Here is a 72,089-nt window from a genome sequence, read left to right as displayed (position 1 = left end):
TTGTGAATTCAGTAACTATTCTACAAAAATTATCTTCCTGAATTGATATATGATTTTCAGGGTAATCTCCGGTGGACTAAACATTAAAATTTAATGGAAAAAAAGATATCTTTGGAACATGCATGTCTTGAAATTATCCCCCCTTTGTACTCAATACGCATTATTAATTCTAAGTGCGTCAATTTTGCGTTTAAAGATACCCTTGGTTTAACCCTTAACAGGCGGGGGGGGGGGGGGCGTTGAACGCCCCCCCATCCGTTTTTTTCTATCTCATTTTCTGTGTGTGAAAGATAAAGAGCCCAAACTGCTTGACTTTTTAAGTATGGGTATGACACATAACTGAGAGTTGGAATTTTTTGAATATCTCCATCCTGGCGGGCACAGGATGCCAGCAAACCTGGCAGGGTCATCCAGGTAAAGAGCAAAAATATTTTTTTGACTAAAACAAAGCATTTTATCATACCAAAATACTAAAAAATCCTTTAGTAGTACATCCTTATATTAAATACAGGTGTTCAAGTCACTTTCAGGTTCCAGGTATGATCCTGCAGGTCCTGATCCTCCAGGTCTCCAGAAATCTTTAAAAGGCTCCTGTGGCCGCAATTTTTGACTTAGAGACTTCAAATTTTAAACTTTTCTTACATGTCTACATAACGTATTAAAATTTCATGAAGATTCACCGCCGTTTTCCCGCCGACCGCTGTAATTTTTTTTATTTTTGAAGGTAGAAGAACAATTTTTTTGCAGAAAATGTTTATCTTTGTGTAAATTTTATATTAGAAATATCAAATTATAAATTTCAGTTGCTGCAGCTGTACTTGGCAGCTGCCAGATGCCGCAGTTGGCGGTCGGCAAGAAAACAGCGGCGGATTTTTATGAAATTTAAATACATTATGTAGACATGTAATTAAAGTATTAAATTTGAAGTCTCTAAGTCAAAACTTGTGGCCACAGGAGCCTTTTAAAAGATTTCTGGAGACCTAGAGAATCAGGACCTGCAGGATCATACCTGGAAACTTAAATTGACTTGAACACCTGTATTTCATTTGAGGATGTACTACTAGAGGATATTTTAGTATTTTGGTAAGTTAAAATGCTTTGTTTAAGTCAAAAATATATTTTTGCACTTTACCTGGTTGACCCTGCCAGGTTTGCTGGCATCCTGAACCTGCCAGGATGGAGATATTAAAAAAATTCCAACTCTCAGTTATGTGTCATACCCATACTTAAAAAGTCATGCAGTTTGAGCTCTTTATCTTTTACACCTAGAAAATGATATAGAAAAAACAGAGGGGGGGCATTAAACGGTTAAGGGTTAAATGGCCATAAAATCAAAATAATAGATTTAAATATATTTAACACTTTTTATATCAACTACATATCTGTTTCCCTTGACTCTAGATTATTTTGAGAAACAGTGTATGCAGATTTTTAGGCATTGGCAGTGGCAAACAGCTGTTTTTTAATATTTCAAGTTTTTTTTAAAAACTTTGATAATTGGTAAATGTTATTAAGTATTTTGAAGTGTGCAACTTGTATTGTGTCCCCGCCCCTGTCTGCCCCTGGAATAATAATATCAAATTTGATAGAGTTAAAGATTAACTAAATTTACCTCCAAGAATGTCAAATATTGTTTTCTTTAGGAATCTCTGCAATCTATAATTGAATGCAAAAATAAACTGTTTTTCTCGTATTCATTCAAACCCGGTGGATAGGAACCGGTTCTCATCCATACAAAAAAACTATGTCTAGCATTTTATGATATCCAGCTTTCTATGAATATAAAAATGTACAATCATAAGATTAAAACCAGTTTTTTTAGCCTGTGCCTTCAGCACCTCAGGGCTAAAAAACTGGTTTTAATCTTATAATTGTACATTCTATATCCGTCGAAAGCTGTTTATAATACGATGAAAGAAATAATATCATATCACTTCAATTAATAATTTTAGTAGATCAAATACATACAAACCTTTTCCAATTTAATCTTTCAAAATTTTTGGCAATCTTTGATTCTAAGACAAATTATTCTTATAAATATAGGAACATGTCTATTATTATATTTCATTTGATACAAACCTTCTGTAGTTTCTTCAACTTCCAAATTTGAATAAATTGTGTTTGGCCTAAATACAAAGTCAACCCAGCTTGTTGAGAACTTCAGATATTGTATAAATTCCACCGAAGAAAAGGCCAAACAACAACCAATTATCACCACACAATCTTTAGTAGCTTCACAATCATTATTGATCTGTTATGACAGTCCCACCTTAAGTAAAAATAAATAATACTACAAATTTACCTTAGTAGTAAGTTTAATAATTATGATTGTAAACACATAAAAAGTATAAAGTTATTACCATAAATCTTGTTGAGGAAAAGGCAATAGTTCTTGCTGTAAAACATATTGAAAAAACAAAACCAATCCGATTAGGACCATGGCTTTAAGTTTGTTAATTATTCTTAATCTTCTAATTTCCTTAAATTGCTCAGTATCCATGATTATTTTAGCTTGAGGCAACTGAACAGGAATGAAAATAACAGATCTGTCAGGAAGAAAAGTTTGACTATTTGAAAATTTGGAATAAACAATTTTTAGAAAAGGAATGGCAATTACTAAGTTGCACATGCAAGAACTAGAGATGAGTACACCATATTTCCACCCAAGACTAAAAAGTATAACAGTCATCAGTGTGGCCAATCTAAATAAAAATTAAGCAAGGATTTAAATAATTTTTGTGTTATAAATTAGTTTTTTTATATTATCAGGAATGAAGATAATATGATATATTATTAAAGATTATTTATTATGAGGTACAATTTATTTATTTGACTTCTATGTATATTATGTTTTAAAATGAATTAGGAAGAATATATTTTATATGGTCCTTTTCCAAAATAAAAAAATTAGCAAAACCCCACTAACCTTGCAATAATGTCAACAGAACTTCGAACCATCAACACTAATTTATCAAAAAACTTAGGTTCTTTCTGAGAAACATTTATTTTGTAGCTGCTCAGTCCCCACAAAATAGAAATGAGGGATGTAGTAATGCTGATAATTTCAATTGTATAATCCTTATTTGCCATAAAGTCAAGTGACATTGGTTCACTGCTAAATAGTTGAAACAATAGAACTCCAGCCTGAAGAATTAATTGCATGGTTGATTCAATGCATATTTCATATACCTGCAATATTAGGATAATAATTATAATAAAATTATGACAGTTGACATAATTTGCTTGATTTATCAGTAAAAGTATTATTTGAAATTTAAATGTTGAGTAGAAATAAAAATAATTTTTATAGCTACTTTTCAATTAAATGGCCTAATTTGATAAGGTGTGAATAATATCTAGGGACATTAAGTGAAATATTCTATTTTATATTTGACAATAGTCTTGATTGGAAGTAATGATGTTTAATAGTAATTATTTAATGATTTAAACAAACTTACAAAAAATAAAAAAAATGTTATTAACATTACAACCTGTGAATCATAGGAACATGGTTGTATATATTTTAATTTAAAAAAATTCATTCTTTAGTTCTTTTATTTAAGATTCTAGCTCTAAAGGTTATTTGTGTACATTGCTTTAGTAGATTATGCCAAGAGTTTAAATGAAGACAGGAGAATAAAAGTTTCATTAAAAGATCTTATCTTTAAATTTAAATATATACTTTATTGAAATATTTTTAATACTTTTTGTGTCTGATAATGTCTTCTTTGTCCAAGATCATCTGGATTAATAAAACACATGAAACCCTAAAAAATCATTATCATAATTGCATATTAGAAAGATATAACATTCAGATATGATTTTAAAATTCTGATTGTAAAATTGCATATATTATGAATGATTAAACTTTAGCCCTATTCTGTGGAGGGGTGGAGACAATCAAATTGTGTGAAAAGTACACTAATAAAATTTTCTGAGCTTTCATTTGCACAATTGTACAATTTTTGAAATACATTTATTTAGCTCTCTAGCTTGACTATAAATTGCTCAATTAGGGATGAGGAAAGGTGGGCATTTCCTTCCAAACCCTTACACATAGGGAGATGCACTGAGTTTCTGATTTTTAATAATAAACTATTTTGATTTAAATTTTGTCTTGATAGCTCTTAAAGTTTTCAAGATAGAACAATGAATAAAGGCAATTTAGGTAATGATGTTACTAGATAAACTTTAACCTTTAACAACATTGCAGGCTGATAAGCAAATGCAATTATTAGATCCATTAGGCATGTTTTTCCTTCCATAACAAGATCAAGAATGAGAGACAAACTTGGCAACACCAATATGATAACTGTAAAAATGAAATATTAATTTTGCAAACATGTTAACAATAGGTTCTGTCCTTTCTGCTGGTGTCCTTTTCCATGGAGAATAATGCTATTTTTAAAAAATCCTACTTCCTTTTTATGTCTAATTACTACATTTAAAAGAAAACTGTTAAGGTTTAATTTATACATAAAAACCTGAAGCAATAAATCCCACAGAATACATCTGTTCTTTTTCAAACTTTATATATCTGTTTGTTATATCGAATAAATCCTCTTCATCTTTACAATAACAATACCTTAATTTTACTTAAATATTTATTTAGAAACTAAATATGAAAAGCCTCTAATTTTGTTGTGGTAAACTGGAATACATTTTATTGTACAGGAATACAAGAAATATTTCTTATTAGACATGCAAATTTTGAGGTCATATTATAATTAGAATTCAATAGATAATGATTAGAAAATTATTTAAAAAGGTATTGGGGTTTTTCCTTTTGTTTCCACATGAATATTCTAAAAAAATATAAGAAATAATCAGAGATTGTACTGTTTGTTTATTGTACTGGCTTGAATAGCTAAATTTAAAAAATTCAGTTCATTACAGACTTTTTATAAAGAAATAACATTTTTTAGTATATGTAAATAGAAAAATCTTTACCCAAGAGAAATTTGAGTTAGGCCAATAAACAAATGTAATAACTTTCATATCACTGATAAAATCCCAGGCAGGCAAACAAACATCAAGAAAGAAGAACAAGATGTTAGCAACAGTTAACAATTGACTAAGTTTAGACTTCCTAAAAAATACCAATATATATGAAATTGTAAGAATATAAAATACAATTTAATATTAAATACAAATTAACAATTAATAAAATTCAAAAAGTATTTGAAAAATAAATATCAATATTTACCAGAAACAAGAAGATGCTTTGTGATCCTAAAAATATAATTGTTTTAAAATTTTTTAGAAGAAACTAATTTCCTTATAAAACAATAAAAATTTTACTTTCACCTGATCTATGACATCAATAAACAATCTATTTTCACTATCATTTTCTTGAGGTGGTTTTGATTTCAAAGAAGGTTTTTCTACAAATATCTCTGAAAACTTAATATTTGAATCATCTTCTTGAGTTTTATCTCTAGCATTTAATACACACTGCTGATGTAAAACCTAAATAAGGGTTAGAATTAATTAAAAAGTTACAATTTGGATAATAACTTTTTGCAAAATGTAGCTTATTAAAGTTTATGCCTATTAGTTTTAAATTTATTATTTTGAGTAATTGAGCATTCATCAACTAAACTCATAGAAAACAAATTAACTTTGGGGTAACAAGAGGTTTTAGATAAGAAAAAAACGCTGCAAAATGTTTTATATTAGCTAAAACACTTTTATATTAATCACCCAAAAAAGTATATTAACCTTACTTGCCTGCTCTACTGCTGAATCAGTAACGTCATTCACAAGGATGTTTATAACTTCAAAGGCAGATTCCCCATGGGTAAAATTATTAACAACAATGTCCTAAATATTCATAGAAGATAGAAGACTTTTGACATTCACATTATTAAGGAGCTTAATTAACTATAAAACATTCATAGCAGTCAGACTGGTTTTAAGCAGATTTTTAGCCCTTTTTATTTTTAACAACAAATTTTTCTCTGCTCCTTTAAAAAGTTAAACGGCTGAAACTTCTTGTCAACATTCTCATCAATGTGGAGAATATTTAAAGGATGCCTGCAAGAAATAACACGCTTTAACTACTGAAAGACTGCCACAAGAAGACCCTAAACCCCAAATTTAATGCCTTCAGCTTCAATAACAAAAAAGTTCTAGGCATTTTAAAATAGCATTTTATGTACAATGGAATTTTTGAAAGATTTCCAATGCTCATAAAAGAAAAAATAATATTAAATTACGTCGCCTAGACACAAAATTATAACCTTATCTTTGTCAGAAACTTAGATTGCCTGTAACTGATTACATTTTTACAATAAAAACACCACATTTCATAGTCCAAATCTATGAAAAAAATTCGATTTAAATTGCATTTTTAAACGAAAATCATAGCGGAAACAAAGGGGTAAACTAATACAAGCTTAGCTGTGATTGGTTGTTAAGCTGATTAGGCCTTCTGATTGGATACAGTACATTCGGTACAACGCAAGTAAAACTTAATTTTTTTAATGATTTTGACTATAAAAATGGGTTTTTTTATTGTAAAAATATAATTAGTTACTGGAAACCTAAATTTATGACAAAAATAAGCTTATAATTTTGTTTCTAGGCCACGTAGTTTAATTTCAAAGTTTTAACATGAGCATTGCAATTCTTTCAAAATTTTCATTGTACATAAAATGTCATTTTAAAATGCCTAGAACTTTTTTGTTATAGAAGCTGAAGGCTTCAAATTTGGGGTATTGGGTCTACTTGTGGCAGTCTTTCAGCAGTTAAAGGGTGGTATTTCTTGCAGGCTTCCTTTAAGTATAAAACATCTTCAGTGGTCGAACTACTTTTAAGCAGCATTTTCTTAGCTCTTACAAAAGATAAATAGCTTAAACTTCTTGCCAATATTCCCTTCATTATGCAATATAATTAGGTATAAAAATCTTACTGCTTTTAAGCAACTTTTTAGCAGCTTTTCTTTTTACAACTTTCAAAGACATAACCTTTTTTTAGCTTTTGTGATTTTAAGTTTTATTTTCCCTCTGTCTGATAACAGATAATCTATTTTTTCATTTTAATATCCATGGAAAGCTGATTATAATATGTTGAGATAAATAACGGATACTTTATTGTAAACAGATGAATAAACTGATTATTTTACAATCATGTTTTTGAAACAAGGATTATCCAACATATACCATAGTCTTAAAACTATGAAATATAAGGAGCAATGCAATCAGTATTCAAAAAACTCCATAAAACAAAACAATTTTTTCATTTGAATCTGTCATAAAAATACAGGATGCTGAATACATACATATTTATATTTTGAGACTTGATTGTAGAGACAAAAAACCATTGTGTAATTGTAAAATTGTACTTTTCTCTTACAGGACTCATCATTCAAGTTTAAAAGGCAATTTTCACAGACTTAAATTAACAAAGATCCATTACTTAAGTTTAAACACACGGACAAGATAGTTTTGCAATAATGCCTGCAGCTTTCTGATTATATTGAATTATTGATGGAAGCTTTGCATTAAAAATATATTTCAAAAACTAACTCAAATGTCGTCTTATGTGAAAGAATAATCAGAGAGAATGCAAAAATTTTGTGATTTTTGCAATATCTTCAATTTTTATTTTTATATTCACATTTTATTATTTGTTGGCTTAACAACTTATTAAATTTGATTCATCAAGTTAAGTGTCCAAATGTTTCAACCACTAATAGTAATCTAAAAAAAGTCGTGATTTTGTGTATCATCATTGGTAATGTACATCAATTTATTAACCATTGTCATATCCCTTAAGATCCCTGTTTAGTATTAAATATTTTAATCACTAAACCTTTCTAAAATGTTAAATTGAATTAAATGTATAAAGCAAGTATATTATTGAAAACAAGATGAAATCAGACTTTGGGTACTTTTATTTGATTTGTACGTACAAACTAACAGTGTTTATCTAAGCTTTGCCCTAATTATTCTTCTAAATGGGTAATTTTGTTAATGATAATTGGAAGACTTAACATCAATCTATCATCCATTGTCATATCTGTGAACTTTTATATTTTCATTTTGTAAATTCAGTTATGACAATCTATAAGAATTAATGTTCGTCTTCATTCCGTTTCAGAGCTTTGCTTTTATGGATGCTGTCATCCTTGTTTTCTAATAATATCAGCCGACATGATTTTTGTTATTCCCAATTTAAATTTCAGCTTTAAAAAGAAAAAGTAGATCGAGAAGCTATGTTGTAGAGGAGAACATGTCAGTTCAGTGGTTACTTTTTTATGAGGATATGAATTTTTATTTGATTAATCAAGTCCTATATTCCTGGATATATTGTTAACTTCTAATCACTGGCGTTCTCAGGTTTTTGTCAGGGGGTGGGGGCGTTCATATTGAGAGTTCCTTTGAACAAAAATCGAGGAGGGAGTAACAAAGACATTTAATGGGATGTAAAAAAAACAAATGGAAATTTTCATGAAAATGAAAGATTCTTACGACTCATTTTTTTCTTGTTGTGACAACCTCCTTAATTTTACGGCAGGTTGGAAGGGACAAAAAAGGGTAAGACAATAAACAATAAATAAATAACAATGGCAGATAAATTAAGTAACATTCCCAACTATGGTACACAAAATTACCCCTTCTAAGAGTGGTTGAAACGTTTGGACACTCAACTAATTTAACCAACCAATTAGAATTCAATAAAAGTCCCAAAACTGTTAAGCCATCTAATAAGAAAATGTTATTATAAAACGTTGGGGACTAGTGTAATAAACAACCTAATGTCCTCTCCCCTCCCTGGGATGTTTAAATGTTTGTAACCTAACCCCCTAGAATTGCTAGGAGGGTGGATATGTCATCTGACTACTCGCCTCTTCTGCAAGTCACTGCTTCTAATGTTTGCTTTAAAGATAAAACAAAAATTTTAACACGAAGAACTCAAATTATAATTATAAGCAAAAATAAAAAATGCACGTTTTATTTAATAAGGACAATTATGTCCATACTTAGCTATGAATTAATTTCCGCTGGATTAGAAGTGGTTCTGATCCATACTAAAAAACATGTATCATATCGTATTACAGACATATTTCTTGAAGATTTTGGGCTATAGATAGACATCCTCTTTCTTTTCAAAAGCAAACCTTTCCTACAAGTAGGGTCCATTTGTTACATGCGCACAGTCAGCTCTTTTTGTCAATAAAAACAGGTTAGCATTGTACAATCAATTTTAAACTTTGCATAAAGATTCCTATAACAATTATGTACAATTTAGGAAGCGTAGCAACTCCAAGTCAATTCTATTGAAAAAAGGAGTTACAAAGGTAGTCTAGTCTAGTCCTCCACCAAATAAGGATTTCAACATCCATAAGTAGCGAAGCATAGAAATAATCATGGATAGGAATACGGCTAAGGAGATTTAAAGAGCAAGAATATTTATATAAATGGGGGAAATTAATTAGTAGCTTCGCTGATGGACTGACGGACGGACAGACAGAGTGATGTATAGATGCTTCACTACTAAAAGAAGCCAATATACAAGTATATCAGCGAGATTATTTTTTTCATAAGCTGTTAAACAATGAAATAATATTTCATTTTTAAAAAAACAGCTTCGCCCCTAGAGGCAGTATAGATAATGCGGTTGTCAAACCTGTAATTTTGATATTTACCTTCAGCAAAAGTTTTGATTTTGGATGGGGGGAAGGGCCTATTTTTTGTTTGGGACGTTTCTCTTTGGAGGGTTGTGTTAAAACCTGCTAATAGATATAACATTTTTTCTTCTTCTTAGCTATTAAATAAAACAAGGATGACAATATCCATAAAAGCAAAGGTCTAAAATGGTAGGACAAACGAACACTAACTCATGTAGAGAGCTGAATGATCAGAATATAAATGTATGAATCAGTATCTCAAAAATCAGATTAATCAGATAAATAAATCACAGAAAAATTTGTTGTTAAAAAACTTTGAAAATCAACATGTTTAAAATGGACATTCTTGTAATGATTATAGAGTTACGCTTTCTAAATCGTACCTAACTGCTACAGGAATCACAATGCAAAGGGATATATATGAAATTGATAGGACAATTCTAACATGCCTAAATTAACAAAAGAAAAGATATCCGTTCTGGACAGACGGACCGACCCTAATTATAGAAAAGCTTCGCTTATAAAACTATAAATGGCAAATATGGAATTGACAAATCTTCTTTGTAACTCACTTAGTTTGTAGGTTTGTGTGTGAGTGTGTGTGTGTGTGTGTGTGAGTGTGAGTGTCTGTGTGAGTGTGTGTATGTGTGTGTGTAGGTTTGACTGTATAATGCTGTAAAGCTTGTCAAATTCGGTTTACATGATGATTATATTTTTTAATTTAGTGCTTTTTGCTTGAAAATAAAACAAGGATGACAACATCCAAAAAACAATCTTTTTAAATTCTAAATATTCGAAATGGTTCATGGACATTTGGACTTTTACGTGAAGATTATGAAATTGGAAAAAATTGTCGTCAATTTACTATTTCAATTACTAATATGGATTTAGTTTATTGGTCCCTTCGTTCATTTAGTAGCAGGGAAACTGATGGGTTTAAGGGGGTTGATTGGGGTTATCATTGTTTTAACCAACTGCGAGTATAACTTTATTAGAGTACATGAAAATCTGTGGTGCAACATCCAAGTAATAGTATATCGATTATCAAAGTTCAAATAACTGTAATATTGTTTACTTTTAGTATTGAAACTATTCTATTCATTTACCAAGCTGCTATTAAAAATAGACGGCTTAATTTTGTTATAGATTATAAAAATAAAGTATCTTCTATAGAAATAACTTGGTATGTCAGTCTTTTATGTCTTTTAAACATAAAACATCCATAAAATGAAGAATTTTATCAGCATTTATTACGGATAGACTTTCCAGTATGGCTTCAAAACCAACTCACATCCGCAGGAATAGAACAGGTTCTCTGTAATGAAAAATCATATTAAATTATATACAATTTTCCATGAATATTAAGATAAAAGTCATAATAATGAAATCGGTCTTATTAGGCCATGCCTTTGGCCTCTGGGTGGGGGGGTTTAACAAAACTGGTTTTAATTTTAAATTTTACTTGTATAATCCTTGGAAAGTTGTCTATAATACAATGCGATAAATAACTATTCCAGTATGGCATCAAACCTAAATTATATAATTATGTATTGTATTATATTATACAAATAATTGTTTCAGATTAACAAAATAAAAAAAAATAATGTCAGTTTTGTTGGCCACAAGTGGCCCATATAATATATTGTTTTTATTTGTATGTTTCGCAACTTAAAAGTAATTGATGATACCATTCTTGTTACAATATAATCTCACAAGGAGGGACTAGGGAATGTGATTCAGACAAACAATTCTAAGTCAAAATTTCCCCACAACCCTCTTCCCTCATTTCTTCCTTTCTTACCCACTTCCCTTCTGCTACATCAAGAAACAAATTTTACGACATCTCTACGTCAACAAAATATTTAATTTTGTGAATTTCAAATGGAATTGATTATATAATAAAATATAATTTCCGCATACCTGGTACCTGGGTTGGAGCAGGGCTAACTACCCAGTTCTTTAAAAAGCCACCAGTTACTGAAACAGACACAAACGAACCAACAACAATAAACCAACGGGATCCACGTGAAAGAGCTCCCTCTACTGAGGGAAATATGATGGCTGACTGGCAAACTCCTAGGGGACCAGGCAGGCGGATGATCTTGAACACCAGATCCCACACCTTACTAGGAACCTGGAATGTTAGAACAATGTTCCAGACGGGGAAACCTGAAACTATAGCAGGGGAAATGATAAGATATAATATACAAATCCTTGGACTTTGCGAAACAAGATGGCTAAATTTTGGAGAGGAAAAATACAGAATATCAAGCTAATTTATTCAGGACACACACAAAATGATGCTAGTCATACATATGGAGTAGGCTTAATGATGTCAGAACAAGCACAAAAATCACTGATATCATGGGAACCACATGGCCCCAGACTTCTTGAAGCCTCCTTCAAAACATCAGAAAAAGATATCAAATTAAGTATAATAGTTTGCTATGCTCCTACTGACGCTGCGGAAGATGAGATTAAAGATGAGTTCTATGAAAAACTAGATAGCATCACCAGAAGATCAAACTCCAATAAAGATCTCCTTATTGTGCTTGGAGATCTAAATGCAAAAGTAGGTAGTGATAATACCGGCTATGAAAGAATAATGGGTAAAAATGGCGTTGGAGATAGAAGTGACAATGGTGAAAGATTCCTACAGTATTGTCAAGTTAATAATCTAGTCATAGGGGGCACAATTTTTCCCCACAAAACTTCTCATAAAGTAACCTGGGAATCTCCAGGGAACAGAGTACAAAATCAAATTGACCATATAACTATATCGAGAAGATTTAGAAGATCTCTGCACGATGTAAGAGGAGTTGACTGTTACTCTGATCATCATCTAGTCATTGCAAAGATCAAACTAAAACTTAAAAAAATGCCAAGTGAAAATACATACAGAAAGAAATTTAATGTGAAGCGCCTTAAAGATGCAAATACCAAAGAAACTTTTGAACTTGAAATACAAAACAGATTTGCTATATTAGAAAATGAAGTAAATGTAGACCAAGATGTAAATATGCTCTGGAATGATACCAAGAAAATTTACGAGGAAACTTGTGAGTCAATTCTTGGAACAAACAGAAGACAAGAAGATGCTTGGATATCAGAGCACAGTTTACAAAAAATCAATGAAAGAAGAGCAGCAAAAGAATTACTTTGCAATGATCCTGAAAACCCAGAGCTTAAAAATAGATACAAAATTCTTAATAAACATGTAAAAAAGAGTGTCAAAAAAGATAAGAGAGATGAAATTGAATCCTTAGCAAAACAAGCAGAAGATGCCGCAGCTAGGTTTGATACAAAAGAAGTTTACAATATTACCAAAAAACTTGCTAATAAAAAAGCTTCCTCAGTTGTGCATATAAGGGATTCTCAAGGAAACCTGATAACGTCTAGTGATGAGCAGCAAAAAGGTTGGGAACATTTTCCCAAGTTTTGAATAGACCCAGGCCTCCAGAAACACTCAATATCAATCCTACACCATTCAACTTAGAAATAAATACAGATCCTCCTAGTGTGTCAGAAATTAAAGAACACGTAGCTACACTTAAAAATGGAAAAGCTGCAGGACCTGACAACATACCTCCAGAAGCAATTAAGTCAACAGTAGAAAGTTCAGCAAATGTTCTCCATAAAATCTTAGGTAAAATTTGGGAAACAAATGAAGTACCAAAGGACTGGAAAGATGGACATCTAACTGTCCTCCCTAAGAAAGGAGATCTTACTAAATGTGACAACCACAGAGGAATAATGCTCCTATCTGCCCCAGGCAAAGTTTTGAGCAAAATCTTGCTCAAAAGAATGATGCTATTGACTGCAATCTACGGAAAAACCAGGCTGGTTTCAGATCTGGAAGATCCTGCTCTGATCAGATAGTCACATTAAGAATCATTATTGGACAGTGCCTTGAAATGAAAGTTCCGTGCTATCTAAATTTTATTGACTACCAAAAAGCCTTTGACAGCATTGACAGAACAACTCTTTGGAAAATCTTAGCTTACTATGGAGTACCAGAAAAATTCATAGAAATTATAAAAAGTTTGTATTCTGAACAAGAAGTCAAGATATTATTTAAAGGTAAACTTTCAGAAGCCTTTAAAGTTTTAACTGGAGTGAGACAGGGCTGTATACTCTCTCCATTCTTGTTCCTTCTAGCAATTGACTACATTAAGAGACATTGCAGTAATGGAAACGGATTTACCTGGGGTGATGAAGAACTAGATGACCTAGACTTTGAAGATGACATTGTTCTCATTGCCAACACACCTCAGCAACTTCAGAACAAAACTGATGAAATCCAAGACAAATCGGCAAAAATTGGTCTTTTTATTAATGTTCAGAAGACTAAAACTATGTCCATATATAGCGACCAAAATGCTAATATTAATGTGAGAGGAGAAGATCTAGAAGAGGTAAATAGTTTTACATATCTTGGCAGCAATATGACCAAACAAGGTGGAACTGACTAGGATATAGATGACAGAATAAGGAAAGCCGCAGCCACCTATGGTATCCTTTGGAAAACTAGCAATATTGGCTTAAAAACAAAAATGCAAATTTTTAATTCAAATGTGAAATCTGTGCTTCTCTATGGCTCAGAAAGCTGGAGCTTGACCAAAAAACGGGAGCAAAAAATTCAAGTTTTTGTCAACAAATGTCTGAGGAAAATTCTCAAGATATATTGGCCCCAGAGAATAAGTAATGTGGACCTTTGGACAAGAACTAAACAAAAACAAATAAATATACAAATTAAACAGAGAAGATTCAAATGGATTGGGCACACTTTAAGAAAGCAGAATTTAGAAATACCTAAACAAGCACTTGATTGGGTTTTGGTTGGCACCAGAGGGCGTGGTAGACCAAAACTTACATGGCAGAGACAGTTGGTGGCGGACCTAATAAACATGGATAAGACCTGGGACGAGATCAAAATGTTGGCCCAGAATAGAGTTGGTTGGAGACAGTTTGTGGCTGGCCTGAGTCCCCCGGATGGATGAGAAGGCTGTAAGTAAGTAAGTAATTTCCGCATATTATGCACATAAACATGAAGCACATAAACCTTTATGTAAAAGTAACAGGATGCCTCTGTGTGTGTGTGTATGTTTGTGTGTGTGTGTATGTTTGGGTGTGTGTGTTTGTGTCTGTTTGTGTGAGTGTGTATGTATGTTTGTGTGTGTATGAGTGTCTGTTTGTATGTGTGTGTGTGTGTACGTATGTGTGTGCAGTGTTTGTATTTATATGTGTGTGTGTGTCGGTTTGACTAAAACAGAAATATAATAAGGGGGGAGGGCAACTTTTTTCTCCCCACTATCAGTGCCCCTAGAGGCCTCTAGAGGGCATAGGCGCTAGTCCTTATATAAAGTAAAATTTCAGGGGTTTTATTCTTTTTTAGTGTTTATTTTTTCTTCGAAGGGTAAATCTACCCTCTACCAAAATAGTTATCAATCTTTACAGGATCTACATATGTAAAGAAGAACCATTTCGGTCCAGGTGGTTAGCGAGATCCATTAGTATACAAGACTGTTGCTTTTATATAAGGATTATCCTGTTCTATTGACTTCATAATGTGATACTTGTGTGGTATTGAAGACTCACTACATAAACTATTCAGAGATCATAAGGGATAAGACAATGGCCGAAAAGATGATCTATATCCCCAATGATGATACACTAAATTACCCCTTCTACATAGTATAAATAATTGATGAACCAACCAATCAAAAACCAATAAAACAATCTCCAAAAATGTTGAGCCAACAAATAGGAAAGCATAATTATAGAACTTTGGGGACAAGTGTAATAATTATCCCAATGTCCCCTCCCACCCTGCTATAAACTGTTCAGGGATTAATGAATGGCCAATGAAAGATACTTTTATCTCCATTCCAAAAAGTTAGAGCTATAATTATAACATCTGTATTACTAGCGACTTTGTACCTGGAGGCCACTAGGGGCACTAGGGGATTCTATGTTACATTACAAGCTGACATGCAATTCTCGTGGAAGCTACTCAATCATCCAAGTGCAATATCTATGAGGAGACTTGAACTCTGAATTTACCAACCACAGCGTAGTGCGCTAACCACTACTCTATAGGACACCCTTGTATTTATCATGCCTAATAAAAAAATTTACGTCATATGTACAATACAAATGGCCAATATTCAGCCAGTATAACTATACATTTTACCAGTGGTCAATTATAATGTATACTGGCCTATCAATGGTCATTTGTATTGCATGACGTCGTGTTTTAATTAGGCACTATAAGCTGCTTTTTTATTGAAGCACTAGGAGTTTTTCAGTCAATGGATACTTTAATATAAAATTTAGTATTCATTGTTTACTAAAAATAGTTTATTAATAATTTTTTTAATGCACTGTAATTATCATTTATAAATGTTGATATTAAATGTATATGTTGTTTTGTCCCAAAATATTTTAATTGTTTATTTTTTAACTTTTAATTTCCCTCTCTGTATATCCCTGAAGTTGTAATGTTTACCAGGGAGGGAGGGGAAATTGGGCTCTTCAATATACTGGTCCCCAAAATTTCACAATAACGTTTTTTTGTTCATTGGATAAGGAACTTTGGTGACTTTTATTAAATCTTAATTTGTTAGTTGATTAAGTTGAGTGTTAAAACGTTTCAACCGCTAATATTTATCAACATAAGGGGTAATTTTTATTTAATTTATCCTTTTAGATCCCCAAATGTTTATCTTTAGAGATAAGCTGAAAAATTTAACACAAAAACTTAAATTTTAAGGCAAAATTAAAAAGCAAGAGAGCATAAAAAATATCAGACAATAATATGAAGTAATTAATCAAACAGATTTCAATGATTATAATGAACGTACAATCTTTCTGTATAGGATTATAAAGTTGCTTTGCTTTCTTTTTCAGAAACAAAAGATATTATTACAGTATGCCTCCGAAATCGATTAATATCTGCTAGATTAGAACCGTTTGTAAGCCATGCTGAAAATTCTTGTATTGAATTGTATTACATCCAGTTTTCTACGATTATAAAAATTTACAATCATTATATTAAAACCAGTTTTGTTAGCCCATGACTTCCATCAAAGTTAATCAAAGTAGGACACTTGCTGAACGTCAGAACTTAAATATCAGAAATTAAATGTATACGCCAAAATTAGTTAAATTTGTTGCAAAAACTTCATGAATACATAAGGATACTGTTAAAGGACTTTTAAAAGGGCGAAGCTGCTAGTACATATATAAAATATTAAATGGTGCTAAAAAAACAATCCATCTTTTCGAATATTTGGTTTTAAATTTGAGGCTTGTGCAATGCTGCCAAGCCTTGTATCATATAGTTGCCATCCTGTTTAAATCGTACCTAATTCTTACTGGAATTGTCATGCTTAAGTTTATAATCAATAGGACAATTCTTGCATGACTAACTTAACATAAGATCTATAATATATTATATACACACCTTTCCTTATGTTGATCCTTATATAAAAGTAACAGGATGTCTATGTATATGTGTGTCGTCTGTCTGTCTGTAATGAAAGGTATTGCTGAAACTATATCTTTCTACTTTGAAATGTAGCTTCTAAGGTTACATTTCCAATCCTTTCCTACTTGATAAAAGTACTAACCAATAAATGAGTTTCATATTAGCAAGCAAAATAGTAAATAGATAGCAAATTTTTCTCTGTCAATATATCCATTTATATCTTATGTCCATTGCTACAGGTTCTACAAAACTGCTTAGGTAGGTTGGGGCTTTGACTTGAAGCTATTGCTAGAAAAAAGTAATGCTGATTTTTTAGGCCTCTGTTAGTTTTGCGGCTGAGGGTGGCTTCCAAGTACCCAAAGTTTTTAAGCCAACAAATAGGATAACGTAATTATACAAACCCCACCCGAAGGCTTGTTAGGTTAGAAATAAAAACCTTGAAACGGTTTACACAGGATGTACTGGGACCCTATGGTGAGTTCAGAACATGCTTTCCTTAAATTGAATTAGTACCTTCTCATAGTAGAAAATTTTAAAATTACTTTTGTTGATCAAATTTTACTTTTATTTTTAGACTACCTTCACCTAACCTCCTTTATTGTCCTATTTTTATTTTTTTTATTTTTAATCATGCAAATTTGTTCACATTACAGTTGAATGGTCAGATATTGGAGCTTTCTAAAAATGTCTCTAACATTTTTTTAGCTCTTATACTTTTTGAGCTATCTTATTTCAAATCATCTTTTACACAGCAAAAAGGTGAAACATAAAATTAGATATTTTAGAGAAAATTACAAATATCTTCATATACATCTATCTAATATTGCTACAAATTGTCCAAATTGGACAGTTAAGGTGCCTAAAACTATCTACATGCAATGGACAATCTAAATGCATACTTTTAAAAATTATATAAGCAAATAGGAGCATTCTGAAGTGATTTTTGAAAGCTATAGAAAAAAATAATTCCTGGTTTTTTTAAAATAAATTGAATTGACTTAAGCAAGGATTTTAAGGTAAGTTATAATATATAAAGTTGTCACTTTGTAATGAGAAAGCCTATAAAACACAATTATCTGATATTTTGAACAAATAGAAGCATATCTTAAGAAATATAGACATTGTAAATAACTCAAAAATTGGTTAGAATTTTAAGCATTTCAAGCAGTTTAAAAATGTAATCTACATATTCTAGTAATTTTTTCCAAGAATAGTTGATTGGCCTTTTAAATTTTTTACAAAATTAGTTTTTGCCACCTTAACCCTTAACGGTCGGGGGGGGGGCGTTGAACGCCCCCCCATCCGGTTTTTTCTATCTCATTTTCTGTGTGTGAAAGATAAAGAGCCCAAACTGCTTGACTTTTTAAGTATGGGTATGACACATAACTGAGAGTTGAAATTTTTTGAATTTCTCCATCCTGGCGGGCACAGGATGCCAGCAAACCTGGCAGGGTCATCCAGGTAAAGAGCAAAAATATTTTTTTGACTAAAACAAAGCATTTTATCATACCAAAATACTAAAAAATCCTCTAGTAGTACATCCTTAAATGAAATACAGGTGTTCAAGTCACTTTCAGGTTCCAGGTATGATCCTGCAGGTCCTGATCCTCCAGGTCTCCAGAAATCTTTAAAAGGCTCCTGTGGCCGCAATTTTTGACTTAGAGACTTCAAATTTTAAACTTAAGCTTTTCTTACATGTCTACATAACGTATTAAAATTTCATGAAGATCCGCTGCCGTTTTCCCGCCGACCGCCGACTGCGGCGGCTGGCAGCTGCCAAGTACAACTGCGGCCGCTGAAATTTATATTTTGATATTTCTAATGTAAAATTTACATAAAAATAAACATTTTCTGGAAAAAAAATTTTCTTCTAGCTTCAAAAATAAGAAAATTACAGCCGTTTGAAATTTTTAAGTAAAAAAAGACCTGAAAACAAAGGTTGTTAAATAAAAAGGTGAGGGAAGCGAAAATTTACTTAGACTTATAAAAGGTCGGAAATTCATTATCAAACAGGGGACTTGCACAAAAAAATTTAGCCCTCTAGCTCTAATAGGAACTGAGATAATAGGGGGGGGCGTTGAACGCCCCCCCCCCCCGACTGATTAAGGTGCGGCAAGGGGCCTGACTGTAAAGGGTTAACTAAGAAAACTAATTAAAACACTATCATGGATGATCTCACATATAATAAAAGAAATAATTTATTCTTAGGCAACAATGTTTTTGTTAAAGGGAGTGTGAACGTAAATATTTCTAATCTGATTATCAAATCTTAACATTTTCTAAGCACATTTCACTACACTGATCAACCAAAAACGTCCTATTAGCAAAAATATCCAGGAATAATGCCTTGATTTTGTAGTGTTTTGGGAGGGAAAAAGGAAAAAACAAGGAAAATCTGAATGTTTTTGTTTCTTATAATGTTTGTAGGGATATTTAACTTGTCATAAATAGTTGAAACAATTTACTTACTGGTAAGGATTTATTTTATGATATAAAATTGCCAATTAGTTTTTTTTATAACGTAGTAATTAGGTAATAAAGATCTATTTTAAATTCGTATTATTGACAAAAAAATACCTTACTGTCTACAAAGGGTTGGATCTTAAAGGTTATTTCAAATAATAGTATCCTATTTTATTGTGTTGGACAACAAATAACCCACTTTGGTGAATTAGTTAACACTTTTATCAGACTGTCTATAAAGAAATATTGCACCTTTATTATTTACAAATTTGTTATTAAAGGTGGGCGAGAGATGGGCCATCTGAAGTTACTCAGATACTAATAAAAAACCTGTTTCTAGCTTTGTTATTGTATTTGGTTTTCAATAAAAAATATTGCCTATTATATCAATTTTTAAGTAACTATACATTGGTTTAAAGCAACGATTATTTTAAAAGTCAGCTTAACCGTTAGGAAAAATAGAGAACTATGTCAAAAAGTTTAGTTTTAGCTATAGAAGGGAAAAAAGACAATTAACTGCACATTTATATAGTCCGGAAATTTTTTCCCCAATCTTGGACATAGTAAAAATCGGCTGAAAAATCCGTTTTTTTTTTATAGAAACGAGAGACAGTTTTGCCCTATATGTGAGATTATATGAATGAGATGATGTTAAGGTTTGATGATCTGATAAGAAATTTTCTCGTTCACATTCCCTTTAATATACACCATTAGGTACTCTAAACTAGTACTGAGATTTTAAAAAATATTAAATTATTATCAAATATGAGTTTCTTGTACCTTAAAAACCTTTTACATTTTAAAAATGCCTTAATAGAAGTTTTTAATTAAAATTAAATTACATTTGTTTCTTTGATATTACATTTTAGCATCCTCCTGTTGACTCTCATATTTTTCAAAAGTATGTATTTGGATTGTACATTGAATATAGATAGTTTTAGGCACCTTACATGTCAATTTTGGTCAATTTAGAGCAAAATTAGAGAGATTTTTATGAAGATACTTGTAATTTTCTCAAAAATATCTCTATGTTTCACCTTTTGGCTGTGTAAAAGATGATTTTGCAGCAATACTTTGAAATACGATATCTCAAAAAGTAATAATTTTTTGTGAATACATAAATTTATCCTCAATTAATTTTTCTCCAAGAAAGAACCATGAGTTTATTTATATTATGAATCTATTATAAGAATCTAAGTATGACTATGTTCTAAAGTAACTTAAAAAACAAAATAAAGGTTTCAAGAACAAGACTTATTTTGCACTGATAAATATACCTATTTAAAATGCAGCTGTGCTACTTGCAATAGTTGAGTAAGCACATATAATACTGATAAGCTAAACCTTTTTTCACTAACAAACATATCTATATATATATAGAGTAATGGTGCTACAAATAATCGTGGAGTTAATTATCAATTCTTATAACAGAACTCTCCATGTTCTGACAAATGAACACACATATATATATAGCAGTGCTACAAGCAATAGTGGAGTAACTAGTAGTAATACTCTGACAAATATGTCCATGTAAAGACCATGTAGCACTAACACAGATGTTGAGTAAAAAATTCTGACCAAACTATAATGAATTATTGAAAGCAAAGATAAATATTTTGCACTTCTAGCTAAGCTATTTTAGAAAAAATTGTCTTAGCCAACACAACTCAAAATTAATTTCATGGACATACCACAGAATATAAAGTAGCCAAGCTGAATACATCTATAAAATCATAAAAAAAAATTAAAATGCAAATTATTATATTTTGAAAAAAGATTATTATATTACGAAGAACAATTAATTCACATAACTTAGAAAAATTAATTGTGGCATAAGGCAATCACAAATTCCTTTTCAGTCCAAGTCACAGAATAAAATAATTTTAATTCTAAAACCAAATCTCTAATTATAACTAACATAATCAAAGAGAAAAAAACAGTGGTGGTTGTTGTTGTGGAAGATGCAGTAGTGGTGGTTGTTGGAGAAATAGTTGTTACCAGGGTTTCAAGGGTTTCTAAAATAGAAAGAAACAACTGATTTAGTACCTTATCCTACCAATAATTTAATATTTATTGAAGCTTTAATTCCAAAATTTAAGACATATAATGGAAAATTCAGATAAGTACACAAAACATTTTACTTTTTAATTTAAGGAAATTTGAAAGGAAGTATATTATTTTGACTTAGGGGCATGGGTGAGTAAAGTACCACAATTTTTAAACCTTTGAATAGTAATTATTATAAATTTTTTGTAGGGGCTAGGAGGAGGGGGGAATGAATTTGTCAACGTTACTAAGAATATTTTGCAATAAAGATGGATAAATCCCTCCTTGGAAATGGTCCATCTTAGTTGTTTACATCTTATGGTGTGTATGTCTTCTTAATTGTTTGTGTATACATGTATAAGATTTTTGTATGTTTGTGTATATATTTATTATGCTTGTGTTACTAGGTGCTTTCCCTCAAAATGCCTAGCAAGCACAATAAATCCTTACTACCTTTTTTTAAACAAGGAACTTTTTTTGCAGTGCCTCTAGGTGCAATACCCTTCCCCTGATAGTCTACCCGTTATTCAATATACCTGACCAAAAATGAAAAACATTTGAATAACAATTTTATTTAATAAAAGGGTGATAAGTGGTTTCTGTGCAAGCCAGGAACTTTGAGGGAAAATAGCGACTATGTCCTAGAGGCCTCTAAAAATGTTTTTTTTTATTTTAAATATATAATTTGAGAAATAATTTGTCTATTTTAGGATCAGCTGATTTTATTCATTATTCTATGACACTGCAGAACTATTTCAAAAAGAGAAAAACATCCTGTTAATTTATTATAAGGAATATCTGCTTCTCTATAAATTGTTCAGCCAAGATTTACAACAAATGGGTTTTCTGTTTTTGGCCTTTTCTTGTTAATTTTCATCCTTTTACCAATAGAAATTTTCATTCTTTTTGGAGATTTATTTCTATTTCTATTATTTTTTACCTTGCAATAAGAAGAATCCAGGGCATTTATACACAACCAATCAGTGTTTGGTACATAGGCTAAACAAAAATAACTAATAGTGCAAATTTCAAGTAAGTTGAAAGTATTAGTTAGGTAGCTGAAATTATTCCAGTTCACTCTATTAAACATACAGGGGATTGCAAAAATCGGCCAAAAAGATATCTTTATATATAATGATGAAATGTTAAAGGTCAAATTATTAATAACAGTTCTGCCTTTATAAAAACTGTTTCAACTTCCTAACTGTCTAAATCTGATTTATGTGTGTTGTATTCAATCTTATCCACATAAATTTAACTGTATACACATATTATAAAAATAATCTTTAATCCAAGCCTCAGGCTCCTTGTGCCAACAAATGACAAATTAGAGCAGCATTGTTTTACAGTAACCCCCCTCTTCTTATTTTGAAAAGAATGGAAAAACAGAAAGGGTAGAACTTTTAAAATAATAATTGGGGGGAAGGGGTTGTGATAAATAGGCACTTTAGGGAAACCAACATTAAATGTTTAAGTTTTACTGATGTATCTACGGGCAAAGGCAAGCACTTGGGTATATAGGGCAGTTTCACAATATGTCATTTTGTTCCATCTGATTTTATTTACTTATTATTGGACTATCTACTGCGCTCCTAGCATCTAGGGGCTATATATTCAAAGGGAAATGGCAGATAGATATTTTAACCCTTAACGGTCAGGGGGGGGGGGTCATCCAGGTAAAGAACAAAAATATTTTTTTGACTTAAACAAAGCATTTTATCTTACCAAATTACTAAAATATCCTTTAGTAGTACATCCTCATCTTAAATACAGGTGTTCAAGTCAATTTCAGGTTCCAGGTATGATCCTGCAGGTCCTGATCCTCCAGGTCTCCAGAAATCTTTAAAAGGCTCCTGTGGCCGCAATTTTTGACTTAGAGACTTCAAATTTTAAACTTAAGCTTTTCTTATATGTCTAGATAATGTATTAAACTTTCATAAAGATCCGCCGCCGTTTTCCCGCCGACCGCCAACTGCGGCGGCTGGCAGCTGCCACGTACAGCTGCGGCCGCTGAAATTTATATTTTGATATTTCAAATATAAAATTTACATAAAGATAAACATTTTCTGCAAAAAAATTGTTCTTCTAGCTTTAAAAATAAAAAAATTACAGCCGTTTGAAATTTTTAAGTAAAAAAGGACCTAAAAACAAAGGTTGTTAAATAAAAGGGTGAAGAAAGCGAAAATTGACTTAGACTTATAAAAGGTTGGAAATTCATCATATCACAGGGGACTTGCATAACATTTTTTAGCCCTCTAGCTCTAATAGGAACTGAGATAATAAGGGGGGGGCGTTGAACGCGTTGACCACGTTGGCTCAGTGGTTAGCAAGATCCTTTGCTACAGATAAAAAAAAGCTTACTACTTCATAGTGAAATTTGCTTGGTGTTGATCATTGTGTAGATCATTCTTAGACAACTATGTCTGTCTGACTACATGCTAATAGAAATTGGATATGATGTATAGATAAGGTTTTTAAATAAAAGATTCTAAAAATATATGCCATAATATATTTTAATTAATTTTGTGAGCTTTGCTTTTATGATTGTTTACATTCACTATTAAGCTTAAAAGTGTAATATAATCTAAATAGAATATAAAATGTTACCTTCTCCTTCAGAACAATAATTCTTATCTAATAATATTTTATAATTAGGCAATGTTAAAATTTATTCTTTTAAAGCATTTAATATCACACTTTATATCTTATATAAGTTAAAATACTATAGCTACTACAAAACGTCTAAATAGAATAGTAGAATAACTTGACTAAAACTAAGAATGACTATTCCATACATATATAAAATTGCAGATCAGATAACAATCTTTGGTCAAGCATTATCAAAAATAATTTAGATACATTATTTAATACTAGCGGCTACACCCCTAGAGGCCTCTAGTGGCACTTTAAATGTTTCTTTTTTTATATTTAAAATATGGCTATTTTGCGTTTGACGTTTATTTTTTGTTGAACTCACTTTCTAAAATTGAAAAATTTAAAAACTTTTAAATTTCTCTAGGGAGGGTGGTGGTACCCTCCCTCAAATAGTTATAAACCTTCCCGGGACATATGAGAATCTACCCTGTTAAGGAGAACCCGATGGGTTCAGTGGTTTGTGAGATCCTTTGGTACAAACATACAAACACACAAACACACAGACAAACATCCTGTTACTTTATTATAAGGATTTATGTAACGTGCATGTTTCAGAAAATTGTGAGAAATATATTGTAATGTTTGATACTATTTTAATATTTAATTTACTCCTATTATAGACAGAAAGAAAAATTGATGCTCCACTTACACACACAACCAAAGACACATGCACAAACACACACACACAGGCACACCCACACACACACACACGTACGCACGCACTTTGACACTAAAGTTTGTTGAATGCATAAATTCACACACAGACACATACTCTTAAGCAGGGCTTATAGTACTTGTCTATTTGTAACATAAACTTTTCATATATTTTCTTCATTACATTTTACTGTTCTTTGGGTTGTTATTATTGTTGCTGTGCTACTAATGTATGGAGATAGTTATTGTTATATAATTCATTTAACTAAAATAATGACTTGATTGATTAATCTTACAGGGAAGTGATGTATTAAGATTTGTAAAAGTGGAAAAGATTAGATTTAGAAATAATAACTTACTTATATAAACTTCACCAGCATGACATGCCCAATAACCATGACAATAACCTAAATATAGATAGCAGGTTGTTAGCACTGGAACATAGAATAAATTTTTCTCATTATTTTGCATAATCCTATGAAATAAAGTAATAAGGTTTTTTTGGTTTCTCTTTTAAAATCTTTGTCTGAACCAATAGAGTCGTCATTTTAGGGAAGGTATTAAAGAACCCAATATGTTTTGAGGCAAATCTATAATCATATTTTAGTTTTGGAATGGTTTTAAGCTCTTTTTTTCCACACTTGGATACAGAGAGCACCCTAGATGCTTGGTGCACAGCCAATAGTTTGATATAAAAGAAATATGCCTGTATTATTGGTAACTTGCAAAAAATGAACTTTATCTTGTCATCTTTTATTAGTCTATTGTTTCTTCAGTTTCAGCCATGGTAGTGTGTATTATGTTAAATTTTTCTAGTAAGTAAGGACCATTTAGAAGCTGCAAATTTCATTTGAAAAATGTATTTATATTTTAAAAAGCTTTGTATTGGCAAATTAGCAGGTAGATATTCATTCAATTAATGAGGCATTAAAAACACATTTTGACTTATTATAAACCATAGGACGATGTATTTTACTTTATGATATACTAGTAAATTTGCCCTAGACACTGCACCTAGAGGGGAAGGTGTAGGATAGGATTGTGTTTAAGTTTATCTAGTTTAAGTAACTCACTGCCCCACTTTCTGAAAATTGGGGATTTTTTTTATAGATCCCCTTAAGACTGGTGCGACCCTAGACTCAAATGGCTCTACATAGGGTATGAAAATTGCTTATAACCACCATACATATACATACATGATGCTTTTCTAATCGCTTGACTCATAAGCAGTTATATAGTGTGTTATTTTTTGAGAACTTTTTTGAAAGCAATTTTACCCCACTTATAGTTATCAGAATTTAATGATTAATGGCTTCTTTTCTTCGTTTTTTAATGCAATTAATAAAAACAACAAAAAAATATTACAGTTTTTGTTTAAAAAGTACAGTAAAATGCAAAATTTAAAACTTAGGTGTCAACATCTAAAAACGGTTTTAGTGCATTTTTCTTATGTTCAAATATTCTACCTTTTGCAAGAATGGCTGTAAAACGCTTTAAAGTTGAGATATAGAGCTAAAAATTGATACAGATATTATTATGTCCTGGAATATATAAAAGTTTAAATGTATATATATATCTCAATCAGGGAGGAAGTACTGGCCCCCCAAAGTCGACTATTGAAAATCCAATTTTTTTCTTGCAAAGGGTAGAAGATTAGAGCATAAGAAAATGCGCTAAAACCATTTTTATATGTTGTCACCTAAATTTTGAATTTTAGATTTACTATACTTTTTAATTTAAAAACTGAAATATTTTTTAATGTTCTATTAATTGCATTAAAAAACGAAGAAAATAAGCCATTAATTAATAAATTCTGATGACTATAAGTGGGGTAAAATTGCTTTCAAAAAAGTTCTCATAAAAAAAACACACTGTAAATGCAAACATCTGACTGACTCAAACCATAGACTATTAGCTTTGCTCTTATCTAATAGGAAATATAAACTAAGAGGTTTTGTTTCTGGAAAATATCCTAAAACCATCTGATGTCAAAACAAAAGTATTTCTTTAAAGTACAACAAAATAACAAACACTTTGTTGCTACACTCTTAACTGCTATAAAAATGGGTTGTAGGGAAAAATGCAACTTATAAAACATTTATAAAGCATTACTGTAAAGCAATTCCTGAGATCTTAAGCTCTATAAAATTTTATACTTCTACTTTATATTAGAGAATACTACCACACAACAAGGAAAAAACAGAAAGTTAAAGTTAAAACTGACAAAACTAAATAAACTCACATGGAAGGGGAAACATATCAGACGCACCATCTGTATACATGGTACAGTTTGCAGTAGTGGGTAATTCACAATTTCCATCTAAACACATGAATATATAATTTGACTGTATCTACTTCCTGAATCAAGAATAATTCAAAACATAACATAGAATATATGTAATGATATCGCAATTCACTTTATAAATAAACAATGATGATAACATCTCTAAAAACTAAGTAAAAAATCTGAAAATAAAACAATTTTGTATCAATTTTGTACCTGACTGTCATAGTAATCATCATGCAAAATTACAAATTGATAGGTTAATTCTAACATGACTATTTTAATAATTATATCATACAAAAAATATCTGATATTTTAAAACTTTACTTTTATTTTATGGATTTTTTATCATGTCTACAACTTTAAAATCATCGTTACACAAAACCACTGGACAGATTTTAGATTGGTCAACGGATTTGAATTTATTAAGGCCAGGACTTATATTTTGCCACCTTGGACGACTAAATCGGCCAAGGAATAGCCGAATACTATATTTTTAAACTTAACATGAAAAAAATGTGGGCCTATTATTTTAATTGGCTGAATCCGGCTGAAATCAGCTGAAATCCGGCCAGCCGATAACAAAAACATCTTGCTATTACTGTTCCAATTTGGTTACACTTTTAAGGGAAGGTTTATAAATGTCTTAGGGTTGGTTTTAGGCTTTGTTCCTGACCTCCATCAGACTCCCCAAGAGGATAAGGATCAAACAACTAGTATTCTATTATTATAGCTTCTAAAATCCTTATTTCTGAACTGATTTTAAAAAAATAAAGGTCTAGCAGCACAGTTATGGAACCTTGAAAACAATTAAAGCAATCCTTATATGCACAGATTGAATAATAACAAAGATATTAAAAACCGCTGGAGATTTAGGGTTCACAGAGTTATAAAATTTTAATCAGATAATTGGCAATTAAAATCCTTATTTGTATCATAAAAGGTAATAGCTGCACTATTATTCCAAATGTTTTATTTATTTTAGAGAATATTGACTGCACTTACTGGATAGGTTAGGTTAGAATATTAGTCATGTTGTGCCATATGAATACCCAATGCATGGTAATTTTTCCATGTAAATTTGTATCAATTCTTTCTATACACTGCCCACTTTGAATTTTGTCTAACTTGATGCAAATTGATGCCAAATAAGAATTAGAAGATTAAATTTAGGGATCTTAAGGGATAAGACAATGAATAATAAATTTATTTACACCCCTAATTATAATCAATTAAAGTCCCACTTTTGTAGATTAAAATAAGTAGCAGAAATATTTTTTAAATGCTACCTAGTAATAGACAATCAAGATTTATTAAGGCTACAAAAGTTCTAATAAGAAAATATGTTTATAAAACTTTAGGGTCCAATGTCCTTATTCTTTGGTGAAAGTAAATATTTTACCTGTTTTACAGATATCCCAGGGAATGTCAGCTACATCCACACACAATCCATATAGATACACATCTAATTAACAAAAAACATATTTAATATTTGAAATGTAAATAATAACTAGGACATTTAAAGTATTAAAAATGATGCTATATCTATTAATGCCTTATGTTTGTATTTTTCAATGAAGATTTGTCTTAAATGTACTAAAATATAAATGTAATTATAGAATTAATTCAGACAAAAAGCACAGTGTGCTTTTTCAGACATCTTTCAAATTATAGAAGAAAGGACATGCTCTAATTGTATAGTAACTTGTAACAAATGTGTAGGGAGAGTTTGACAATTGTATTAGTAAAAGATAGGGGTTACATTTGAATAAGATACAAATTTTTTAAGCAAAGCTTTCCTTTATTATTTTATTCAAGTATGTCTTTTCTCAGGTCTATAATGGTACAGTTCTCATTATCAATATTTATAATTTATAAGAACAGTAAAAAAATCATTATATTTAAAATTATGTTCATACTTTTTGGTATTTTTTTAGAGAAACTTAATCTTTAAGAGTGGAGGTTATTTATACATAACTTATTATAATGCAATGATCGAATTCAATAGGAGTATACAAACAGGCTTAGTGTTACAGAATATTAAATCCTTATTAAATGCTCCATATAGGGGTTAAAAAGTTGTAGATAAAGTATATAAAAATAATGAAAAATAGGATTTAATGATGATAATGTAAGCCAAACAACAACATTGCAGCTTTTATGTTGAAAGATTCTAATGATAAATAATAATATTATAGGAAACAAATCTACAAAATTTTAAGAGTTTAAATATAAGTATAGTATTGACCAATTGTATTATTAGGACACATTCAACAAAAAATCTCCGCCCTCCCCCCATTAATATTTTCTATCTAAGTCCCCCTATCTCACACTCTTCTCTAGGTATAAAAAAGTACATCATATTATATCTATCTATCTATTGCATAATTAATAAATTATGTCTTGATTATATATAGTATAGATGTATAATCCAGACAGCTACCTTTCTCACATCTAAACCAAATTTTGTTGATTTTTTGTAGGGACCCAGCTGTGTTTATTTCCAAAGCTATAAACTGATTTCAAAGACCAAATACAAATTTGGGACAGGGTAGTACATGCACTGTTGGGAGAGTTACATATAGCTTATGCCCCCTCTATTCTTTTACTTTAATGCTTAATATATTAATTATTAATAAACTTTTACCCATACTTACTGTTGATGCCAGATTTTTCTAGATATTAATTTAAGTGAAAATAAAAAAGTTTACATAAGAACTTTCCTGTTGAGAAGTCAATTACCCCTTCCCTCCCCCCACCCCCTGAAAGAAAATTACCTTACTCCCCTCTCCTACCATATCCTAATTTGGAAACCCTTAGTATAGATTTAGACTCCCTATTATTTTGATATATTACAGTAGTAGGAGGGAAGGGTATATTATATTAATAATGGTGGCTTCCCTTTCTCTTTTATAGAATCGTTTTTAAGCCAAAAATATTATCAAAAACTCCTCTAATTAAAGTTACTCTCTAGCACAATTAATCCCAAGTTATATGCTACCACATGGTGTTTTAGGGGTTGCACAACCACCTGTATTTAGTTTTTTTTTTTAAATTGGGGAACACTTTATCTTTTTTGGGGGGTGAGGGTATCCCATTCTCAAAGAAAATATTTCAAAACCAACGCAGGAACAGTAAGTTTAATTCCAGAAAAGTAGAACCAATTAGTTGAGCAGTTGACCAAGATCTTTTATTAGGACAGATGACAGATGGTCAAACAGACATCATTCTACTTTGAATTATAGATAAATATTAACACCAACACAGTTAACTTAAAATTGTGATAAAGATAGCCTGCAAGAAATATTCCACTTTAACCTCTGAAAAACTGCCATAAGTAGACCCAGCAGTTAGATCAGTGTACTTGAAATATCTTACATGTTTCATATCCATCAATATCTGGTTGGCAGTTCCTAGTCTGAAGTTTCCTATCCTCACACCACCAGGTTTTCTGACAATCACCTTTAAATAAAAATGATAAATTATTTAATCATTCAAATATTAGATTTTAAAAGTTAAAAACCCTGGCATTTTTTTTTCTAATTATTAAGGGATCTTGAGGGTTAAGACAACAAATGTTAATTAATACCTTTTGAATTATAAATAAACCAACCAATCAAAATTGAATAAAAAAATTGTTTGAGCCAATGAATAAGATAGAATTTTTACAAATCTTTGTCGACCAGTTTTATTTATAATCCAATGTTCCCTCCCTTAAAGTTAGTAGTAGTATATTGTTAGGTTGATAAAATGTCAGCCATGGCCACTATTTTAAATTTCATAAAATTAATATAGTAAACTATAGCATTTGAAAAAAAAATCATGTTAATAACATGTCAGTCATGGCCATTTTACCATTTTGATTAAATTAATCAAATTTACATCTCAACAGAAAATGAATCTTAATTTGACAGGGCACATCCTGAGTATATACTGTTTGTAGTGTAAGATCTTTCCTTCTGCTGGACCGATGTGGTTCTCTATTACAATGAATCTTTGCAGAGGTCATGCAAATTTTTTGTTTATGTGTGTAGTTTGCAAAATAGTTTTGTTCAAACAGGCTTAAAGTCACACAGACAAACAGATATCAAGACATCCTGTCTCTTTTATATAATAATAAGTATATTTGAAAAAATCCTAACAAATTAGCTTATAACTTAATTAATTTAATTATAATAGTTAATTTATAACTCTTACATGGCCATCTGTTGAAGATTGTATAAACTCCATTGTCTTCAACATTTTGGCAATTAGAATCCGTAGGAGCTTGACAATACTCTGAACCTAAATTGTAAAAATTATGATCATATCTAAAGATTCAAAGATTTCATATTATAAAGAACGTAATTGTATCTGTGCTTTATTTTGATATCCTTCTGCTAGGACTTCCAATTAAGTAATGAGGATTGCTACTCTTGCCCCTCTAAAAAACAACTTAGTTTTAACAAGTCAGATATTTTTTTACTTTAATCTGAGGGGTTTAACCTCCACCTCCAATATTGTTTTACAAATCCCCTTGTTTATGGAAATTTACTTCTCATATGCAATGAAAAAAAATAAAAAAGCTGGTAAATTGATTTAAGAAATGCTTAAATTAAAAGTATATACTTTTTCATATAACTTTAATTTCCTTATTGATAAATGAAATTATTCATTTAAAATTTAGTATCTGAGGTGTATTTTTTTTGTGTGTGAAATTTATCATATTATGAAATTATGCTGAATGAAAATTATTATTCTGCAACACTAACACTAGACCTAGATAATCTTATCTGCTACTATGATCTTTTTTTCACAAATATGAAATAGTTTCTCATGACAATGGAATAATCACTAATTGAAAATAAAATTTTAGAAAACATTCTCTGAAAAAATCTTTAAAAAAAGAGAAACAAACATTTCATAAAACATGAAAAATTTCATCAGATTTTTTTCATAACTAAAAAATATTTAGAAGTTGGTAGTAGAGGTGTTGCCATTCCCCCCCCCCCCCCCCCCTAGTCAAACCAAAGCCCTTGGGCTAATAAAGGTTAAGACTTTTACCTGTTACAAAACTAATTAACAGGAATAGTAGGAAAACCATCTTGAATGGCTAAATAACTACTAACTAGAATTTTCTTAAATATTTTCTTTATCTCTTGTGCATGCTGTTTGTTATAATGATTTTATAACTTATCAAGGACGATAAATTATGTTAAAGCACTTATGTAATTATGTTGGAGAAGTTGGTACAGATCTTAAATGAAAAAAAAAGTTTTGCTCTGAAGAATAATCATTGTTTAAACAAATTATACAACAATTTCTGAAGAATTTAACAAGAACAACATCTTCCCATATGCAGTGAAGCTTATAATCCTAAAAATTAAAGACAAAGGGACAAATTAAAAAGAAACTTTTAGTCAGGGGATATAAGTTATATAAACTTTAAATATAAACATCTATCTTCCAAAGCAGCTGAGTAAATTACAATAACTCCATGATAATTGGATTCTCTTAAATTGCATGTGTATCACAAGCAACATATAAATAAATAAACATATTTTTTATGATTATTTTATGTTAGGATAGGATAGGCAAAGGTTAGAAAATCCCCACAGTTTCGTATGGCTAGGACCCTGTTTCTCATATAAATCAGCCTATAAATGTGTTTTAGGAAAACTTAAAAATAAAGACTGATTATTTTGTAAAACAAATTTTTGCCATTAACAATAATTCTAGCCAACTATCATAAATAGCAGCCAAGAAAATCATATTCATATTTTTTGATGACTTAAACATACAGATATTTATATATCAGAGCAGCTTCATAGCCAGGTAGAATAGGTTTAACGTAAGCATAAGATAAGAAAATTCTTAGAAACTAGAGGAGTTAGAAAATCTCTCCATAAAATTTATCACTCTATTTTTTAAGCATAATGTAGCGCAGCTACTTCATCAATAGGGATTTTCACACTGGATATGGGTTTTAACCAAACAATCAAGATTTAATAAAGCTCCCTAAAGTTTTGAAGCCAACATATGTGAGATTGAGTTAATTAAACTATTAAACTATGGGAATCATTGAAATTTAGTGTCCATTGGCTTTTTTTATGTTTACAATGATTTATCTATGAATTAGAGAATGCATTTAAATGGGTAAAATTTAAGGATTAATCAGGCTGAGGGCGGCTGCAAAGTCTTTTCAAATGTCTTATCTAACCCACAAAAATCTTATGTTATTTCAAATTAAATGTAATTGAATATGGATACATTAACCCTCAAACAAAAGATGATTGTGTCTTGTTAATTGTAGGACCCATATGGCTCTCCTTTACAGTGAAGCTTCTTTAAGGTTAAACTTTTCACAATTTTATTTTTCATTTTATCATCTAAAATGTTTACACACCAGTTCTACCAGTTCTACAGTTTGCCCCCCAACAATTTTGACAACCCCTTTAAACTAAAGTCAGGGAGGGGAGGGGATGTATAACATGCAATAAGAAGGATAATATTAATAGGTTATGGGGCTGGATACACCCTTCTAGAAGACACTCTCCTTCCTTGGCTGTTTTTTTTTTTGGGGGGGGGGATTTGTATCTGGAGCGTTTAGACCCTTGTCAAGAAGGGTAAAGAGGGGTGAACATCTAGAGGTTATATCCACCTGCCTTCTATACTTATCTGCTTTTTCTTTTATGTGAGGATAAGCTATGCTTGGTTTGTATGTTGTCATACTTGTTTCCTTTTTTTTACACAGTTTTTATAATGTTTTCAACTCAACGCTTAATATGAAAGATAACAATATCCAGGTATTCTACCATTCCATATTACTATCCATTCCAGTAGTAGCAAAACTTTAGTATATTATATAAACAAAATTAAAATAAGGAATGAGAGGATGTATTTTTGTATGCCTAACCCCTTCAGGGTTAGCTTATCCTTAGGGTTGCCTCTACCTGTGGTGCCCTAACCTGCAAGGCTACTTAGAAACTAACATAACCTAACCTAACCAAACTTTAAGTAATAAACAAACAAACTAAAAACTACCCCATCCCCTTATTTTCAATTTTTAAAATTGCGATTGATGGTTTCACTGTTTAATAAGATACTTTGTGGGAAAGTGCTGAAGTATGAAAACTGAAAGTTAAATGAAGAAACAAAACAAATTCCCAAAACTCTCAGAGTAGCTAAGCTACTAAATATTTTCCTTTTTATCACATACAATGAATGTACACTTTTAGTTTCATAATAAGTAAACAATCACATAATTTTTATCATTACATACTAGAAATTTCCATTGACGTCATCATGTCAAGCTAAGTCCTGTTTATTCTTACTAGTGGCTGCGCCCCTAGAGGCCTTTACTGACACTTGAGGGAGGGGGGGGGATTGAATCGACCTATCCTACTTTTTATTTTAGTTTTAAAAAATAAAAGTAAATATACATTGTTTTTTGGGGGGAATAATTTTTTTCTAGGGATGTAACCCTCACCAAAAATAATTATAATCCTTCCCACATAAAGCTATACTATAAAATATCGGTTCAGCGGTTTGTGAGATACTTTTGTACACACACACAGATCCTGTTACTTTATTATCAGGATATAAAAGTAAAACAATCTGAGTCTGTCTGTATGTTTGTGTGTCTGTCTGTAAAAAGAATCCCTAATCCTATATGATTCTCCTTACAAACTTTCCAATTTTTTGTTTACAATTGTGAGTGTGGGTTGACAACACCTCCTCCTCTCAATGCCTGCTAGAGCCCTCTAGGGGCGTAGCCGCTAGTATTTAGTAACTGGATAATTATATGTATATATATTGCCACTAATATCTTGTAATTGCTGAAATGATCATTTTACCATTTGTAGGGTAGTTTTTCATTGTTCCAGGGAATATTTAACAGGGTTGGGAAATCTGTCTCACTCTCCTATATATTCAAATTATATTTTCCCTAAAATTTTTCCGACAATTATACAAATGAATTACACAATACACAGGTTAGCTTAAATACTTAAATTAAAGACAGAGCTAGTAGGTAAAGCAAAATAAGTAAAAAAAAACATTGTGCGGGATAATAATTATTTTAAAATACACCACCTTACAGATTCTTTATATTATAGTTTCAGACAGTTGGCCGTGAATAAGAAAATAAAGAAACCTATTTTACGATTTTACCTACAAATAGCGGCTATGCCCTTAAAGGCCGCTAGCGGAATGTATAATGTCTTATCTTGATTTGCATTAAGAGCAGCCGTTTACCAAAAATATTTTCTCGACCGTTAGATGAGGTTGGTTGTGTTTATTTTTTTGCTATTTTTCTTGGGAGGGTGGTGGTACCATTCCCCAAAAAAGTTATAAGCCTTACCAGAACTTTATGGGAAGCTACCCTGTAAAGCAGAACCATATTAGTTTGGCAGTTAGCAGGATCCTAAAATAGACAAATAGACATTCTGTTACTTTATTATAAGGATATCTTTGAGATATTATCATTAAACCTTACGTATTTTTTTCTAACGGAACTAAACTGGTTTCAATCCAGTAGAAATCAAATCTGGAGTTTATTAATTTTTTTTCATATCTCCATAAAAGCAAATTAAATAAGTTTTTAATAGCGAAGCTTCACTATAATTTAATGTAATGTTCATCTGTCACCCTGTCTATTATTTTATTTTCAGCACAGGATTTTGTAACTTCTTTGCACATGTATTTGTCAGACAGGATTTAGGCTAGTTGCGCTGCTTTGCAAATGTGTTATTCTTGTTGTTGAATATGTTATAGAAATTTATGAATTGATTTCTGTGTAAGATAAGATTACTTGTTTAATTACAAACCGCAAGGAATCTACATGTTTAAGTCTGCTTAACCCACCCTATCAAGGGATAGGATGAGTTAAACGGGGTAGGAAGCCCTACCCGCAATTGAGGTTGGGAGCGGAGCTACTCATATACCTGTAGTTTAGATTTTAACCATAATTTGTCCCTAGGTTGTTGACAATTAGTTAATTGTAACACAGAAAAAAATGTTGTGTTATATCCAAATGTTATAATAACTTATGGATAATGTTATCCTTGTTTTTATTCGCAAGAATATTATAAGTGTAAAATAGTTTTCATTCAGGTGTTCTATCTCTATCTTTCTACTTTTGGATTAGTTTTTATCAAATGGATATGCAATCAATGACAGCTGCCAATATTACAGCCGTTTTTAGTTAGAAAGAGAAAGCTATAGCAAAGTCTATTCATGGGACCTTTGAGAAGCTTTCTAAAAAGAAGAATTTACTAATGACTTTTAGCCATATTAATACTTGTTATATTACAGGGTGTTTCAAGAGAAATGTCTTTTTTAAAAACTTAATTTTGGATAGAAAAAAAACAAATATGTAAAATGCTTTAAATATTTGGAAACCCTGTTTTGGTACATTTATGTTTCAAATATTTGAAAAAGAATATTTTTTAAAGCAATTTTTCTTTGCTTAATTATGTTTTTTAAACAAGTTTCAAACAACTGAATAATCAGAATATAAATGTATAAAAGTCAAAACAAAATTGAAAGTAAATTTGTTGAAAAACTGCTTAAATTTAGGATTATGTTTAAGGACATACTCACATTTTTAGGACTTATATAGATTCTTCGATTAAAGCATTATATTTGTTGTTCTAGGAATCAGTATTCCAAAAATCAGATCAATTGGATAATTTGTTGTTAAAAAAGTTAAAACTTAACATGTTTAAAATGGAAGTACGGACTTTCTTGTAACGAATAAATAGTTGCTACGCTTTAAAAATTGTACCTAACTGTTATAAGAATCATCATGAAAAGTTTGAAATAAATAGGACAACATGCCTAAATTACAGAGCTATATGTTAAAGACGGACATACGGACGGACGGACCGACCCTAATTATAAACAAGCTTCACTCTTAAAAAGACATTTCTCTTGAAACACCCTGTAGTATCAGAGAAGGAAAGCTAAAAGCACCAGAGAGAGAGCACGATAGAGAGAGAAGAAAGAGAGAGAAAGAGAGAGAGAGAGAGAGAGAGAGAGAGAGTGAGTGATTGAGAAAGAGAGAGCGATAGAGAGAAGTAGAGCTAATAAGCGCCAGATAGAGAGAGAGGGAGGGAGCGAAAGATAGAGATAAAGAAAGTGACAGGGAGATAATGTGGAAAAAAAGAAAGAAAGAGAAAGAGAGAGAGATAAAAGAAAAAAGAAAGATAAATTTTTCCGCTTGGCATTGTTTTTTTTTTATCTTATGTATACATACAGTAAGATTAAGAATAAAAGCAACCATAGAAGCTAAATATATCAAACAATCCAATGGGACAAACAATCATCAACAATTAGTAGAAACATTAATAGAAATATGATTCTTACAATAAAGTAACAGGATGTCTATCTGTCTGTTTGAACCAAAGGATCTCGCTGAATCGATATTATGCTCTTCTACAGGGTAGCTTCTCATAGGTCATGATGGTTTGTAACTATTTTGGTGGAGGGTATCACCACCCTTTCAGGAGAAATCCCCCAAAATTGAAAAAAATTTACTTTTTAAATCTAAAGTAAAAATTGGGTAGTCAAAATCAACCCCCCTCCCCTCCTCCTTATGTGCCCAAAGAGGCCTCTAGGGGGCGTAGATGCTAGTATCATTATATCTTATTTAAAATCTCTTCAAAAGAAAAAAAACCCCTTTTCTCCCATCTCTTTTTTCTTCCCCCCTTTCCTTTTTCGGGAAAGAAAAATATGATGTAACTGGAGTCTTGTTCCTCAAAATTAATACAAATTCGGGACAGTTTTCTATGTGTCGAATATGTTTATGTCCATGTATATGAAAAAAAACACATTTAATTTCCTTTCTTATTTTGTCTTATCTTAGGAATAACAATCTATATAAAAACTCATGTTAAAAATAACATTTTGTACCAAATTCTTGATGAAAAAAATATTAACTTTAAAATGGCATTTTAGTAAGGTTTTTGAAGTTGCCGCGTTTTTTTTTTAAAGATTGTAACTAAGTGTTACTTGAATTTTTATGTTAGGTTTAAATTAAATCTTTTTACGTCAAATTTAAATAGTTTTTGACCACCTCAGCCCTGTTTAATAATATTTATTAGCTATGCTTCTATGGAATAAATTCAAATTGTCCCCATTAAAGTGAAGCTTTTCTATAATTAGGGTTGGTCCGTCTTTTTTAATCAAGACATGTTAGATTTGTTCTATCAATTTCAAACTTTGCATTATGGGTTCTATATCTGTACAAATTACGAAGCATAGCAACTCTATAACCGTTACCAGAAAATCAATTTAAATGTGCTGATTTTTAACTTTTTTTACAACAATTCTGTATATGATATGAATATCCTATTCATCTGACTTTTGTAATAATGATTCCTATAACTATGAGGTACAATATACTAAGCGCATAATATACTCATCTCTATAATAAAATGAAAGTAGGTCCTTTTACTTTATCCTGTATATACTCAATTTTGCAACAAATTTATGTTCAATCTTTACAGACTTTTTATAGATAAGTTTAAACATTCTACAAGAGTTATTTTTAAATCTTCCTTCTGATTTTAAACCTTCGCTTTTATGGATGTTGTCATCCTTGTTTTAACATTAAATGACCTTCCCTGCCAGTTCTTATCTTTGTTATTTGTAACTAAGCATTTTAAAAAAAGTTGTATTTAGCAAATTTCCATGAAATATATGTATGATAAATGTCACGTTTTTTGCTGGATGCATAATTTTTATCAATATTTTACTTTTCTCCTCATCACTATATAGTGGCTTCGCCAGTATAGGCCTCTAGGAACACTTTAAAAAATATATGAGGAGGGGGAGGGGGGGTAGGAACAAAGAAAGAACAAATCTATAGTATAGATGTATATACTGATAACTACTTTCCCCCCCCCCTTTTTTCAATGACATTTTTCGTCTGCTAGCAATTTGTTTTCTGCTTGTTGACTGTGTTATATTCCCGTTACCATTGGTTGATTTTCAAAGACCCAATTGAGAGTCGATACAAGGTCTTTGCGATAGGGAAATACAGTTATTTAACCCTTTCTCTCTCTAGTGTTTTACTCTAATGTCAATATTGATTCCCTTGCTTTCATGTAGATATTTTTTTTCTAGACGGTGGTATTTTTATTTGTCATTCTAATACTTATAACGATATCAACGTAACCTCGATCCCTCAGTAACACACCAAATAGCCTAAAACCTGCTAATGACAATACCCACAATACCTTAAAAAGCATGGAGTCATTAATCCAGCAGTTTACAAGACTTTACTGGACATACACTCTAAAAGTTAAATCAATATTTTAATATCAAAATCTCTGTGTTTTGTACATTTTAATGAAACTGTACAAAAACGGACCTTGAATTTACCGGTCTCCAACAAATTATTTGTGTGAAAAAGGCCACATTATTACAATTAATATCTAAAATACAAAGCAGAACAATGTCTGTCTGAAGCTTATGATCTTGATAACCGCTGAACCCATCAGGTTCTACTCTTTAGAAATTTAGTATTTGGAAAAAATAGAGGTAAGGGGGAGAAGAGCCGCTAGTCCTATTATATAAAGTAGTAAGTTTTTTTTGTTGTCTGAAGCAAAGGATCTCCCTAACCGCTGAACCAATATGGTACTCCTTCACAGTGTAGCTTGTCATTGGTCATTGGAAGGTTTATAACTATTTTGAGGGAGGGTACCAGATTTCTAAAACGATTGGGCTCTACTCTTCAGGGAATATACCTACTGGTCCTATAATGGTTTTAAGCTATTTTCTTTTTCCCCCTCTCACCTTAATACCTTCTAGGGACGTAGCCGCTAGTTTGTAATACATAATATTAATTAGTTATAAAACATAGATAGAAATCCTAATGAATAAGCCAGGTTATATAAAGATAACAAAAAAGCTTTGCTACGTATCTAAAACATGAATTGATCTATTATTATATGGATGTTGCACCATATTTTCATGTACTCTGATAAGTATTGCTTGCAGGTGTCTAAAATTAATGATACCCCCCATCGACCCTCCTTTACAACATCCCAACCCCCTACTGGATGAACGAACTGACTAATGAATGAAATCCATACCAGCAATCTAAATTGATGAAAAATTTACCCCTGTCAATATATCCATGTATATTATATATCCATTTAAACATTAAAAGTATTTTTTTAAATGTTTACTTATAATATAAAGATAACAAAACTATAAGTTAACATTTTAAGGTCATTTTAATTCTCAAACAAACATCCTATTAAAAAAAGTTTTTTTATTTTATTTCTGCAGCTTAAAATTAATAATGAATTGATTGAGTTCTTCATTTAAGGAAACTTCACATAGGTCCTTGAATAATTTCAGGCTATTTAATTTTAAATTAAAGTCTCTGGATGATTTTAGATAATTTTTATCCCTTTCCTATACATACCCTTTCAAATACAGAGCCCCTAGTAACTGGAGTTGCAGCCGCTAGTCAATTATAAAGTATTCTTTTGTATAACTCACTTTGTCTGTCCATCCATCAGTCAGTCTGTCTGTCCATCCATCAGTCAGTCTGTCTGTCCATCCATCAGTCTGTCTATCTGTCTGATGAATACATCCAATACTTAAAATATTTGTTTGTTTGTATTGAAGGATCTTGCTAATCACTCAAACGATATAGTTCACAGCTTCCCATAGATCCTGGAACGATTTATAACTATTTTGGGGGAGTGTACCACCACCCTGCCAAGAGAAATAGCTTTAGAAAAAAATAACCCCCCCAAAATTTATTATTTATTTTTCTTTTCAAATCTAAAATAAGAAATTTATATATTGTATTCACTCCCCCCCCCCCTTTCCTCAATTGCCCCAATGGCTGCTGGTATAAACTAAAATAATATTAAACTTTTCCAGTATTGCTACCAAACCAATTAATATCGGCTGGATTAGAACTGTATCTATGTCATACTGAAAATTTATTTATTGTATAGTACTATAGCCAGATTCCTATGAATATTAAAGTAAAAATCGTAATATTCATACCAGTTTTATTAGCCCAGGCCCCCCGCAGGTTAAACAATACTAGTTTTTATCTTATAACATAATATCAGCAGACAGCTGTCTATATTATGATACAATAAATAAATATTAAAATGCGATCATTAAAATGCCAAAAGGTGTAGATCACCAATGATGATACACATTATTACCCCTAATGTATAATACAATTATTGGTTGAAACGTTTAGACACTCAACTTAATATGTCAAGTTTTTAAGCCACCTTCTGTTTATAGAACTTTAATATACTAATATAATTTCTAGTCTAATTTGAATTCCCTCCCTGATGAATGTAATTACAGTCAGGATTTTTGAAAATAAGGGTACACTAAAGAAAATCAAGTTTATATTTGTTTTCACATGTTCACATAACAAGATAATAAATCAATTTTAAATTCATGCTAAGCACTAGTCTTGCAAGCACAAAGTGGTGTCACTTCCCCCCTCACCCCCCCCCCCCCAAAAAAAAAAGAAGAATGAAAAACTTGATACAGCAAAGAATTGAATGACTGCAAAGGAAATGATCATGTGTTTTTAGATTTTTTTTAGTGTTTAGGGATAAAGTTTAAATTTCATTGTACAATTTTAACGTGCATATTAAATCAATTTGAGGTATTAGTTATAAACAGGTGGATAGACTTACCTTTATTGAAGAAATGCTTTTTTTTATTCTGAGATACTTTAAAACAAGATAAGGGTGTGATAGTAATATCAGTTTGTAATGAATGATTAGCCCAGGTTAGGTTAAGTTTGGAAGTTTGGTATGGAGTATCCTTTTAAGGGTCAGGCATCAAACAAGCTTTCTAGAGAGACAAGCACTTTTACAAACTTTTTTAGCCTTTCATGAGTTTTTTGTTGGGAGATTTTAAGAGCTCATTTTTTCCATTTCAAATATTTTTTCCGTGTCAAAATTCATAGAAAGCACAGACTAGTTTAGCGATAAATGCATAGATTTTAAACAATAAATACAAATTGCATAATTGAAAGAGATAATTAGGGAGGGTATGATGGAGTTTACAAACTACTAAAATATTTTTGGGGTACCTAAGATGACAGAAGTATACAACAAAAAAATATAACATTCTACCTGCTAGCCAACATTCAGAGAGAGAGGGGACAGATGGCTGTTTAATACACTAGTCCCGAAAGTTTTATTTTACCATTTACTTATTGGTTGGCTTAGAAACAGTATAAAGTGCCTCCCAAAAATGACATCACACAATTAAATGACCAATATGCATTTTGATTGACCATTGGTAAATTCATACTGGCCTCTCATTTGGTCATTTTATTGTTTGGCGTCATTTTTTGGTGGCAATTTTCATTGGCTTAACAACTTCTGGGACTCTCATCGAATAAGCCATTGTCTTATCCCAGACAAAGATTACTTAATTTGTTGTGAAGACAACTTGGTCTGTCAGTATTGCTATTTACACTAGCAGTTTTTGCCCTTGAAGCATCTAGGGGCACTTAAGGTAGAAGGAAGATAGTCAACCTCTTTCCCATTTTCATTTTTAGTTTTAAAAAAGAATAATTTTTAAAAACATTTTTTTGGGAGGGAGGGTCATTTTTTATTGGCAGAGTGGGGATACACTATGGTTTAGCAGTTTGCTATATTGCTACAGACAAAAAAAAAATCCTGCTACTTTATATAATGAGATATTTATTGAGTAAATTTTGTTTACAACATCAAATATATCAAATAATATAGACTGTTGATTATATCTTCATTATTTGGTGAATGAAATTATGGAGGTTTTAGTAGCACAGCTACTCTATAATTATTGTATTTCTGTCCATTTTAAACACTGTAAAAATATGTTAGTATATAAGTTTTTGAGATATCAGCTCCCTATTTTCATTTTATTAGACTACCTTTGTTTCTTTTCCATCCAAGCTGACATTTTTGTCCTTGTTGAAAGTATGTAAAGCTAAATGAAACAACTAAGGACAATTAAATTGAGAGTTCGAGTTCTAGTCCCCATGTGGCAACTCGAATTTCTCAGTTGAATACATTCACGCAACTTCCCCTGGTTGTGTAAGAAGGAGATTATTGAGTAAGTTTGGATACTTAATAGTCACGTACATAATATCAGTACTACCCTTATCCCAAGCTCCTCTGCGAAGAACGTCATTCATTACGGTAACTTAATTTGGGACACCTGCCATACTCGGCGAGGGTGAGGTAATAATGAGTAGCTCTCATGAGATAGCGGGTCAAGTCATGTGCTTGAACGTGGAGCTTGATAGCCCTAGTGGCTATACAAAAGTGTCTCAGCCTACTCCATGACTACTTAGGTCCAAACCCTAAGAGACTATGGCTAATCAATCAATCAATCAATTAAATTGTTTTAAATAGTAGAAAAATATTTCTAGTAATAAAGCTATTCTAGATATAAACTCCAATTTCTGAAATTATCAGTTGCTATGTAAGTTATATATCTGAAATTCTTTGTGAAAAGTACTTCATTAAGCATCTATTCTAAGACTATATTAGTATGTTATTACTGACTTAGTGATAAGTATTATAAATTTATTGTAGTTAAGCCCATGGTCTATATTATGCTTCTATCTGTCATTATATACATCAATATGCAAGGGACAATTTGGAATAAAAACAGAACTAAAATTGTACACAAGAACAGAAATAATTCCAAAGCTGTATTGTAAAATCAATATATTTCTAACCTCAATAGTCTAATTTATAAAACTATTTCAAGAATATATTGGTTTTCCATTCTCTTAATACCTCTTAATATAATTTTATTTTGCTCACAATTCTAGTTGAGAAATAAATAAGAGAGAGGGAGAGAATTAATCTGCATATATTTACAAACTCTTATATGAAAAAATATAAGAATTTAATAAGTAATTATTAATATCTTGTATGTAGTTATTAAATTTTTCAATATCCAAAGTAAAGCAAATATTTCAAAGCTAAAAAATCAATAAAATGTATATAAAAACTTTTAATATTTAAATGGATATATTATATTATTTGCATTTATCAAAACACTATTTGTTATTAATGTACAAAATTTTCCCAACAGGATTAGAAGGACTGATCCTGAGCACTGACTTCAGCTCCATGTTCTAACAAAAACTTTTCTACATCTGTGTGTCTATAAAATGCTGCATACATGAGACTGGTCCATCCTTGATAGAGATATATAATATTTAGAATTAATTGTATAATGTGAACCCTATTTGTTTATACATCAAGAAATATATGATAGTTAGAAAGAAATTATATGCAAAAATCAAGAAATTGCACACTTTTTTAATTAATAAATTTTAAGCCATAGATTTTTAAATGAGATAAAGAACATACCTGATATATTCTTCTCATTCACATTAGCTCCATGTTTGATAAGCAACTTTACAATTGCTTCATGTCCATCACGAACTGCCAACATCAACGGAGTCCAACCTTTAAAAGTTGTGTTGAAGGATTTTAGTGATATTTTAATGTCAACAAAATTGAGGTTAAGGAAACCAAAACTCATTTTATTATTAAATAAATTTTGGATTACTGAATTCTAGGTTTTTGGAAATCTTAATTTTTCAACAAATATTAAATAATGTAAAAATGTGAACAAGTATATTTAATAGTTTATTAAAGTTTAAATAATTAAAAAATGAGCAGGCAGTCTCAAAATTATGTTTTTTTTCTTTAGATTTAGATAGAAAAATGTATATTTACAATATTTTTCTGTTTTTGGAAAATAAAACTAAAACTACTTACCATCTTTATTTTTATTATTCACATCAGCACCATGTAGAATGAGCTCTTGGACAATAATTTCATTTCCATTCTTAGCAGCATGGTGCAATGGAGTGTTTCCTTTACAAGAACTAGTTAATAAATAATATCTACAGTGCTTTTTTTCTTTATAAATATAAATGAGAAAGCTTGATTTCAATTTATATTGAAAATTAATTATTTATAAAATCAAAACATTATTTGTACACTTTTTCATTTCATAAATGTTAAACCATATATTTACATTGGATGAAGAACTTACCCTCCCTATTCTTATCATTCACATTGGCTCCATGGTTGGTGAGGTACTTTACAATTGTTTCATGTTCTTTGCGAGCTGCCATCATCAATGGAGTCCATCCTTTATAAAGTTATGTAGGTGAATTTTTAGTGATTTAATAGTACTATTTTATATCATGTTATACAACTTTTAAAAAAAATAATCTTGTTAGTAAATTTGGTATTACTAATGCTTTTTTTGGAAATGAAGTATAAAAGATAAATAATAATTAATCAAAAAAAAAAAATCTAAAAATTTAAACCTGGATACTTAAAAGCTATGAATAATAAATAAGAAAAAGGTTACAGAAAGATAAGAAGGAAAAAGATTACCATCTTTATTCTTATCATTCACGTCAGCGCCATGTTGTATGAGCTCTCCAATAATATTTTCAGTTCCATTCTTTGCTGCAGTAATAAGAATAGCCACCCCTAAAATGATAGTTTTAAAAGATTTTGGTCAATAATATAAACTTAAAATACATTTACCCAAATACTATGATTTAAAACATTTGCAATTGCAACCTGTAAAATAAAAAAGTCACAAATCTTTGATATTTTTGATAATAGAAAGTTTATGGTTTATTTAAGTTGAAAAAAAATACTGCACAATCTGTTTAAGAAAGAAATATAAAAAGATAGTATTTATATATGTGTCTTACCATCATATTTTGAATTAGCATCAGCTCCATATTCTAATAACATTTTCACGATATCACTTTGTCCATTTTGTGCTGCCCATAAGAGACTGCTATATCCTATGAATAATATATATGGTATTAAAAAAAAATTATGTTTGCAACAAAACTATTCAAATGATAAAAGGTCCCTATCTGATAAATTTTGTTACTTTTATTTTATAAATCTGTTTTCTCAATTAAAACCAGTGAAATATTTCAAGAATTCTATAAAAAAAAAGACTTTTTTCGAGAACAGAATAATAAATTAAATTTTTTTGCAATATTGAAACATGTAAGTTATCATAATACCCAATTATTTTTATTACTTACAAAAGTTGTAAAATTGTCAAGCATGTGTGGCTTTTTTATGATAGTTAAAAAAATTTAGGAAATACAAATGAAATCAATGCAATTAAATCATAAAATTTTAAATTAATATAAAATTTACTACTAATAATAAGATAGAAGCTAAAACTTGTACAAAAGGTAAGCTTTAGACAAAGTTTGTAAATCACAAAGAAAAAAACCATCCACTATCTTCTCTTTATAAGTTATAAATTCTATTTAATTTCATAATGTAAAATATCTTTATATTACCGTTAACAAAAAAAACTCTTTTGGTAATTATGTAAAGCAACTTAAACTACAGTGTTTACATAGAAGCACCTATATAAACAAAGTATTTATTATTTGGATAAAATCTAATCACTACTCCTTACCATCTATAGTTTCTTTGTGTCTTTTCTCTTTTGCAAGCTCAACACTGGCAAATCCTAGATTAAATACATTTTTAGGTGTATGCAAAGATAGATTGATTGAAAAATATAATGTATTATAAATTATGTAGAACATCTTAATAAAATTATAAAGCTAACCAAAAACATCATCAGCACTGACATCAGCTTCATGTTCTAATACAAATTTTACTTCTTTGATGTATTTTTGATATGCTGCATACATAAGTTTGGTCCATCCTTGATAGAGATATATGATATTTTCAAATATTATGATGTAAAATACAGTTATTTATAGAAGGATATGATGAATAAAAAGTAAGTTAATTTTGCATTTATAATTAACCCATAAACAGATTGAAGCATTTTATTGCCCACTTTATATTTTAATTTGTTGAAAATAAGATAAAGAATCTACCTGATACATTCATATAATTTCCATTGGCTTCCTGATTTATGAGCAACTTTACAATTGCTTCATGTCCTTCAAGAGCTGCCAACATTACTGGAGTCCAACCTTAATTCAGTGATTTACTAAGGGTGCTAAATAAAAAGAAAAGAGAAAGAAATAGAATGTTCCATCAATAATATTAGTTAGAAATTCTGTAGGAAAAAAATATAATTGGCCAAAAATTTTAGATATCTATTAGGGTGGGTCCATTTCTCCCTTTTTTAGATTTTACTGTTATCATAAGTTGTGGAAGTCATATATATGTATGATAAGCCCCATTCAAGTGACTTGGCTCTTATGGCTGCTGGCGCGCGGGGGGTAAAGTGCCCACCCCCTTATAAAAATTCAAATTCAAACACAGGCATGTTCCATATCAAAATAAACGCATTGAAATGCTGATTACGAATCTGAAAACCATTTTGAAAAATATTACTCCTAGTTTGAATAAGATCTCATTAAGTACCTACAAACAGATGATTAACCCATTAGTGCCGAGCGCCACTTTTATGGGCCGATCGAGCTGAAATTTCAGGGAAGCTTTATAATTGTCAAAACGGAATTCGTATTTTTTTGTTTTGCTCTAGTGGCGTGCACAGGAAAGTTGCAAAAAAAACCAGTTCGGCTCGGCCATAAATACCAACCAGGCATTATTACCCCTTTTGGGCGGTTTCCGCCGGCGTTAAAACCCGGTTTTGCTGTAAAAACCCGGTTATTTCGACCAAAAATCGAAAAATGTAATTTTTGAATGCCAAAAGTGAGATGAACACTTTTTAGAACTTTGATATGATCTGAAATTGAAAACTACACAACCTCATGTAATCTATAGAGCTACAAGTAATATACAAAGCGATTTTTTTCAAATTTAGTGTTTCGGCTATAGGTGCTGCCGTTTTCGGGTAAAAAAAAACCGTTGCTCGAAGTTTTAAAAGACACACACTACAAAAAAAGAACATATAAAATTCGGGTGTTACATATCAGAAAACGAGAATAAAACTATTGGGTGACACCTATAGAGATTACTAGGGTTATTAGGGTGGCTCAAACCCTTACTAATGACGTAAACTGTTATTTTTATTGGTTGAAAAGTTAAAACCGGGTAATAAAAACCAAAACCGAGCCGGGTTTTAAAACTGTCAGGTATTTATGGCCAAGCCGAACCAGGTCATAATAGGGCGTAAAAAAACGATAAAAAAATCAAAATATAATAATTTGAATAAAACGAATTCACAAATAGATGTACTTGTCAATAAACATTAGATTTCACGAAAAAAATCAGCGACTTTACTATAAAAACAAAAAAGTTAGAAGGGGTATTTTGAATTTTCATGATTTTCAAATTTTGTTTAGCTATACCGGCAAACGGAAGTAAGCTAAAATGGCCTGCTCCAGGGGGAAATGAAAGCCAGGGTAGTAGAGGGGGGATTCATACTGAGAATGATGCAATTATGAAGCCGGAAACAGGTTTTTTTTCCATTTTTCGGAACCGGGTTTTAATGCCCGGTTCGGCACTAATGGGTTAAGTCAAATTGTTCATTTTGGTAGGTTATTTGAAAATCATTTCAGACTGAATCAATATTTTTTTAAACGGTTTTCAGATCTGTAGTCAGCATTATTATGCGATCATTTTGATATGCAAAATGTCTGTGTTTGAAGGAATATCAACTTTTGATTTTATAAGGGGGAGGGCACATTTTATACCCACCATGTGCCTGTTGTTTTTAGATTTAAAAACCTCTTCCAAGTTTCACAGGGTTTTATATTGGCCCAGTTACCCTTGTCAATATCTACTAATGTGATATTCCAAAATCAACCCACCTTAATATATTTTCAGGTATCATGTAAAAAGGTTAATAAGGGTGTAGGTCAATTTCTATATAAGACAAAAATATAGACACAAAAATTCAGCTCATGAGGGGTTAGAAAAGGTGGGCTCTATCACTACCCCTCCCCAGTTTATTAATTATAATCTATTTTAATTCATGACTTCTAAACTAAAAGTTAGTTTATATCCATTAAAACTAAAGTCCAAAAAAATCTACCCTGAATATAAAATAATTTATGAGATAGTTAAGGTTAGGTTCATTTTTAGGGTTTTGTGAAAAAACAACCCCCTCCTCCCCCCTTAAATCCAATAAGCTTTAGTAACATCCCCTTTTTATAATTTTATGTGGCAGAAAGAAGAAAAGGGCAAGCTTACCATTTTTGTTTGTTTCATTAATATACGCTCCATTTTGTATGAGCTCTTCAACAACATCTAAATGTCCATTATGAGCAGCGACAGCCAATGCAGTGTTTCCTAAAAATGGTTCATTTAAAGTTGGTTAAAGAATTCCAGGATCAATGATTAAACTGTCTGTCTGTATAGCAGTGTTAAACTGATAGAAACCTCATCAACTTCCAGGGTTGTCAACTTTTAGTCCCAACCCAAAATTTCTATATAAGACAAAAATATAGACACAAAAATTTCAGCTCATGAGGGGTTAGAAAAAGTGGGCTATATTACTACCCCTCCCCAGTTTATTAAGTTCCAATCTTTTATAATTCACAACTTCTAAACTAAAAGCTTTAGTAACATCAGTGTTTCCTAAAAATGGTTCATTTAAAGTTAGTTAAAGAATTCCAGGATTAATGATTAAATTGTCTGTCTGTATAGCAGTGTTAAACGGATAGATACCTCCTCAACTTCCAGGGTTGTCAACTTTTAGTCCCAACCCAAATATTCTTAAAACCACTATTAAAATGAGGGTAAAATAGAGCAAGTTTGCAAAGGATATAAAGGGTGATGAAAAAATTATCAAATTTAGACACAAATGCGAGAAAACACAATTTCTAAGCACCTGTAGCTATACTGATCAACCAAAACAAGTGGGAGATGCGACAATTAAAGTAATAAGGATAGTGTTAGTATTTAGATGCAATAAAATTTTTCAAAACCAGGCTTAACTAAAATTGGCAGAAAAAGCCATTTTAGGAAAGAAGATATCATTTTGCTCTATCTTTGAGATATCATGCATGAGATAATTTTTAATTTTTTTCACTCTGTCTCTTTACAGTTGAAATTGTTATCTCATTAAATTTAACCTACAATTTTTCAAATATACCTTGGGATTGTTTTCCAAAATTTTTAAAATTAATTTTCTTTCTGAGCCAACCTGTAGATAGATGTAACTCACCATTTCTGTCCTTAGTATTGATGTGAGCTCCATTTTCTAACAGTATCTTCACTACATTAGTGTATCCATTCTTTGCTGCAGTAACAAGAATAGCCTCTCCTAAAATTAAATATAAAGAGATTTATTGCTTTAATTTTTGGCCTACACTGCTTTACTTGTTGAAATATTGGCCTGATATCATAATGTGTAAAAATTTAGGAATGCAATAATTGACATAAATATTTTTTTTATGTATATTATCTAAATTTCTTTGTTATAATATCATATGCTTACAAAGTGTTCTACAATTAGAGCCAGTCTACTTGTATGACCTGTTGAGGTTATTTGAATTATGTGAAACAATAGACTTTTTAAAGTACTTTATTAAAAGTGAGAAGTATGATGGAATTAAAATATCATGTAACTAACCAGCATTATCCTCAACATTGACATCATCTCCATTTTCTAATAGAAACTTCACAACATCAGTGTCTCCATACCTTGCTGCATTTACAAGACTGGGTTCAGAAATTCCTAGACACAAATCTAAAGTTTTTTTCATTAACTTTTTTGATTCCTTGGTTGGGAGAGTATTCTATGAAGTTGTACTTTATTAAAACAATTCTTAATTATTTTCTTATTATATTTAAGCTATATTAAACTAAAAGGACTTGGCAGCTTACATCTGATCGTTTTTATGGAAAAATAAAGAAAAAATTCTCAAATAAAATTTTCAAAAACTGCAAGGAATAAATGAAAAGTAGATATTGACAATTACAATCTGATTTTTTTGTAAGAATATTCCTTTCATTGATTAAAATCTAATATCAATGGACAAATCTTTATTGCCTGTACACTAAAACAAGTTAAATCACCAATAACTTTACCATCTTCATATTCTAATGGAGACTTTATTAAATCTTTGTTTCTCTTCTCTTTTACAGACTGAAAACTTGTAAATCCTAGATTAAATTATATATATCTTAATTAAATTATATATATTATATATATATCTCCTTAAAATAAAGTAACAGGATCTATCTATCTGTCTGTGTGTGTGTGTGTACCAAAGGATCTTGCTAACCACTAAACTGAAATAGTTCTCCTTTACAGGGTAGCTTCTCATAAGTCCTGGGAAAGTTTATAGCTATTTTGGGGGAGAGTACCACTATCCTCCCAAGAGAAATAAAAAAGTACAAAAATATAAATAACCCCATCTAGCAGATTTAAAAATATTTTTTGGTAAACAGCTGATCTTAACATAGATTGAAAAGAAAACTTTTACATAACTCTAAAGTCTTTTAGGGGCATAGCCCCATAATATATATATAAATCAATTAAATGTAATAGATAAATCATTAAAATGATATTATAAAGCTAACCATAAATACCTTGAACACTGCCATCTGCTGCATTTTCTAATAAAAACTGAACTATTTTAGTGTATTTATCATATGCTGCAAACAAATGTCTGGTCTTGCCTAGGAAGAGATATTTTGTATTAGAATATATTGTGTAATGTGAAGTTGTGTTATTGATACATACAGAGGAGGCTATGATAGTAAATAGAAAGTTTAATTTTGATCAATCAAATTCTAGTTAACTATTACAAAATTATGAAATATAAAAATTAATTTTCTTCAAATTTTTGTTATTTATATGATAAATCATAGTTTTTCCACAGAATAAAGAACTTACCAAAGTCATTCTGATCATTTGCATTGGCTATCTGGTTGTTGAGGAACTTTACAAATGTGTCATGTCCTTTTAGAGCTGCTGACAACAATGGAGTAGATTCTTTATAAAAATAGAATTGGCTTAGTGGTAGGTCAACTTATTTTAATTTTTTAGTACATATATTTTTATTAAAAAGAAAATAATTGTCTCTGCAAAGTTTTTTTTTTTAAATGAGACAGAAAACTTACCCAACATTTTCCTATCATTTTCATTGGCTCCCTGTTTGATAAGGATCTTAACAATTGCTTCATGCCCTCCTAAAGCTGCTGCCAGCATTGGAGTCCATCCTTTATAAAGTTATGCTAGAGGTCTTAATATAATTATAAAAATAAGATAAATTCATTTTATTGATCAAAAATAAACAAATGATTTAAAGGTTATTCAACATTTTATGTATGAAAATCCTTTATATAAACTAAGCATATAATTGAAGTACAATATTGTAGAATAACCCTTCTAAAAAATTGTTCTTATAGCTTAAAGTAGCAGTATTTAATTTTAAAAAATTTGCACAACCAGTAAATTTTTAAATAGTCAAAATAATTATTGAAAAATTTTGATTATTCATATATTTGTTTCCTGAGACTTCAAAAATAAATACTCTATTGGCTGGTTCTAATGTCCTTATTCATATCCAGTTGATGTAAAAGAAGAAAGAAGAGAGATCAAAGAAAGTTGTGATCATTTGGACTCCTTAACCTCACTGCTATCTTAATATTAAAGATTTCAAATACCAATCATATGTATTTCATACAGTACAGTTTAAATGTGTTAATGTTGTATTGATTTTCTTAAGGAATTAAAATGATGTGCTTTTTTCTCAGGCAAGAAATAAATTGTAGTAAGATAAAAATGGAAAACTTACCTTTTTCATTCTTAACATTCACATCAGTTCCATTTTGTATGAGCAAATTAACAATATCTTCATGTCCATTCTTGGCAGCAAGAATCAAGGGGTTGTTTCCTAAAATATAAATATTATACAGATTTAGATTAATTCAGAGGGTCTCCTGAAAATCCTTGAAAAATTACACATACATATTATTAGCATTTATACATTGATTATTAGATATTGTGTTAACCTTTATATTGAAATATGAATATTTTTTTCTGGATGGGAGGGGGGAGGGAGGAAGTATTTAAGCCCCCTTCTTTAACTATTTTGCCTCTTATTTTAAATTAGTGAAACATAAAGTTACAAAATTTTCAGATTTTTCAAATAGCATGACTATGTAACTTTTCATATTGTGCTATTTAATTAAAACTGTACTTTACAAATTTCTGGCCCGACCAGAAGAAATACATAAAAATAATTATATGACCTTGTCCTTTTGTCATGAAGTTTTGGAATCATTACTAGTCTTGGTAACCTAGCTATTCAATAACATTGTTACAACTTATAATATTATTTGTATTATTAAAATATTATGTAACTAACCTCCTCTATCCTTTGTGTTGACATCAGCTCCATGCTCCAACAAAAATTTCATAACATCAGCATGTCCCATCTCTGCTGCCCATATAAGACTGGTCTTGTCTAGACATGAATAGATTATGATAACATGTTGTCAAGTTATAAATAGAATTATAGATTCACACAAAAAAATGTATTGTAATGCAAAAATTGGTAAATTAACCATTTACAAGAAAAATAGGAATTTTCAGGGTGCACTCAAAAAACTGTATTTTCTAGTTTTTGGGAGACAAACAGAAGGAGTTTGATAAAAATAATTATAGATCCCTATTCTGGACCTTCTTATGAAAATATTTTATTCACCTTCAGGTTGCTTTTCAAAACAGGAAAATACAGTTTGTTTGGCTTTGACACTGTGTATATATTAATACTTTTAAGTAAGTTAATAAAGGGAGATAGCCATTTCCAATGTTTTTAACCCTTACAGATCGGGGGGGGGGGGGGCTCAAAGAGCCCCCCCCCTCTAGTTTTTTTAATCACATTTTTTTTGTAGGTAAGATGGAGAGCTGTAACTTCATGACTTTTTAAGTTTAGTAATTATACGTCGGCATGAGTTGATTTTATTAGGATATCTGGTCTGTGTCAGTCGTGGTGTCCGGTCAAAGTCGGTTGGGTAGCAAAAAAATTAGCAAAAATTCTAAATAAATCTTAATTTCTACATTATGACTTTTGTGTATAAAATTTTACGTCTTTATCTGTACCAGGAGCAGAGATATCTATTAAGGTGGGAATTGGGGCCCGATCTGTAAGGGTTAAGAAAGAATGTGGCTTCACTAATCAGAGCACAGAAAAGAAGTCACAATTATACCCAAAAAAAAACCCACAAATAGTAGATTGATTTCTTAATTTCTGGATTTATTAAATAATTAGAATGGTTCAATGTTAAATTTCATCTTGTTGATGCCTGTTGTTGTTATATATAATTAGTTGAAATTTAAGGTTTTACTTTTACTGTTATGTGATTCTGATTTTTTTTCAGATCATAAAATTGACTTTTCTTTCTTAGTAACTTACCATTTTCATCCTTAGCATTGATATTAGCACCATGTTCTAACAGCGTCTTTAAAACATCTTTGTATCCATTCTTTGCTGTAGTAAAGATAAGAGAATACCCACTCCTAAAATTAAATAATGTATGTGTTATAAAGGGTGAGCAAAAAAATGCAAAGATTTTTAAAATTCGAATTGCGTGGCTTGTGTTAATGGTAGAAAAAGGTATGCATACCATTAGAACTGCTATGAACTCTAATTTTAGGCAATATAAAAATGATTCATGTACTACGCATAGTTTAGGAGCTACGTGTTAAAATGTCCTAACTGACTTGTGAGTAAATCATTAAAGATTAAAGTATTTATTGAAAATGCATACATTTTTAAAATATCATATAGGCAGCTTGTGTTAATAGTAAAAAAATATTATGCATAACATTAGAACTGCTATAAGAGCTAGTTTTTAAAAATATAATAACAATTCCTGAGCTAATTGTAGTTTAGTAGCTACATGGTAAAATGTTCATACTGACTTAAGACTTGACTTGAGGGTAAATCATAAAAGAAAAGGGTGTGCCAAAACTCGTACATTTTGAAATTGAAACTGCGCGGCTTGTGTTTATAGTAGAAAAATGTAATATATCGTTAGAACCATCATAAGCTCTAGTTTTTGTAAATATAACTACCAATTTTTTACTATTTGTTGTTTAGGAGCTATGTTGAAAAATAACAAATGCGAGAAAAGTTGAAAAATGTTTTAAGTCAGTTGGGACATTCTAACACGTAGCTCTTAAATCATACATAGCTTAGAAATGATAATGTTTAGCACAAAAATCATTTTTATATTTCCTAAAACTAGAGTTCATAGCAGTTCTAATGGTATGCATACCTTTTTTCTACCATTAACACAAGCCGCGCAATTCGAATTTTAAAAATCTACGCATTTTTTTTGCTCACCATTTAGATCAATTTTGGTTATTAAGGTGTCTTTCGTCACTTTGAAAGCAACCCAATATATAAATCTAAATTGTGGCTTTGTGATTTCTATTAAATAGATAGATAGACAGCTAAAAAAAGGGTTGGTTAGATACTTACATAAATGGGCAGTTAGTAACAAAGATAGTATTATTATAAAATATGTGACTAACCAACATCTTTTGAATTAGTTTCAGCGCCATGTTTCTTTAATTCCTTAACAACATCACTTGATCCATTTTGTGCTGATATGATACCGGCATCTCATAGATGATATGTGTAGAGCATTTTAGAAAAAAAATTAGCATTTTTCTATGTTAGGTCACAACTAACTTAATAATAGTAGGTCCTGTCATCTGTAATATGCTGCTTAATTTTGTGACTTTTATATAAATTAAACATCTTTTTTTTAAGTACAAACAAAGAGATCAATATGAATATATTACAAACTCATAAAAAAGATCATTTTGAACTGATTTGAAAATATAAGGATTTAAAGGAAGTCTGCAAGAAATACACAGCTTTAATTGCTGAAAGACTGACTCAAAAAGACCCAAAATTTAAAAATGACATTTTAGGTACATGGAAATTGTGAAAGTTTTTCATTGCTTATGATAGAAATTTGTATATTTTGACTAGTCTTATTTTGAGCTTATTTTGGGCAAAAAAATAAAATGCCTGTAACTTATTACATTTTTTAAGAACATCACTTTTTATAGTTAAAATCTCTCAAAAAAATCAATTCAACTTTGTGTTTGTAAGTATAAAATCATAACAGAAAAAATTAAACTAATACAAGTATCTACAGAAGCTCAGCTTTGTTTAAGTAATGAGTGGATTCAGACTTCAAATTGGCTGGAAACTCTAAAAGCTGGAATTAATACACTACAGTACAACACAAAGTTTAACAAATTTTTTTAAAATGATTATGTAAAAGAATAGACACAGAATGATGAAAGCAAAAAAACTAAGCTTTGTGAAGCATAAAACATATGGCTTATTGTCAATTTAAGTTCATAAACTTTTTGTGTCTTTGTTTACAGTGTCTACACAGAAACATAGTATTTATGACCAGGATAAAAACAAATCACCAATCCTTACCATCTCTATATTCTTTGTGTGATTTCTATTTGGCAAGCTGCAAACTGGTGAATCCTAGATTAATTGTATTTGTATGTTAAATATTTTAATTTTATGTATAATATTCTTATAATAAAGTTTGTATGTTTGTCTGTTTGTTTGGATCTTGCCAAAAGCTGAACCAATATGATTCTCCGTTACTGGATAGCTTCTTATAGGTCCAAGCATAGAGAAAATAATAGAGGCCTGTTTTGGGCTATTACCACACTGAATTTCATTAAAATTCCACCACATTAAAAAATAGAAGTATTTTTAAAATAGATGTAATTTCCAGAAAACTATATTGGATGTTTGAAGCATGCATCTGATTTTAAAAGAAGAAATAGAATTGTTTTGAATCATTTTCAATTCTGACAAAACCTTGTGAAAGAATATTAAATTATCATTATGAATTTTTCCTAAGACTTTGCTACTGACACATTAAAGCTAATCACAAACGGTTTATTAGGGACCCCTTAAAAATAAGGGTATCTTTAGCCTTACTTTAGTTTAGGGGAGATAGTCTACCCTTAAATTTAGTAATGTCATGCTTAGGTAAAGATTTTGATAGGAATACTTTAGCCTTACATAAACCTATCATATCAATATAAGGTACTCTAAGTTGTCTTCCTTTGCCAGCCCCCCCTCCACATCTACCCTTTTCAAACGATTCCCCCCCAATGAATAGCCGCCGCCATAACACTCACCATTCCCCTCCCCCCCCCCCCGTCCCTTAGTGTTCTTTCAATTGGGGTTATATAAGAAAAGTTTCATTAGACTTAGAGGCGTTAAAAATTATCATGAGGCTGTATATTCTATTTTAAGTTTTCTACATTTTTTCCCTTAATCTTAATCTTGTTTTTACTAATTAAGAGATTTTTTAGCTGATTAATATAAACTCTTCCTATCTTTTAAGTAAAAGATTTAGGAATCCCTATCATAAACCCCTCTCCCTTTATGATGCCCCAGCCTTATAAATCCTCCCTTTTCATATAATTCTCCACCTAGGTTTACCTAAGGGTGTCGTTAATTTATTAAAAAAAAATAATGAATAAAATTGTTTCTTAGCTTAACAATTTGATATATTTTTTTAACAAAAAATTTTGTGGATTAAATTAAACTTTAATACAATAGAAAAAAATCTTATAGATTCATATAGAGCTAAAAGCATACTCTTTGTAATAAGTTTTAAATATAACTCTTTGTAGAATTTAATTTTCACGTCGCCATAGTTGTTCATTCAATTTAACAAAAAAGGATCAAAGATTCAGCACTTTTTCCATTTCAAATATTTGATTATGAGTCATGTGATTTATCTATATTTCATGTAGTGCCTGTATACCAAGCAAAGAAATCACTCTGTACAAAAAAAAAATTTAAAATCTTTCTTTATAAAACTTACATCTTTAAAGTTTAGAAAAGTAGCTGCAATTATGTATAACAAATATAGGATGTATGTCTGTGTGTGCATGGGAATTAAATAGAAACTTTGAAGCTATTTAAGGCCATAATATTTTTTTTTAATTCAAGCTAAAAGAACGATTTGCTGTTTTTAAAAATAACCAAAAAAATAATAAGGAAGTACAGCAGTACTACAGTATAATTAACCAATAGATATAATAGAACTAGATGGTCAATCGGGATCCATAATTTGTGAGACTTAACCCTTAACAGTTGGGCCCCTTGCCGCACCTTTATCAGTAGTTCAATGCCCCCCCCCCCATTATCTCAGCTCCTATTAAAGCTAGAGGGCTAAAAAAAAATGTGCATGTCCCCTATTTGATAATGAATTTTCGCTTCCTCCACACTTTTATTCAACAACCTTTGTTTTTACATCCTTTTTTACTTAGGGGGGGGGGGGGGATCACAAAAAAAAACATAAAAAAAAACTTTGGACAAAATACAGCTTTTTGGGAGATATATTTTTCATCCCCTCCATTTTATTTTATTTGGGGGAGGGTTTCCTGAACCCCATAAAACATCCCCCCAAACCTGTAGTAGTACATCCTCATCCTTATACTAAAGTAACAGGAAGTTTGTGTGTCTGTCTGTGTATCTGTACCGAAGGATCTCGCTAACCGCTGAACCGATTGGGTTCTCCTTAACAAGGTAGCTTCTCATAAGTCCCGGGAAGGTTTATAACTATTTTCTTGGGGGGTGGGATAACCCCAACGCCCCCAAAGGCTTATCCTAAGAAAGACTATTTATAGCTGATTCATTTTGCGAATGATATGAAAGGATAATTGCTCTTTCTAACCAAATTCTGTTTACTTTCTAACCAATATATGGCAGATTTATCCTCCCCTGTATTCCTATTGGCTGAATTTGGGAGTATGTATCTATATTATACCTTTTAATATTTGTTTTTAAATATGGCTACGGCATATAACTAGGAGTTGAAAAAAACCTTTTGAACTCTACTCTAAGGTTTTTTGAAAAGATTTTTTAATTCTGACCATAAACAAAAAAGTTAGCATTTTGGGAGTTTGTGACCCACCTCCCATTTTCTGTGGGGGGGAGGGGGTGGAAAATATTCCTCCCAAAAAGTTGTATTTTGTCCTAAAATTTTTTTAAAAATTTTTTTTAGCTAAAAGAACAATTAATTTGCTGTTTTTAAAAATAACCAATTAAATTCTATTTGTTTGGCTATAAGATTGCTTTTTTTTATGTAAAGTTGTACTTGTCATGAAAACCGTACATTAATTTGTAAGTACTTCTTGTCAACCCCCCTTCCCCTCTCCTAACATTTCTTCTTTTTGAATTTTTACCTGCTTTCTCTCCATTTAAGAACACTTTAAGTATACCTATTTCTTTATGTAAGCCTTCCTTAAAGTTATACTTACATTAATTTCTAAGTAACCCTTGTCTACCCCCCTTCCTTTCTTTATTGTCTACCTGCTTTCTCTCCAATTAAGAACCCTTTTAGTATACCCTATCTTTTTATGTAAGCCTCTCCTAGCGTTTCTTCATTTTGAATTTTTTTGGTTAAATAATGAAGTTAATTTAGAAAGTTTATGCTGAAGTTTTTTATGCATGGAAACTTTAGGCAGCTTTGAGAACCTGTTTTCCTTGAATTTTTGAAATTTTGAAAATTGTGTATTGCAGTTAAGAAATTTTGTTTTGGCTTATTTATAAAAACGTTTCCTAGTTTTATATGTATGGCTAAGCTTAACTAAAGTGTATGTAGCCTTTCTCAATGTAAAATTTAGGTAAGCCTTATAAAGTAAATTAAAATAAAAATCATAAAATTAATGTTTTATGGACCAAAGATTTTTCAAGTTTACTAAAGTAAAAAAAAATGATTTAAGAAAGATCATGAATTAATAGTATTATACTCATTGTAATAAGTTTTTTTATATGTCTCTTTGTAAAATTTAATCTTAATAATCTTTTTTGTTGTTTATACATTTTAACCAAAAAGGTTTTTTAAATGTTTAGCATCTGCCCATTTGATTATAATTCATGATTCGAACCATGCTAAGCAAATTGCGAATAAAAAAAATTATCCTTTACAAAATATTTTGAAGCAATTCTTATAAATCTACTATCTTTAGAGGGGTTTATGTATCTTTAGAGCCGAAAGATAGAATGTATGTCTGTGTGTGTCTGGACTAAGAACTGCGCATGAAAACAGTTTGTTTTATTTTAAAAAGTTTTTTTAAAGCAAGAATAACAGTTTCCTTTTTTTACAAATATAACAAATATAAGAAGCTTCCATGAAAAGAAACCGATTTATTCCAGAAGCTAGCGAGATATTTTAGACACCCTTTATTATATCTCTTTTTAATGGCCCTTGAATTTTTTACACTTTACTTTATATTAAATTTTGGCCTATATTAAGGAACATCTATGAACATATCTTTCATTTGTAAGTAGAGGAAATCAGGGATCTAAAGGGATAAGACAATAGTAGATAGATTGATATTCCGTCCAAATTGAATTTGGGGATGCCTAGGCAAAATTTTTGCATTTTAATTTTTACACCCCTCCCCCCCCCCCCAACATAAAAAAGCTTGGACGTCATTGTCCTGTACAATTAATTATTGAAACGGTTGGATATTAAGATTAATAAACATACCACTTAAAATTTTGAAAAAAGTCCCAACAGTTATTAAGCTATTAAATAAGAAAACGTTATAATAAAACTTTAGGGACTAGTGTAATATTTTAGAAAGCCCAATGACCCCTCCCTTCCTGGATCGAATGAGAATGTTTACTTGCTTTCTACCTGACTTAACTAGATAAGATACCTTTTATATTTTAAGTATACCTAAGTAATTTTATGTAACCCTAATTAAATAATTAAGAAATAAAATTTAAAAAAATATGAAAGACAAGTCTTAATTAGAGCAAAGTTTTTTTTGTCTACATAAATAGAAAAAAAGAAATATTATAGATAACTAAAAGTGTACTCATTGTAATAAATTTTGAATTATGCCTCTTTAAATGTAGAATGAAATGATCACATATATTTTGTTGTTCATTCGTTTTAACGAAAAAAATAATTTGCAAATGTTTAGGACACCTGCCCATTTCCAATATTTGAATATGATTTGTGTTTTTTATATATATTGGGGGAGGTTAATTTACCATATTTTCTATTAAAAAAATCACCCTATAAAAATATTTTTAAGTAACCATTCTTTATAATTAGAAAAATCAAAAATATCTTTAAAGAGGCCTTAGATGGTTACTTGCTATTATTTATAACACAGATAGGATGTATGTGGCGGAATTTACAAGGAACCGTGCTCAAAAACTTTAAAAAGTTAGGAATATTTTTCCAAAATTTTAGTTAGAAAAACAATTGGCTGTTTTAAGACATAACCCAAAAGGTACTCGTATATCATCAAACCTGCTTTTTCTTGACATAGCTTAATGTAACTAAGAACAAAATAGGAACCCCTAGTAAACTTTATAAGGTACCTTAAACCTTTTCTAAGTCTTACTTGACATTACTACATTTAGGAATACTTAACAATAACTAAGAAACTCCAAAGGTATACTTAACTAAAAGCTTACATAAGCCTGACATAAGAAAATACCATTAGGGACACTTATCTTCGTTTGTGATTCTCACTATAGTTTTTAAGATCTAAATTGCAGTATATTAAAACTTTTTCTTAATAAATAAACGTTTTTACAAATTAATACAAACACTTGATTTTAAATCACAATTATCAGCTTTTCAGTGCTGACCAACCCTGAGGGCTAAATAATCTATAATACAAAGTAGAATGATGTCTGTCCGTCCGTCCGTCCGTCCGTCCGTCTGTCTGTCCGTCTAAAGCTTAAGTTCTCGGTAACCACTGAACCAATCGGATTCTACTCTTCAGGGTATATACCTATTGGTCCTGTGGTGGTTTTAAGCTATTTTCTTGGGGGGTGTGACACCCCCAACCCCCCCAAAAACAAAAAATCCCCCCCCCCATTTTTTTTTTTTTTTTTTTACAAATTTTACGAATTTTACGAATTTTACGAATTTTACGAATTTTACGAATTTTACGAATTTTACGAATTATACGAATTTTACGAAATTTACGAATTTTACGAATTTCGCGAATTTAATCGCAAAATGTTTTCCTGCTGGGTAGGTGCGAAAATTTGTGATCCGTTCTGCTGGGTAAGTAATAGAAGATGTAATTATACCTCTTGGGGCAAAGCCCCTAGAGGCTAGGGGCGAAGCCACTAGTATCATTATAAAATGTCAAAGTATTTCTAAACCCATACATATAATAAAAAATTTATATTATGTTGGAAGCAACGTACATATCATTACATTTTATACAATAATTTAGATTATTTATTTTTGAATATTTTATCTTATAAGTTACTAGCAGCTTCGTCCCTAGCATCTAGGGGCTTCACCCCCAACGTGTATGAAAGTCCAACCCCCTCCCTTTATTGTTGTTTTATGTGTCATTATCAGCATAGTATATAACACCTATTTTTTAGGTGATTTTTTTTTTTTGAGGGGGGGTTCTTGACTAAATCAACTTGTATTTTAATGATTTTCCTTATATGTTTGTTTAAAACCCAATAAATTATAGAATGATAATAATAAGATATATTATATTTTTATTTTTTTACATATATAGAATAGGTTATGATTAAAATGCAAAAAGCCCTTAGCAGTTTATCCTTGTAGCAGACGAATTATTTTTTGTCGGGAAAGTAATGTTTTACAATGAAAAACAGGTGAGTATTCAACATCTTATCCTTTTTTCTGTATGGGTCTAAGGAAGGTTTATAACTATTTTGAAAGAGGGTACCAAACCCTTCCCAAGAGAAATTACCCCAAGAAAAAAATCAACCCCTCTAAAAAATTTTAATTTAAAAAAATTTCCTTTAAAACTAAAACTTAAAAAGTAGCATCCCAATTATATTATTTTAATCTTAACTAAAAAAATGGGTTGTCAAAACCAACCCCCCTCTCCCTAATGTGCCCATACAGGCCTCTAGGAACATAGCTGCTGGACTTAGATTAGTCATTTAGTTTTATAAAGCTCACCATAAACATCCTGAGCAGTGACTTTAGCTCCATGTTCTAATAACCATTTTACTACTTCATTGTGTTGCTGATACGCTGCATACATGAGACTGGTCCATCCTAAATAGGAGTCTATCATATTTAGGTAATATGAATAATTATGTGGAGTACAGTTATGTTTACACATAGAGAAGGGTAAGATAGATTAAAAGAAATATATTTTAGTTATTATATACTATAAAAGGTTCCTTATATGTTATAGTTATAAATAATGAATCAAAAAGGTAATCAGACTATAATCTATCTCTTTCATGTTTCTTTGGTGCTCATGTTCAAATAGGGGTTTTAAAAGGTGGCAATTGTTAACCCCCTCCCTCCTTACTCCCCTCTGATCTATTAGGTAATGGGAAGGAATTTGACCTTATGTGGTTTATAAATGGTAATTTATTAAGTACAGATGGTTTTTTAGTTAACAAAATTTTTGTTGAGAAAAAGAATATCTGTAATATTTTCATGTGGCAGAAAATAAAACAGGAAAGCTCACCTTCTTTATTCCTTTCATTCACATCAACTCCATGGTTTATCGCCTCTTTAACCCCATATACCCTATTATCCCAACTATCCCAACTGTCAATAAACATCCCAGTTATCGCCTCTTTAACCCCATATACCCTATTATCCCAACTATCCCAACTGTCAATAAACATCCCAGTTAATTGTCCATTCTTAGCAGCATGGAACAAACCAGTGTTTCCTATTCAAAGATATAAAAAACAGGTTTAGCTTATGTATTATAAAAATATTGACCATATTCTGAGCTCTTGTAAATTAATGCAAAATTTACATAAATTAGCAGTGGCAATTTAAAGAAATCGTGCATGAGAAATTGTTTGTTTTAATGCAAGGTATATGTCAAAAGTAGTCTTACATGTTAGAAATAAATAGAGAACTGTCAAAAGTTTAGTTTTAGCTATAGAAAGAAAAAATACAATTAAATGCACATTTTTATACTCCAGAATAATTTTTGTTCCAATCTTTGCTTAAGTAAAAATAGGCAAAAGAAAGCTGTTTTGTAAGAACTGAGAGCCAATTTTGCCTTATCTTTGAGATATTATGAATGAGATGATTTGCTAATCAGATGAGAAATTTTATTTGTGCACAGTCCCTTTATAGTCACAAGAGGGTAAAAAGGAAATGCTTACCATCTTCATCAACATTATCAACATAACCTCTCTTATTAACCAATTCTGAACAAATTATGAATCCTTTACATATAATATAAAGTAGTTAGGCTTTTATGAAATATTGTACGGATACTTTAGAAATGTTTGGGATATATTTTGATTCCCTTACTTTTAGGGGGTTTAAAATGTTGAAGGCAGGCATTCAAGATTTAAATTTGAAAGGATATGTTGACACCCTTTTCATCCCTCTACTCCTCACTGCTATTGGTATTGAGGTAAGTGGCACAGCCACTAACCAAGCAAATATATTTAGACAAAAGGATAGAATGTAATTGATCATACATTTAAGTAAACTAGTAGATTTATTGATAGATTAAAAGATTAATTTATGTTCATATAAGAATATTTACCTCTATGATCATACTCTATAATACAATCTCCATTTGAATCATAGTAACAAGCTTCATCTAAATATTTTTAAAAATCAAATTAGTTTAACTTAAGTCTACTTATACCTAATTCCCAAACCTGCAAATGTTCTTTACTTATTCTATAATCCTTTAAAATCGCCCCTACAAACCTGGTCCAAAAAATTGAATAATTTTTTTTTTAAATAAAAAAAATGTGGTTGGGTTGATAGTGTAGCTTATCTTATACATGTTTATAAATATTTTGAGGATTATTACCACCATCTTCCATGAGATTTAGCCCCTAAAGAAAAATTAACCCCTCTAAATAATTATTTGGCTGTTGCTAGTCTATGGAATCAGAAAAATATTTACCTGGTTCTTCATTTTGAAATGGGCTTGATGAGCTGTAACCAAAAAACAATACTAAACAAACCTAAAAAAAAAAATACTTTAAATTTTAAAGTTCTCTGATTGCTAGAAACTGTTATTAACCATTAAAGATTGGGTTCTCAGTGTTTTGTTTATGTACAATTTCAAATAGACTTAAAAATTAATGTTCTGCTTATTATGTTCTGACACACTACAAGAGTTATTGTCTGATTTTATAGTTTTGCTTTTATGGATGTTGTCATCCTTGTTTAATATAGAAGCAAAATAATGAAAGGGGTTTAGGGTTATTAAATAATTGGATTCATATAGATACTTGTAATAAAATATATTCTTTAACTTTAACAAGGATGACAACATCCATAAATAGCAAAGCACATAAAATCATAGATATGAATTTAGGCAAGGAGATTTGAAGAGGATTTGATAAAATCAAGATTATGTAAGAAAAAAATACCAAAGAACTTTTTCAGTATTTTTTATGATGAATGACAAAGCAAAATTACATACTGGATGATCAGAACAATAGGAAATTTGGATCTACTGCAGTTCATGGTAAAATATTGCTGGTAACGAATGCTTCCTGTTTCCTTGCAATATTACAAGATTCCTGGATCTAGCATGACAAGAAATATTTCTGGAGCTACTAATGTTTAGCTTTCCTGATTGCTGGCAATTTATGCATATTCCTGGCCACTGCCATGTTTGAAACATTTAAAGATTGGACCCCAAAAATTCCATATAAATGGGCACGATGTATACATGCACACCAATAATAATTGGAGGGATTGAAGGAAAAGGGGCGTTAGTATAAATATTGCAGAATTTTCTTACTTATAAACAGTATGATTAGAAATTTGCTATTAGTTGGTACACCAAGAAAATGGCCTGGACAAATGTACAATAATAAAAATATGAGAGGCTTTATAGAACATGTATGGCTTCCATTTAGCATGCAAGTGAATATTAAGAATATGGGTAGGCATCCTAGAATATAAAGTACATAGCTTTTTTTGTTTGTAGCAAGGATCTCACTCACCACTGAACCGATATGGTTCTTCTTTAGAGGGAAGCTTCTTATAGGCCCTGAGATTGTTTTAGTCTATTTCATTTTTATAAATAAGCCTGGGCATTGTTTAAAGCTATTTTTCTGCCCTTACATATCCCTTCAAATATAGAGTCCCTAAATGCTAGGGGCGCAGACGCTAGTATTTTAAAATTAGCCAGGAATTGCGCAGAGTGAAGGGATGGGGCAGTATAAATATTAAGAAATCGAAAAACTAATCTTGAGTATGTTAAGTTTTGTAAGTGGGAGGTATGCCACATAAATGGCCATGAAATCCGTATATTAAACATTTTGGAGAGTTGAAACAGTTCGACTAAATGTAATTGATTTTATGGTTGTCTATGTTAAGTTTTAAACTTTTTTCCTGAGAAAGAAACTATCCTAAAACCAAAACTGAAACGCATGACTGCTATTTCATAATATTTTAGATTTAAATCCTGTACTTTATTATACTAATAGAGGCTACGCCCCTAGCATAAGGGGGGTTATTTAGAAGGGATATGGATTGGTAGAAAAATAGCCTAAAATCACACCTAGACTTTTTTTATAGAGATAAAATAGCTTAATAAAACCATCCGATGACCTATAAGAAGCTTCACTGTAAAGGAGGATCATATTGGTCAGCAGTTAGCGAGATCCTTCATTGTAGACAAAAAATTTTACTACTTTATATAATAGGATAGACTAGCGGTTGCGCCAATAGCATCAAGGTGCTTCATATTAAGAATAAATGAAGAGAACAAAAAAGCTTAAAGACATATAAAATCTTTAACATATTAAAAGCTTGCCTAAAATTAAAAATCAATCGATTCAGTGGTTATTGAAAATTATTGAACAAACAAAAAAATATTACAATATATTTTATGGTGTCTAGGTAAATAAACAGTTAAACTTTCCTCTAATGTTCATACAGCCTCAGTATCGAGTGAGATGGGTTGTGAGCATGTGAGGTCACTAGGGGGCTTCAGGTATAGTAAAGAAATTTTGGCGCAAATTAAATTTTATGTATGAAAAGGTTTATTGAATTAAGATTTGAAAACCTAAAATGGGGAGGGTATAGAATAATTTAAAATAAAAATCTCCCGCCATAAGCTAATTACTTACCTACATGGCTTCACTCAAATAAATTTCCTACTAATGAATTTATAAGAGTGAAGCTTTTCTATAATCATGTTCTGTACATCACAGTTAACTCTTTTTGTAAATTTAGACATGTTAGAACTGTTCTATCATTTTCAAACTTTAAATGATGATTCTTGGAAAATTTCCTTCATTGAAAAAGCATAGAAACTATAAAACTGTTACCAAACAGTCCAAGAACGCCCTTTAAACTGAATCCTATATTAATTTACGAAATTTTCAACAAGTTTATACCTACAGAATTCTTTTCATTCTGTTTTTTTAAAAAAAAATAATAGGTTTTAAGTATTAAAATCCTCAGGTGTTGGTTTTACTGTTCAAATTCAGAGCCTCACTTAGAAAAAAGTCAGTTTACTAATACGATTATGATTACAAATATATTTCCCCCATTTTTCAATGTATTATAAAAATATTAAAGTAATATATATAGAGTGATAAATAGCTGTGTAACCCTTTTCCTTTTTCAAGGGCCTTGTACCGTCTTTGGGTTGGGTCTTTGGTTTAGCTGAATCTTTCAAAAATGTAAATATAGCCGGGTGCCGGCAAAAGAACATAAAGCAAATTGTAAACAAATGTGAACTCATGGACGCCCAAGCGTTTTACTTTGAATGGGGGGTTCCATACGTTCAAGAGGGAAATCTAACGTATTTTTAAAAAAACTTTTGGGGTGTAAAATAAGAGGTTTCAAAGTCTAAAGGGGTAAACACCCCTTTACCCCTTTACTTGGACATCTATGTATGAGTTATAACCATTTTTGCATTTTTATCTAGTTAAATCTGTTTTGCATTTTCATTTGTTGAAAAATATTTTTAAAATTATCTATTGACCTCATAAAACTGACAATAACCCAATTACTTAAAATAAGGACATAGTTAATTTGCCACCACCTCAGGGGGAGTTCAACCCTTTACAGAAAAATAATTGAAAACAACGTAAATTCAGGCAAAAATTAAATTTGGGAACATCTGCAATATATTAGTTCTATATTTGTCGCTAGATGTCACTACAAACTTGATAATTATGATTTGCAAGAAAGTATTCACATTATTAGAAAAATTTTTGTTAATCACAAATAACTAGATTTAAAAATGCAGTAGTGTCAATTGGACTCTTTTCAAAAAGAAAAAGAAAGCATGAAACAGCTGAATTTAGAAAGCAAAGTTTAATGCAATTATTTCTCGTCTGCAGAATTTTAGGTTCTTGCCATTGGAAAGCATTTAGTAATCTGTTTATACATCTATTCAATAAATTTAATATAAAAATAAATAAGCGCGCCCAAATTTTGGCATGAAAGTTTATAATAAGATAGAAACAATTAAATTTAAAGGTAAAGTTCCCACTCTCCTAAACCCTTCCCCACCTCTTTTAGGAATGCACATAAAATAATTAAAATGACTGTCCCTTATTAATTATTGCTGTTTACCCCTTAAGAAATTGTGAAAAAGGGTATGGGGTAAAATCTCCTGTAACCAGTAATCTTCTGTCATTGCTGGTAACTTGCTGGTAACAGGAACCTAGGATTTAGGCAAATTACCGTGCTGCTGGATTCTGGAATCTTGTAATATTGCCAGGAACCAGGTTGCATTAGTTAAGATATGTAGACCTATCTAAGCGACCGCTGTATTATACTTAATTATGCTCCATTTTCATGGGAATGTTGACAAGAAGTTTCAGTCAACTATCTTTCATAAGGGCCGAGATAATCAAGTTTCCCCCAATACGTTTCAGATGGACATTTCAAATTATAGATTAGCTTCGCTACTAAAAACTATGTTATTTTTACTAAAACACATAAAAACATAACTTTAGGGATCTAAAGGGATAAGACAATAGCCGATAAATTAATGTACATTCCCAATGAAAATACATAAAATTACCCCTTAGGTGGATTAAAATCAGTGGTTGAAACAATTGAACACTCCTTTTAATAAGCCATCTAATCAAAATTCATGAAAGTCTCCAAAGTTGTTAGGCTAAAATATAAGAAAACATTATTATAAAACTTTGGTGACTAGTGTAATAAACACCCCAGTGTCCCCTCTCTCTCTGCATTATTTTGAAATAGAGTAGTTTAACAAATAGAAAAAATTATATTACTAAGCTCAGCCTGGTGAAGTTAATAAGTTCACAGATTCAGGGAGGTAGGGGGCTATTTATTACACTCGTTCCCAAAGTTTTATAATAACTTTTTTTTATTCGTTGAATTAACAACTTTGAGGACTTTTATTAAATTTTTATTGGTTGTTTCATTAAGCTGAGTGTCCAAACGTTTCAACCATTAATTGTAATCTACAAAAGGTATAATGATATGTATCATCAGTAGTGATTTAATCAATTTAGTAGCCATTGTCTTATCACTTAATCTCCCTGTGAACAATTAAAAAGTTAACTCACTAAGCTAAGCCTGGCCATGTTACCAGTTTCATAGATAATATACTACTGAGTAGTGTGAGGCCTTGTACTTTGTGCAATTTGAAAGTAACAAGGATGACAACATCCATAAAAGCAAAGCTCTGAAATGGAAGGACCAACGAATATTAAAATTTGTAGAGTGTCAGAACTGAATAAGCAGATTATTATTGCATAAGTTAAAACAAAATCCTAAGTAAATTTGTTGCAAAACTTCATAAACACACAATACTTTTTAAGGACATACTTACATTTTTAGGACTTGATGATAGAGATGCTTCGCCTATAATATTGTACCTTGTTGTAATAGGAATCAATATTCTAAAAATCAGATGAATCGGATAATTATAACAAACAAAAAAGTAAAAAATCAACATGTTTAAAATGGACTTACAGACATTTCTGTTAATGACTACAGAATTGCTAAATTGTACCTTACTACTACAGGAATCACCATGCAAAGTTTAAAATCGATAGGATACTTCTAACATGCCTAAATGAATGAAAAGAGCTAACTGTTACAGACTGACTGACGGACCAACATTAATTGTAGAAAAGCTTCGCTTTTAAAACCCAATAAAATCTGTGATTTACAATTTATTTTGATATGTGAAAGTTAACTCCGGGTCATGTGTAGAGTTCTGCTAGCATAATGGATATAGAATATGTGGATATTGTGAAAGATTCTTGCATACCCTGACAAAATATTTCTCCCCAATGATCATAGAGGATCATATTGACCAGTATCTATATTAGCAACCTAAAAAAAAATACAATATCCATGTATACAATATCCATTCAGTCTACGCTCAGTAACACAAATACCCATACACTCACACGCACACCCACACACACCCAAGGACACACACACAAACCCACAAATACACATACATCCTCGCACAAACACCAACTCACACACACACACACACACACACAAATATGGGTTTATGCAAGTCATAGGTTTTGGGCATAGAGAAAAAAATAAAAGAGGTATTTAGAAGACTAAAATAGGCAGTTGGCTCAAAAAAAAATTTAAAATGGGTGAGTATTCATCCTCTTATCCTTTTTCCTTATGATATTTGGTCATATACCAGAGAGAGAGAGGGAACGATAAGTTGTTTATTACACTAGTCTCCAAAGTTTTATAATTTTTATTCGTTGGCCTAACAACATTTGGCACTATGTTGAGTGTTCAAACGTTTCAACCACTAATCTTATGCTACAGAAGAGTTAATTTTATGTACCATTTTTGGGATGTATATTAATTTATCGGCCATTGTCTTTTCCTCTTAGATCCCTGGTCAAATACCCAACAAAAACCGTGAACATAATCCTGTTAAAAAAAGGAACATGGTCTGCATCTGTCTGTTTGTTCCATAGGATCTCTGTAACTGCTGATCCAATATGGTTCTTCTTTACAGTATAGCTTCTCATAGATCCTTGGAAGGTTTACTTTTATTTGGGGGAGGGTACCAGCATCCTACCAAGTGAACTCGTCCATAGAAAAAAACCCAAGCCCCTCTAAAAAACATTTTTTACATTAAAAAAACTTGAATTGAAAGTAGGTGAGGGGGGGGGGGGCAGGGTATATGGTCGATTTTTTCTGCAATCTAAGATTGTGTATTTTTGTGCATCATTATTGGGGATATACATCAATTTATCGGCCATTGTCTTATCCCTTAAGATCCCTGCAATAGAGGTCTATAAGACAGTAGCTGCTAGCAATTTTTTTTAGTAGTGTAGCCACCTTGTATCTATAAAACAAAGTAGCTTGATGTCTGTCCGTCTGTCTGTCCATCCATCCGTCCGTCCCTTAAGATCTCGGTATCCACTGAGCCGATTGGATTCTATCCTTCAGGAAATATACCTAATAGACCTTTGGTGGTTTTTCTTGATATTTAAAGTAATGATTCATAGGACAATAAGATACTACATTTTAAATAAAGTCAGCAAACCATCTTTACAATAAAGTCTTAAAGTATGTCCTTCAACAGAATCCAGTATTTAGATTTAGAAAGTTTTGCAAGAATTATTTAATTTTTACTTTTAAATTAGTATTCTTCTTATTAACATTCTACAACCTGAACCAGCTGAATATCTAAACTTCAGGGAAACCCAAGCTATTTTATTTTTTCAGGGTGTAAAATGAGCGGTTTCAAAATTGTAATCTAATGCATTTATTTTAAATTTTAAAGGGGGAACAGTGAGGGGTTTTGAAATTTGAGAAGGGTAAACACCCCTTGGACGTTTATGCTTCCCATTAAAGGAGGAATTGTTTTTTATAACTTTTTAGAATTAAAAATTTATTTTTTAAATGTACATTTTATATAAATCTTATATTGAGATTATTTTTTTTGCTTGCTTGCTTTTTAACTGGATGAACATGCCAAGTTTT

General features: G+C 30.7%; 4 protein-coding genes across 4 annotated transcripts; 1 reads left to right on the top strand and 3 right to left on the bottom strand.

Moving 5' to 3' along the window:
* The first annotated feature begins 11,966 nt into the window (after positions 1-11,966).
* Positions 11,967-14,634, top strand: LOC145328483 (uncharacterized). The gene is made up of 3 exons (XM_080172188.1): positions 11,967-13,069; positions 13,407-14,049; positions 14,395-14,634. The coding sequence occupies exons 1-3, from the start codon at positions 11,967-11,969 to the stop codon at positions 14,632-14,634; spliced, it is 1,986 nt and encodes a 661-aa protein (XP_080028314.1).
* Positions 14,635-21,359: 6,725 nt separating this feature from the next.
* On the bottom strand, positions 21,360-32,330 carry LOC145316231 (uncharacterized). The gene is made up of 9 exons (XM_080156658.1): positions 32,269-32,330; positions 31,423-31,509; positions 30,604-30,687; positions 28,628-28,690; positions 27,184-27,261; positions 25,301-25,348; positions 24,240-24,266; positions 22,573-22,631; positions 21,360-21,601 (listed from the first exon to the last, which is right to left on the bottom strand). The coding sequence occupies exons 1-9, from the start codon at positions 32,306-32,308 to the stop codon at positions 21,581-21,583; spliced, it is 507 nt and encodes a 168-aa protein (XP_080012784.1). The 5' UTR covers positions 32,309-32,330; the 3' UTR covers positions 21,360-21,580.
* Positions 32,331-43,773: 11,443 nt separating this feature from the next.
* LOC145326363 (uncharacterized) lies at positions 43,774-55,755 on the bottom strand. Its single transcript, XM_080169676.1, has 20 exons — positions 55,663-55,755; positions 54,539-54,642; positions 53,489-53,587; positions 52,916-53,014; positions 52,239-52,337; positions 52,012-52,110; positions 51,705-51,794; positions 51,201-51,275; positions 50,743-50,847; positions 50,335-50,433; positions 49,359-49,457; positions 47,129-47,227; positions 46,852-46,950; positions 46,696-46,749; positions 45,959-46,054; positions 45,630-45,728; positions 45,280-45,378; positions 45,000-45,098; positions 44,586-44,684; positions 43,774-44,410 (listed from the first exon to the last, which is right to left on the bottom strand). Exons 3-20 carry the CDS (start codon positions 53,556-53,558, stop codon positions 44,307-44,309), a joined length of 1,683 nt encoding a protein of 560 aa, XP_080025802.1. The 5' UTR covers positions 53,559-53,587; positions 54,539-54,642; positions 55,663-55,755; the 3' UTR covers positions 43,774-44,306.
* Positions 55,756-56,589: 834 nt separating this feature from the next.
* LOC145326371 (uncharacterized) lies at positions 56,590-69,720 on the bottom strand. The gene is made up of 7 exons (XM_080169689.1): positions 69,680-69,720; positions 65,065-65,125; positions 64,693-64,749; positions 64,301-64,345; positions 63,643-63,852; positions 63,120-63,218; positions 56,590-56,644 (listed from the first exon to the last, which is right to left on the bottom strand). Exons 1-7 carry the CDS (start codon positions 69,695-69,697, stop codon positions 56,616-56,618), a joined length of 519 nt encoding a protein of 172 aa, XP_080025815.1. The 5' UTR covers positions 69,698-69,720; the 3' UTR covers positions 56,590-56,615.
* Between the last annotated feature and the right edge of the window lie 2,369 nt (positions 69,721-72,089).

The sequence above is a fragment of the Acartia tonsa genome, chromosome 1 (assembly GCF_053477335.1).
Source record: "Acartia tonsa isolate MP-2025a chromosome 1, ASM5347733v1, whole genome shotgun sequence".
Classification (NCBI taxonomy): Eukaryota; Metazoa; Arthropoda; class Copepoda; order Calanoida; family Acartiidae; genus Acartia; species Acartia tonsa.
Note: the sequence above shows the minus strand (reverse complement) of the source record. Positions and strands in the feature narration are given on the sequence as shown.

Excerpts from the sequence above, each read along its gene's own strand:
- LOC145328483 (XM_080172188.1), top strand. The coding sequence starts at position 11,967 with ATGTCAGAACAAGCACAAAAATCACTGATATCATGGGAACCACATGGC. Across the intron at positions 13,070-13,406 it reads GGTTGGGAACATTTTCCCAA|GCAAAGTTTTGAGCAAAATC; the intron begins GTTTTGAATAGA and ends TATCTGCCCCAG. Across the intron at positions 14,050-14,394 it reads GAGGAGAAGATCTAGAAGAG|AGAAGATTCAAATGGATTGG; the intron begins GTAAATAGTTTT and ends CAAATTAAACAG.
- LOC145316231 (XM_080156658.1), bottom strand. The coding sequence starts at position 32,308 with ATGGTTTTCCTACTATTCCTGTTAATTAGTTTTGTAACAG. Across the intron at positions 31,510-32,268 it reads GTTAATTAGTTTTGTAACAG|GTTCAGAGTATTGTCAAGCT; the intron begins GTAAAAGTCTTA and ends TTTACAATTTAG. Across the intron at positions 28,691-30,603 it reads TATTGATGGATATGAAACAT|ATGTGTATCTATATGGATTG; the intron begins GTAAGATATTTC and ends TTTGTTAATTAG.
- LOC145326363 (XM_080169676.1), bottom strand. The coding sequence starts at position 53,558 with ATGGGACATGCTGATGTTATGAAATTTTTGTTGGAGCATGGAGCTGAT. Across the intron at positions 52,338-52,915 it reads GAATGTTAAGAATGAAAAAG|GATGGACTCCAATGCTGGCA; the intron begins GTAAGTTTTCCA and ends AACTTTATAAAG. Across the intron at positions 49,458-50,334 it reads CAATACTAAGGACAGAAATG|GAAACACTGCATTGGCTGTC; the intron begins GTGAGTTACATC and ends AACCATTTTTAG.
- LOC145326371 (XM_080169689.1), bottom strand. Across the intron at positions 64,346-64,692 it reads TATAGAGTATGATCATAGAG|AATTGGTTAATAAGAGAGGT; the intron begins GTAAATATTCTT and ends TAATTTGTTCAG. Across the intron at positions 56,645-63,119 it reads CACTGCTCAGGATGTTTATG|GATTCACCAGTTTGCAGCTT; the intron begins GTGAGCTTTATA and ends CAATTAATCTAG.